Source organism: the organism of the source record quoted next, unplaced genomic scaffold (assembly GCF_019419815.1).
Source record: "Pyrus x bretschneideri cultivar Hongxiangsu unplaced genomic scaffold, Pyrus_bretschneideri_v1 Contig69, whole genome shotgun sequence".
In the NCBI taxonomy this organism is placed as follows: Eukaryota; Viridiplantae; Streptophyta; class Magnoliopsida; order Rosales; family Rosaceae; genus Pyrus; species Pyrus x bretschneideri.
In genome coordinates this window covers 1,745,535-1,817,391 of record NW_025999808.1, presented here as the reverse complement: position 1 = coordinate 1,817,391, position 71,857 = coordinate 1,745,535, and the positions used below count along the sequence as shown (strand labels likewise).

Below are 71,857 nucleotides of genomic sequence, written 5' to 3'. Positions count from 1 at the left end.
TACCTAGTTATAATGGCCCATGCAGCCCATTCGATCGTCCAATTATTCTAAACCCCTGATCCTATCACGATTTTTAAGATGCGGGCTGAGTGCACAGACTGAATGTGGATCATTGGATAAAATTTGATGGTAGAAAAACAATCCATCAAAAGAGCTTTGGGTGAAACCGGATCATAAACTATCCATCACTAAATGAAAACGGTACTCGACATCAATTCAAATTTTTGAGATTTAAACTCTTCCCCTCCCCGACATCAACAGTAGTTCTTAAATTTGTCCTCTCCTCCCAAAACTTTCCAATTCCCGTGTTTGCTCAAACAACCTTGCCGTTGAAAAACATCCTTCCCGCGTGAAAACTTGCTTCCCGTTCCAAACCCAGTGGCAGTTATGTTGTGCTTTTCTTCTCCGGCCTCACTGCAATCCCAAACAACAGTTTAGAAAATCAGGGGAGTTTGGTTCAAGGGTGTGCAGTCAGTTTCATAGAAAAGACATGCTTTTCACTTCATTCGAGTTGGGTTCAGTCCTTGCACAATAACTGACGTCATATTTGATTTCCCCCAGTCAAGTTCAAATTTGGAGATTTTTGAAAATGAAACCCTAGAATATAATTTTGTTATTTCGGTTAATTATGATGAATTAAGTTACTTGTAAGGTTAATTATCCATGTTCATTGATAATTAGTTGAAAATGGTGGATATATGTGAAATTTTGGGAAATTTAGGTGCGTTGTGTAGTTACAAAGCGATGTTGACAAGTTGTGTAGAGGGTAGGTTGTTAACTGTTATTTTGGTAAAGTTGTAGTATAAGTTGGGAATTATTTTTATTTATGAAATATTGTTAATTTTAGTATGGGAGTTGATGTTGCTTAAGTAATGATGCTTTGTTGACAATAGATGTACAACTATGAAACTTTGTTGACAGATTGTTGTAAGGTTATATATTGTTGAATTTGTTTGTGTTTGTATTATTATGTGTACAGGATATGGTAACCCATGGTATCCAACCATAAACAACTGAAGAAGATTAACAACCTATCCCAAGCCAACCATGTGCTAAGATTGATAAGGAAGAAGTTTAATGAGATATATCTTGGTGCCTTTAAGGTATCATGCTTTGGCTACTTGAGTGTGTGGATGAATTGACCTTCAGTGGGGAATCAGTCCATGAGTTGTTGCTCTATAGAGTGGAAAATCAAGGGGTTAAAGACCTAGAGGGGCTAACCTATTAATAGTTTGTGGATTGACCCAATTCCCATCGCTCATGTGTTGTTGGATGTTCTCTGAAGCCTGTCAAGGGAGGTGAAGAATGAAATTTGGCAGATCATGGTAAGTCCAAGGTTTCCATAGCAAGACAACGGGTGAGTTGAAATTTTATTGATTTGTTAGTGGGATTAATTAAATTATTGAATTGTTATTGAATTTTTTATGAAACTTGTTGAAATTGTTGTAGGGGGATTGCAATATTTTCACTTTAAAAGTGATTAAGTGGTTGTTCGTTGACCTTCCTTTAGGTGTAATTATGCCATTCAACATCCCTGCATTTCGACTCAGAATGACAATTGACATGTTGCATGTGGTACGTGTAGAGTGCGTGGTGATCGAAAATTTTAGATTAGAAACAATGTTAGTGTGGAATGACGGCTAAAGAACAATGTTTGTCCAGAAAAAAAAATATTATATTGTTGATATGTGGTGTTGGAGAACTTTTCCATTTGTTGACACACTTTGCAGTTTTTTCAGATGAATTTAATTTGTTAGACAACTGGTTCATTGGGGGATGTTTAAAAATATTTCTCCATATTTGTAGTTGTTTTGGATGAATTTCATGTGTTGGGATTCTTTCGTAATCTCCTTCCAAATTGTTACTTGTTTTGGATGACTTAAGTGGCATCCCTCGCAATTTTATATATTGGATGAACATTTGTGACATTTTATGAAACAATCCTTATGTTGAATGAATGTTTGTGACAGCTTATGAAATCAACCCTTATGTTTATGATATTACATTTCCAATTACGATTAATGCGCAAGTGACATTTAATTCGTAAACATATTGAACCAATGAGGATTAGGAAAGGCTCATTCACAAATAACACGATGACCAAATAAGGACATATAGCCCAAAAGCAAATATATTAAGTAATGATAATTAGTTGAGTACTAAATGTTACATTCCCCACAATTAAAGCAAACTTCACAAAATAAACCTTAAGTTAAAGAACCATCGAATTGCCTGAGATAGCTACTAATTAAAACAAGAAACATAAAGTACTAGTACCACAACACCAAAAAATTAATGAAAACATCTAAAACTTAAAATTAAACCATCTATAATTCTGAACTTGTCAAATCCGTCATCTCTTGTTGTCACCCACACACTTACTACTATCTGCACCTTTAGTTGACACATCTCTTTTTATTTTGTTGCGAGGAACCGAAACCAATATAGTGATTGTCCTCTCCCCGTCCTCAACCTCCGGACCAACTCTTGACTCCCATATCACATCCATATCTCTCAGCTGTCATTTTGGCACAATAGAAGCAAACCTCAAACAACTTCTCATAACTTAGGAAAGTTAACAATTTGTCTTCCTCACTCACATTAGCACCCGTTTCAGTAGCAGAAAAACATATATTTCTATTAACACCCTAATGGCCACTACATTAAGAGAATTAATAGATCCATCATCCACCCTTAGAAGCCTGCCAATGGGTTCAATGACGTTCTTGATGATCTCCATGTCCTGAAATTGGATAAGTATCTGAGGGATTTCAACCCACACCGTTAAGAAATTTATAGGGTTACATTCCATAAATCCTCAGTCCACTTTTACAAGTGGAAAATTAGTCATTTAACATACTAATGACTGTTTTGCATCACGTACTCAAGTTCGTCTTCGACAGTGAACTCCACGGCAAACCACTTATGGCAGAAATAGTCCACAAAGAAGGTGTTTTTTTTCACAAACTCTGTTCAATTGAGAGCGAGCTCTCCGTGGATGACTTCCTCCTTGAATGGTTTTCCAATCATTTTGCACATCAACACCCCAGTTTTCATATGCTCCATGTTAATGATGGAGACTTATTTGGTGTCAACCCTAGTGACTGTCCTTTCCAAATTGAACTTACAACGACAATTGGAGGTCCCCCAGGGTTAGGAACTACGAAAGGGTTTGTCAGGAAGGAAGCCTGGGTAAGGAGAATGATCTTCTAGAGTGGTAGGAAATATAAGTAATTGGGAAGTTGTGAGCCATTGGAGACGTGAAAAATTAAGTGGGAGTTTACAATTTTGGGCTTGAATAAAGAGATAGTAGGGAGATTATGTCATGCACAAATGACACCACCTATAAATATAGGATTAATGTGGCATGTAGAACAAAACCAAGAAGCAAAAAATGATTGCAAATATTGCAGTTTTCTTTGCAAGAAAACAAATAGGCTACATCATGCGCCTAGGGAATGTGAAAGGCTTTCATGATTGATATTGGAGGGCTAATTGTGGCACATAGAGGGTATAACGTCCTCACGAAAGGTTTCCATGCCAAGAGGTGGTTCCTATAAGTTATTCCCAACACTTGATTTCCCAATGTGGGTGTTTAAGATAAAGTCGTCAGTTTATTACGTGTAAGATGATGGGTTATGCAAGGTTATGACACTAAACCATAAATAATAAAATCACCCCAAAAGAAACCACCTGGTTTTGACACGTGGGAGGCAATGATTGGGCCTCAAATATTACTCGATGTTCTATATGTTTTAGAAACTTAGTAAACATCATTCGTGCACCTCCATGAGTGGTGGTTGAGCACAAACTCAAGTAACCTGCAAAATAGTAAACAACCGTAAGCATGCCTAATACCGGGGGAAGGGAGTGCGTGCTGGCCAAAGGCTCTCCGACAGTCAAATTAGTGAATCATTTTAGACTCAAGCAGTGGGAAAGAGAATTGAAGTGTTTAGATTGCGTTACTATAGATAAACCCTACATGGGTGTATTTATACCGTGGAGAGAGACACATTTTTAGGATAGAGTGGTAGTTGAGCACAAATTCGACCAATTAGCTGCAAAATGAAAATCATCAAGGATTAGAAAACTCAAAATGAACAGGAGTTACTAGGAAGGCTGAAGCAAGCAACTGAACCTGACTTAGTGGGTTGGAAGGATTATGGGTAAACATAAATGTATGCCCAAGCAAATGGCTGAACTTGACTTAGTGGAGGCTGTTACACAGCTTATAATAGTGTTTTATAATGTTAAGGCTGGGCTCTACCTTGAGTTGCTCCAAACAAAGCACATATTTGCAAATGACGAATCAGATGGAGTTTGGATTGAGTCGGTGGGGATCAAATCCAAGATGAGCAAGGACTCTGTAAAGAAAAGGATTAATAAGAATCCAACACCTGACTTGAAGAGCTCGGGCATGTCACCCCCAAGCATGTCGGCAACATCCGCAATAGCCTTAAAGTTAACACTCTCGTTACTGACCAATCGTTCGTAGTTTTGAGCAGTAGTTTTTCTCGGAATCAGAAACGGTTGACATTGTATGCACTCATTATCTGCAAACAGTTTTGATCTTAGAAAAGAAAAGAGAAATGTGATGACAATCTATTCAGAATTATCGAGTATTAATTGCTAGGGTTTGGGGTTACACGCTTGGTAAGGTCATGAACCAAATCGGTTTACGAGAGGGTCAGCCTTGACACAATTAAGGGAGGGCTCAACAACAACAATTGTTGCCGGCATCAGTTCACGTCGGCGAAAACTAGCACCTCAATATTCACGAATAATTGTGTTAAAATGCGGTTAAATTACATTCAATCATAGCTAAGAAAAGTACCAATGTGTGAGACGAACCTAGACCAAGAGCACATTGGAAAATTGACATCTTTATGGTATAGGTCTCTAAAGGAGGTCTACTCAAACGTCAATCAAGCTACTTGGTGACTCTAAGTCAACAGTAGAGACCTAGGATAGGATGTAAAACAAGTCGAGTTGGTGTTTAGAGAGACTGGTTAGATAACCAAGGTCGACTGGGAAGATTAGTCCAGTTTCGTCTAGGAATGTGTTATATTGACTGGACACCAATAGTTCACATAGAATGTCTAGTTGGCAGGTGAAAAGGTATCAATGAGTTAGTTTGAGCATTTAATGCCAAGTGGGAAGGACCTAAGGCTGAGGGATCTAATGAGGGCCAATATAAGGGAGTGAAAACCTTCATTATTGATGTCGGACAAAAAACAAGAGAGAATTCATGTATTAGCTGAGAACTTTTTTAGCCTTGTAAATTAATAGAATTCGTACAACACAACGGATATAGCAGAATTTTGAGGTGTGAACCACTTATATCTTTGTGTCTATTTCATACAGTTCACACCCACTAGTGATTTAGTATTCTAGTTTGTTAACTTGCAAATTTTGAATGTTAACTAAAGAAACAATGGACCACATTAGGCGCCTTTAAAAAATGATGAATGACTAGCGTGTAATCTGTTTCAATCCTTATATGCTTCAAATCTTTGACCCAAGCTGCATGCATAGCCTCAATGAGGGCAAGAAATTCAGTAGCGACTAAACTAACAAATTTTGTATTTGATGCAAAAGCACAAAGCACGCTACCCTCCGATGAGCGAAAAATCCCCCCAATAGTTACCACTGAAGAAGAGGAGCTACAGCTCGAGAAACACAATAGAGCTTAACTGCGAAACCAACCACTAGCCAACAGTTGAAATAATTCAAGGAACTAGAATTGCCTTAAAACAAATCTGATTACAGAGGAACCAAAATAAGATGCAAAAAAGGTTTTTGAAAAAACCTGTAATACAGTTCTACCATTAGAAAATAATGTCGAACAAGCTCCAACAACCAAAACTATAGATCCATCATCCAAGGACATTGCAAAAAAAAGAAGTGAGATATAAACTCATAAGCCACCAACACTCCCATGAGTTGAAGCATTGCATCAGTGAAAAGACGACCTTATAGACTTTCTAAACAATTAGGCTTTGCCTAGACTGAATCGGGTGAGATCAAATTAATCCTACTTTTAAGTGACATTTTCTTTTATTTTGTAAGTCTTAAAAAGATGCAGATATGATGCTTGTACCATCATCGTGAGCTGAAGAAAATTACAGTTCCTGAATCCCCAAATTTCATGCCCATTTTTTGTTTTTGTCAAACGATAGATTTTGTTAGATTATCCACCGACGGGGTTCGAACCCATGTTGTTGTGCAAGGACTCAATGTCTTTCCATCACTGTGGTAAAGGCCCACTTGCTCCTATCCATAATAATAATAATAATAATAATAATAATAATAATAATTTATAATAATAATAATAATAATTATTATTATTATTATTATTATCATCATCATCATCATCATCATCATCATCATCTGAAAGATAAACTTCATTATAATCAAATAGAAAGGTTTACATCTTGTGCTAAAATATTAAACAAGAGCTCAGGGCCAATATAGTATCATACAAAGGAATAACCCTTTTTAAACACAAACTTAGCCATCGAGTGAGTAGCACGATTGCCCTTGATAGGATTTTTACCACTTGCAAAAGCAGGGATAAATACACCTAAAAATACTTGCAACAGTACAGGGCTGTCGTAATATAGCGGCTCAAGCAAGGTCATTTAACACAGAGATTGAATGAATAATTTGTGTTTAAAACCAACTCTTAATTAATTATTGAAAACAAAGTTCGGAAAATGTTGATTTTAGAATTTAATATAATAAAAAAGAATTTTAAAATAAAACAATTAAAGAAATTGACTAGAGAACAATTTAAAGAAAATCAATTTGTAAAAGCCTAGGGTTCCGCTGTCCCTTTAACAATCCTATGCAATTTTATCAACTACTTATGAATTTTCACATACATGCTTTAAAGGTTAGGTTTTCCTAATGCATATCTCCTCTTGATGTTCAAGCGAAAACGTATATCTAACATGCAACCCATCTGTGATATTCAGATCAAATATAAACATACAAGACTCATTATGCTTTGTGAAAACCCTTTGAAAAACCATGCAACCCTTAAGAGCGTGATGTTCACCTTAAGTGAACCTACAATTACAAATCACAACAAGCCCTCTTCAATTTTAGGGTGATGTTCCAACAAAAATTGTATCAAATTACTTGTCTAAAAACCCTAATGGTCACGAATCATTAAGACAACTAGATAGTTTAATCACAGTGATTTATAATTCAAAGCAAGCATGCATCCATTCATAAGGAAATAATAAAATCACATATTCATGCTAAGGCTCAAGGCTTCGCCCTATCAAAAGAACTAGTTACGAACAATCATAATAAAATATTATTAAGAACAAGGATAGAAAACACCTAGAAAATAAACTTGAATTGTCAAAGGCTTGTGCGTTTTCGCCTCTCTTCCCTTCTAACCCTAACGGCTAAAAAGTCTTATTTATACTACTACAAAATAAAACCCTAAAAAGTCTTAGAATAAATGACACACCCCGATCGAGACCAGGGCATGCTGGTCGTCACGTGGAAGTGACGTAGCCATGTGCCCAGTGCGGAAGCTAATAAAATAATAATAATAAATAGTACGAATAAATAAAAACTAGCTTTACACAAAGTAACAATAACAAGTGCAAGCATAAGTGCGACACTAAAATCAGAGCATAAAAGCCTAATGCAGTCCAGGAGAAAACGACGCAACAAAAGCACACCCGAATGTGGTCCTGCACTGGTGATCGTCTGTCAGATATGCCGGGGAAATCCTCAGGGAAACCACCAAACGTGCTATCCAACTAAAACCTGGAGGGGCGCAAAACAAAAGCGTGAGTGGGCAAAAACAAAGCTTTTCGAAAAACATTTAATAAATAAGTTCTAACCCCTCGCCGTAAAACCTGTATACTTCCCAGAAAATAGAGTATATATATATAAATCATGCTCAAGAATATGCTATGCCAAAACCTCAAAGTAAAATGAAAGTGCTCAGGTAATATCGCATCAACAACACATAATCTGTCAGCCGGAGTCACCTAATGTGACCTGTACGGCTGAATCTAGAGCTCAAATCTCAATCTCACTAACTAGACCTGCACACGAGTCGGAACCACCTAAAATGGTCTGTACGACAAGCCTGGGTGTAATATATATATATATATATATATATATATATATATATATATATATATATATATATATATATATATATACGCTCAAGTGCTACGATCACGTGAAGGCTGGGCGAATAATCGTGGGTCACCTACGAGTCGGAACCACCTAGAGTGGTCTGTACGACAGGACTGTGCACCTAACTTGGATCCAAGCTGAGCGTCTGGTGCGGGAGGTGAACATCACGTGAAGGACTGTGCCCAACTCTGGGCGGGAGCACTAACACCGGGGGTGCAGGTTATGAGCTCTCTATGCATCTCAAATCATTACTGAATGTAAACATAAATCACAACTCACCTGGCACTTACCTGTGCGTCTGCAGCACCAAACATGCATATATATAAACAATTAACAATGCATAAACAACGGCAAAACTATATGCATGGCATATAACGAATAAACGTTCTAAATAAATTTCTGGGAAAACTATAAGTATATAGGTATATACGGAAAACCAAAAGCCCACTCACTGGTAAGTGGAAGGGTCGTAACCCCCCTGCCCCAAGTGACCACGCTCGTCCTCGGGATAGGATTCACCTATATGCGAAACAACTATAAAAACGTTAATTTTAAAGCACATAACCAAACTTAAGAAATAACTTCTCATACAATGCTCAAATGGGGTGTATGAATACACCAACGTGATCTACTCAACCTCAGGATCATCCCCATATTTTTAGAAAAAAATTTCACCGCCGCACGCGCCCCCACACGCCGGCCAAGGCACGGCCACACGCGCAGGCACATGCCTGGCACGCTGACTACGTCAGTTAACGCTGTCAGGAATATTCGGTTAACTTTAACGGATTCCGTCAACGGCGTTAGGAATATTCCATCCAAACTGATGGAATATTCCGTCGTCTTCTCCGGTGAGGCTCCGACGCCGTCGCCGGCGCTAGAAAATCTGGAAATTTTCAAATCGTCCTATCTTCTTCGTTTTTCAACCAAATTTCACAAAATTGGTACCAAATTGAAGCTTACAACGAGAGGAACAAAATCATACCACTTTCAAGTGCTAAAATCCATGAAATCTCACCGGGAAAATACCCTCAACTCCGGCCAACCTCGAAACTCACGATCCCGACGTCCAAAACCTTCAAACGAACCACCCCGAGCCTCCTAAGGACCTCACCAAGCTTCCTACAAGCTTGAAATTCCCAAAAACATAAGAATTTACGTGTGCATGAACAGTATCAAAAAATCGGGTATCCCGAGTTCGACGTGAAAACGAAGGTATCCTTAACTGAAATGGGTATGGTTAAACTCCAATGGACCTCACGAGCATGGATATGTACTTTGTTTCTTCGATCTGTGAAGATTACAAGGGTTTTGGGGGTGTGTCCGTACGAAATGGATGGAAATGAGAGGGAAAGGGAGCTCGGGACAAGGTGCAGGGCAGGGGAAAAAGGTGTGGGGTGTAGGAGAGTGTGTGTGTGGCCCAAAACATGCCAACAAAAACCAAAAAACAACCACACAACGAAAATCACACTAGGGGCAAAATCGTCTTTTCACGCGTACGTTTTAAAATTTTCGAAATGGGCTGTCACAACCTACCCACCTTAATAGAATTTCATCCCGAAATTCAAAACAACAATACAACAAGCCCCTAGTGATCAAAGAACAACCAAGGATACAAATCCCTCATCCGATCTTCAGTTTCCCACATAGCTTCCTCCACAGAATGATTTCTCCACAAAACTTTCACTAAGTTCACTGTCTTGTTCCTCAGAACCTTTTCCTTCCAATCTAGTATCGTCACTGGTTCCTCATCATAAGTCAAATCCGGATTAATTTCCAAGGGTTGAGGAGGTATTACATGAGACGGATCAGCAACATAATGTCGAAGCATGGACACGTGAAAAACATTATGTACTCTAGCCAACTCCGGAGGTAACTCCAGCCTGTAAGCTACCTCGCCAACTCGCTCAGTGACCATGTATGGTCTGATGTACCTGGGACTCAATTTACCTTTCTTTCCAAACCGTACAACACCTCTCCATGGTGAAAGGTTCAGAAATACCCAATCGCCAACCTCATACACTCTGTCAGTAGCATGTCTATCTGCTAAACTCTTTTGTCTGTCCTGGGCTGCCTTCAGGTTAGACTTAATTACCTGAACATTTTGAGTAGTCTCCTCAACAATCTTCGGACCCACTAAAACTCTTTCTCCAACCTCTGACCAACACAATGGTGTACGACAAGATCTACCATACAATGCCTCGAATGGTGCCATGCCGATACTCGAATGAAAGCTGTTGTTGTAGGAAAATTCCATTAAATCCAACCGTTTGTGCCAAGCATCACTAAACTGTAGCACCGAAGCTCGCAACATATCCTCCAAAGTCTGAATGGTTCTCTCTAACTGTCCGTCCGTCTGAGGATGATACGCCGTACTATAAAGTAGTCTCGTACCCAAAACTTCCTGAAATGCCACCCAAAACTTAGATGTAAATCGTGGATCACGGTCCGAGACAATACTCACAGGGACACCATGGTACTTCACAATCTTCGAGATGAACAACTCCGCTAATCGGCCCAAAGAATACTTCTCCCTCACTGGAATAAAATGTGCTGACTTAGTAAGCCGATCAACAATCACCCAAATGCCGTCAAAGCCATTATGTGTACGCGGAAGCTTGTACACAAAATCCATAGTAATGTTTTCCCATTTCCACTATGGAACGGGAAGCGGCTGCAACAACCCAAACGGCTTCTTCCTTTCCGCCTTAACTTGCTGACAAACAGCACACCTACTCACATACTTAGCTATCTCCCCCTTCATACCCGGCCAATAATAAAATGGTCGAATGGTATGATACATTTTAGTAGCTCTTGGATGCATAACATAAGCCGAGATATATGCTTCATCGAGAATTGCTTTCTTTAAATCCAAATTATTAGGCACAAACATCCTGCCGTCCTGCATCAACATGCCATCCGAATCACGAACTCTGAGGTCTCTCCTCCTCCCTCAATCTCGAGCTTGAATCAATTCTTGAGTTTCCCTATCAGCTACCTGAGCTTCAAGCACCTGATCAACTAAAATTGCCCTAACTTGAAAATTAGCAAGTAAAGCCACATCTCGATCTTCTGCTTCCAACCTCACTCCCGTAGAACGTAAGTCTGCCAAAAGAGGAATACGACTAGCGTACAACGCATTGATATGGCCCTGAGACTTCCTGCTAAGAGGATCAGCCACTACATTTGCACGACCAGGGTGATAATCAATCGTGCAGTCATAATCACTAAGCAACTCCATCCACCTCCGCCGACGAAGATTAAGATCTTTTTGCGTAAAGAGATACTGAAGACTCTTATGATCTGTAAAGATCTTACATTTCTCTCCATAAAGGTAGTGTCTCCATAACTTCAACGTAAAAATGATAGCTGCTAACTCCAAATCATGTGTAGGGTAATTCAACTCATGAGGTTTCAACTGTCGTGAAGCATAAGCAATCACCCTACCATGCTGCATCAACACACATCCCAGACCATTCAAAGAAGCATCACTATAAACCTCGAAATCACCACTATCGTCCGGGAGTGCCAAAACAGGTGCATGAGTGAGACAATACTTCAACTACTGGAAACTCTGCTCACACTTATCATCCCACTCAAATTTAACGTCTTTCCTCGTTAACCTCGTCAGTGGTAAAGCAATCACAGAAAAATCCTTAACAAACCGCCGATAATACCCTGCTAAACCAAGGAAACTCCTCACCTCAGTGACGGTTCATGGTTGCTCCCATTTCTCCACAACTGCGACCTTCTAAGGGTCCACCAAAATACCCTGAGCTGAAATGATGTGCCCCAAAAACGCGACTTGGTCTAACCAAAACTGGCACTTGCTAAACTTAGCATACAATTGGTGTTCCCTCAACCTTTTCAACACCAAAGTAAGATGTCGAACATGCTCCGCTTTCGATTTAGAATACACCAGAATGTCGTCGATAAAAACAATAACAAACCTATCCAAATATGGCTGGAACACTCGGTTCATCAAATCCATAAAAGCAGTTGGTGCATTCGTCAACCCAAACGACATAACCAGAAACTCGTAATGACCATAACGAGTCCTGAACGCCGTCTTAGGAACGTCATCCCTACTAATCTTTAGCTGATAATATCCAAACCTCAAGTCAATCTTGGAGAATACACAAGCACCTCGAAGCTGATCAAACAAATCATCAATACGCTGCAATGGATAACGGTTTTTAATCGTCACCCGATTCAATTGCCTGTAATCAATACATAGCCTCAAAGTTCCGTCTTTCTTCCTCACAAACAAAACTGGAGCTCCCCAAGGTGAAGTACTAGGCTGAATAAAACCCTTATCCACTAATTCCTGCAACTGAACTTTCAATTCCCTTAACTCAGCGGGAGCCATACAATAAGGAGTCAAGGAAATAGGATTAGTACCTGGAAGCAACTCAATAGTGAACTCCATGTCTCGGTCTGGCGGTAAACCAGGTAAATCCTCAGGGAAAACATCGAGAAAGTGTCTGACTTCCCTCACATCCTCAACTCTGCTAGGAGCAACCTCATCCAACACCACATGAGCTAAGTACCCCTGGCAACCTTTAGACAATAACCTTTTGGCTCGCAAAGCCGAAATAACACCATGTCTCACCCCACTCTGCTCGCCCACAAAAGTAACCACAGGTAGTACGGGACGATGAAACGTAACTATTATCCCGTAACAATCAATATTGGCACGATTGAAATGCAACCAATCCGTGCCCAGAATCACATCAAAGTCAACAATGTCTAACGGGATAAGATCAGCTGGCATAACAATATCCTCCACTATCACTGGACATCCTGGGTACACACGATCTACAATACATCTCTCCCCTCTAGGCATAGCGAACTCTAAATCATACCCTAGAGGTGTGGGGCGAGGTTGCGTCACTTGAGCAAATGTATGAGAAATCACAGAATGTGTAGCACCACAATCAATTAATACTCTAGCAAAATAACCAAGGATATTTAACGTACCCATGATCAAATCAGGATTGTTCTGAGCATCATATAGAGAGATATTATGAATACGCCACTGGGTCTGCTGTCGTCCACCTCAACCTTTGCTCGTCTGGCCACCACGACTCTGAGTGCCATACCCCTGACTGGGCTGACCAGACTACCTCGAAGACCCCGCACTACTCGTAGCAATCTCCCCCTGCTGAATCTGTCATCCCTGAAACCACTGAGAACCGCCTGCTGGAACTGGAGGATACAACATATAGCCGCCAGAATACGGAGGATAACCGCCCTGGGGATATGGGTCCTGGGGATACTGATACTGTCCCGGGGCATAAAGAACAGCATCGCCCTGATAGTAGTAGGTACCACCTCGACCTGTCTGCCCATAACTACCTGGACCCTGAATCTGCTGAATCGGTACAGGTGGTGGCAAGAAAGTCTGTTGCGGCTTCTGCTGCTGACTCTGGGGACAATTTGCAACCCGATGTCCCATCTGCCCACAAGTAAAGCAACTACTGCTACCACGCCTACACTCACCAAAATGCCAATTATTACACCTGCGGCAAACTTGGGCCCTACCTCTACCAGCATCACCCTGTCTCTGGCCTCTAGCACCACCAGCAAACCTACCTCCACGTCCCTGACCAGTGGCGCTAAAACCACCGCTAGAAGAGCTAAACTAGTGCCACCCCTCTTGAAGTTCTGTGTCCTACGAGGTCCGAGAGACGCCTGACCTTTACCCTTATTATCCTTCCTCTGATTACCATCTTTCTCTTCCTTCTCACTCTCGCTCGGCATATTCTCTGAATCCTCAATTCTCAGCAAAATCTCATAAAACTCCTGGTAGGTATTACAATGGGTAGTGGTCGCCATCGAACGCCACTTCTTCTTAGTGCCTAAACGGAAACGACGAAGCATCTCCACCGGATTGCCAGCAACATCTGGATGATAGCGAGACAAATCAGTAAACCTCCGGTAGTACTCATTCGCTGTCAACTTCCCCTATCTCAACTCAGTGAATTCCTGCTTCTTTCGATCAATATACTCAGGAGGCACAAACCTTCTCCTGAACAACTCTCGGAAAACATCCCAATCAGTTTTCTCAGCTGGAGTTAAACGACGAAGCTCCTGCTCCCACCAGGACGCAGATTCCTTACCCAAAAACCACGATGTCGTCTCAACCCACTTTTCAACAGGGAGATTCCCCTGACTGTGCAAAACACGAAAAGTCTTCTCAATATGCTCTAACCATCGCTCCGTACCCTCATGACCCTCGTTGCCTTCGAACTTATCCAACTTCAAATTATACATAGTCTCCAGAGGAGTCCTCTGGGGAGGGCGGATCGCCGACTGAATAGCTGTAGCAATAGCTTCCCCCAACTGAGCTATATCGGGGAAACTAGGCTTAGCAGAGCGACGTGGTTCCCGACGAGGCGGCATAATTCTGATAGAAGACACCAGAACCATTAGAATACTCACAAAAACACAGGACAGCCAAACCTAGGCTCTGATACCAAACTGACACACACCGATCGAGACCAGGGCATGCTGGCCGTCACGTGGAAGTGACGTAGCCATGCGCACAGTGCGAAAGCTAATAAAATAATAATAATAAATAGTACGAATAAATAAAAACTAGTTGTACACAAAGTAACAATAACAAGTGCAAGCGTGAGTGGGCAAAAACAAAGCTTTTCGAAAACAATTTAATAAATAAGTTCTAACCCCTCGCCGTAAAACCTGTATACTTCCCAGAAAATAGAGTATATATATATATATAAATCATGCTCAAGAATATGCTATGCCAAAACCTCAAAGTAAAATGCAAGTGCTCAGGTAATATCGCATCAACAACACATAATCTGTCAGCCGGAGTCACCTAATGTGACCTGTACGACTGAATCTAGAGCTCAAATCTCAATCTCACTAACTAGACCTGCACACGAGTCGGAACCACCTAAAGTCGTCTGTACGACAAGCCTGGGTGTAATATATATATACACGCTCAAGTGCTACGATCACGTGAAGGCTGGGCGAATAATCGTGGGTCACCTACGAGTCGGAACCACCTAGAGTGGTCTGTACGACAGGACTGTGCACCTAACTTGGATCCAAGCTGAGCGTCTGGTGCGGGAGGTGAACATCACGTGAAGGACTGTGCCCAACTCTGGGCGGGAGCACTAACACCGAGGGTGCAGGTTATGAGCTCTCTATGCATCTCAAATCACTACTGAATGTAAACATAAATCACAACTCACCTGGCACTTACCTGTGCGTCCGCAGCACCAAACATGCATATATATAAACAATTAACAATGCATAAACAACGGCAAAACTATATGCATGGCATATAATGAATGAACGTTCTAAATAAATTTCTGGGAAAAGTATAAGTATATAGGTATATACGGAAAACCAAAAGCCCACTCACTGGTAAGTGGAAGGGTCGTAAGCCCCCTGCCTCGAGTGACCACGCTCGTCCTCAGGATAGGATTCACCTATATGCGAAACAACTATAAAAACGTTAATTTTAAAGCACATAACCAAACTTAAGAAATAACTTCTCATACAATGCTCAAATGGGGTGTATGAATACACCAACGTGATCTACTCAACCTCAGGATCATCCCTATATTTTTAGAAAAAAATTTCACCGCCGCACGCTCCCCCACGCGTCGGCCACGCGCAGGCACGCTGACGGCGTCAGTTAACGCCGTCAGGAATATTCCGTTAACTTTAACATATTCCGTCAACAGCGTTAGGAATATTCCGTCCAAACTAACGGAATATTCCGTCGTCTTCTCCGGCGAGGCTCCGGCGCCGTCGCCGGCGCTGGAAAATCTGGAAATTTTCAAATCGTCCTATTTTCTTCGTTTTTCAACCAATTTTCACAAAATTGGTACCAAATTGAAGCTTACAACGAGAGGAACAAAATCATACCACTTTCAAGTGCTAAAATCCACGAAATCTCGCCGGGAAAATACCCCCAACTCCGGCCAGCCTCGAAACTCACGATCCCGACGTCCAAAACCTTCAAACGAACCACCCCGAGCCTCCTAAGGACCTCACCAAGCTTCCTACAAGCTTGAAATTCCCAAAAACATAAGAATTTACGTGTGCATGAACAGTACCAAAAAATCGGGTATCCCGAGTTCGACGTGAAAACGAAGGTATCCTTACCTGAAATGGGTATGGTTAAACTCCAATGGACCTCACGAGCATGGATATGTACTTTGTTTCTTCGATCTGTGAAGATTACAAGGGTTTTGGGGGTGTGTCCGTACGAAATGGATGGAAATGAAAGGGAAATGGAGCTCGGGACAGGGTGCAGGGCAGGGGAAAAAGGTGTGGGGTGTAGGAGAGTGTGTGTGTGGCCCAAAACATGCCAACAAAAACCCAAAAACAACCACACAACGAAAATCACACTAGGGGCAAAATCGTCTTTTCACGCGTACGTTTTAAAATTTTTGGAATGGGCTGTCACAATAAAACTACGAAACATAATAAAATAATAAAACAGAAAATAAAATGTTTCCTATTTAAACTAAAATTTGGACTTCTTAGGAAATTAGACTTTTGACCAACCAAAATCAACTCCGATTTGGTCCCAAAAAGTCCCTTTTGAAAGTTGGAGACGTCCCCTACAAATCGTCAGAACGAATCTTTCTAAAAATATGCCATCTTGACCTCCAAAATACTTAAAACGTCCAAAAAGGTCAATCTAGTCCTTTATTTCATCGCCACGGTTAAATGGCTTGGTAGAAAAATCTGAAACTTTGATACAATCATCTTGAAAGAATCAAGAACATCCTTCAATTGGAATCACTCAAAAATTCATCTGTTTGATCACTTTTTACTTCAAAGGAATTCGCATGTTCTATATTGAAAATATATAACAAAATATCAAAATTATACCAAAATGACCAATAAACTATAACTAGGAATATGGTAAAATATATGGTATAATATGGACTCATTAGCCCTGTCTAGACATAGTCAAACGTCACCGACCTCAAACTTCGCGCTTGAGTCTCAATGTCACCATGGATGCATTCAAGGCTATAATTGTGCGTCAATTCCTTTCTAATCATTTGAATAAAAGAAAACTAATGAAAATGACTTAAAATTTTTTAGTCTTAACGAAAATGACAAAATAAAGAATAAAGTGAATAGTATCAGGATTGACTTTTTAGTGCTAAAATGTGATTTTTCGTTAAAGTGAACAGTACCAAAAGCTTTTCGTTAAAGTTTCATTTGAATAATCACCTTTGCATACGATTTAATAATCACGTTGGCAACTCCATACTCAATGCAAAACTCCAAAGCTTCCCGAATTGCTGCAGCTTCATGTCCATTATTTAAGTAGATCCAAAATTGCTAATCTAGCATAGTTTAATAATTTATTTACGTTGTCACTTAGTACTATGGTCTAATAGTATTCCTTTTCATTTGTAAATGAGAGGTAATATGTTCAATTTTTATTAAAATCAAATTTGAACCACATTATTATTAGACTATTGTTAAGTTCGATCCATTTCTCTCCCCATTATAACGTTTGTTAAGAAAACCATTTCTCAACGCTACCATGGAATCTGGTACCTGCGTTGTACGTGATTTTTTAGAATGTTTTCTTAAACTCTCTTACACGAGGATCAAAATTTATAGGTTAAGGTACAAATGATGGGATAATTTGACTTGGCTGTTTTAAAAGTCAATTAGATCAGTAACTCGTTGGTTAGAATTTCTAGTAACACTTGCTTTACATTTTAATTTATGAAGTAATTTGACCAAAATGTCAAGAAACATCTATAAAGATGCTTATTTTACAAATAATCAATTCACCTTTTCTCCGTTGGAGCCCATCGTCCATTTCGCCATATTGCACGTGTGAACTGTAGCCATTGCATTTCCGTAGATAGGTCGAAAGTAGAGGGGCAAGCTTTACAACACAGACGCCCATTCAAGACCTCCACCTCGCTCTATTCGACTGGTTCCGTTCCGTCCGCCAAGGTTTACCAACCGACGCACCAAAACCTAAATTATCTTAACCATGGTTGAAATATTAACCGCGGTTAAGTTGGTCCCATCCACAACCCCCCAACAAAAAAGCAAAACATCAAACCCAACATTTTATAATCCTCAGCCAGTAGCCACAGAAGAAAAAACCAAACAACGCGCAAACGAGAGAGGGAAAACCAAAGCGACGAACAACCAACGACTCCACAACCAGAAATGGAGGCGGTTTACGTCGACGAGGAAGAGGTCTGGAAATGTCCAAAACACCCTTCCAAGCGCCGCAAGAGCGGAATCTGCCACGTCTGCCTCCGCGAGCGCCTCGTCATTCTCTGCCCCGACTGCGCTAACGTCCGCCCCTGCGGTTGCTGCGCTACGACGTCGTCTTCCTCGTCTTTTTCTTCGTCCTTTCGCTTCCCCGCCGGCGATGGCGCCCGAGTCTCGAAGCTTCTCGAGGGCGAGCCCTCGTTCCGGCGGTCCCGATCGGTAGCGGCCCCATTTCTGCGCTCCACCTCGAAGTTTTTCGGCGGTGCTTTCAGACACGCAGACTTTGACTCTGTCGGCGACGGGAGCAAACCCCAAACCGTCGGACGGACTAAAACACCGTCGTTTTGGTCGTCGGTATTCCGGTCGTCCCGCAGGAGCAAGACAAGTGAGGTTAATAATGGAGAAAACGAGACGACGGCGGAGAAGAAAGTGGAGAGCGAAATTCAAGAGAAGGAAGAAGACGCAGAAGCTGCGATGAGGAGGACGATGATGAGGAAATCGAGGTCGGTGGCCGTACCGATGATGTCATCAAAAACCGGTGGCGTTGGAGGTGAGAGACCGCCGGCAAAAGGCAGGGGACGGTATTTCCCGAGCCCGATCAAGGCCTTCCGGCACTCCAAAATTTCAAAGATCTTTTCCGAGCGGTCGCCTGTGTACAGAGGTTAATCATATTATTTTCTTTAGAAAACAAAAATAATTAAATTAGCATTAAAAAAACAATAAATTTTATTTTAATTTATTTTTGCAACGTGAGAATCCATAAGGCATTTTGATCTTGCAATGGTAATAATTATATTCACACATTCTAAATTAATGTGATATTTTATTTTTTTTTAATATTTTTTAGTGTGTAGAAAATATTAAAAAATTAAAAAAATGTGAGAGAAGTAATTTGGAATGTATGAATATAATTTCTCTCATTAGAATGCAATTTAGGATTATGTATTGCAAAGTTGGCAAATTCACTGATTATGATTTGCGTGTTCATTAATTTTAATTCTGTTATGCTCTTTTTATGGATTTGATTGATTTATGGTGATATTTATTTTACTTTTTACTTTTTACTATAATAATTGAATTGTTGGAGATAATTGATGAAAAATGTGAAGAGTTATACTCAAAAAACAGCGTGTCATAATTTAAACTATGTTTACAAATTAATAAAACACTTATTGTCAATCAAAATTTTATGAAATTACCAATTTAACTATCTAATTAAAATATAATGAATAAAAAATATGAGATAAAAATATAATTTCACACAATCAAATTTTGCTACTGTTTTCTCTTCCATCGCTTTCCATATTAAAAAAATAAAAAATATTCACACACAAAATTTGTGTTAGTATATGCTAGTATAACTGATGAGAACATATTTAGTCAAAAGAATTTAGTAACGTGTTACTAATTTGCGTTCCGATATGGAATGAGGGGCGGTCGTGGCGAACGATTAGGGTTGACGACTTGGTGGATGGGTTGGTATATGTGGGGTTGTACTTTTTTGACAACTTCCAGTCTCGCAACTCTTTAAACGGAATTGGAACAGTCAAACTCGGAGTAGTTTAGTCCACGTGGCACGTGGATGTTGGAGAATAAATATCAATACGTGAATCGACTTGGAAAAATACAAAGGAGATTGTTTTAAAGTGAAACCCTTATATACCCTCTGCCTCTCCTTATTTTTCATCCAAAAAGAATATCCATCTTTGCACAGCTGTGTACTTCGGTTCCAAAACTACATTAGTCTACTTTCGTCGTCGCTATTTTTAGTTTTCATCATTATTTTCAATTTAGCAAAACTTTTTTTTGGTAAAGCGACTCCATTAGCAACTTAAATAGATAACTGTTACGAGAAAGCGATTTCATTAGTGACTTCAATTGATATTTGTTAGGGTAAAAACAATCATTGCTGATAGAACTTACACCACAGTATATGAATATTTTATTTATTTTATAATAAAGCGTTATCTGCAATTCAATAAAACTTATAATTTAAATAATTAAATAGTTAGGGAAATGATTAATTTTGGAAGTCCGTGGGGCCGATATTTGTAGGTGTAGATGTTATGTACGTGACTAACGTCATTTCCGAATTCCGAGTGCCGGTTAATTGAGTGGTTAGGTGTACATTATGCTTTATGAGGGTGGAAATGTGAGGCTGACCTTCGTTTGAGGGCCATTTAGAGTCCTACATCTTTGATTATTTTTATCCGGATAATCTAGCGGAATGGTTGTTTAACATTTTAACTTCTTATGTAAATGTTTTTATTTGAGTTTAATAATATCTATATTTTGATGCGGAAGGAACATTTCACATCTATTTTTATTTTCCTGATTTATCTCTTTTTTTTTAAATAATAAATTAAGCATAAATAGAATGTTTCCCAAAACAAAATGGTGGCTTCCCATATTTTATTCTGGATTTTCCATCCATATTAATCAATTCTTAGCTTTTTGTTTATGATTTTTTAGTCAGGATTTATTTTTAATTAAAGTCGACTCTAAGTTGATTTACTTCATTATTAGTCAAATGAAACTAATCCCACTAATTTATTAATCATGGCGCTTTGGGATCAATTCTCATGAATGTATAATCTTAAAACAAATAAGAATAAAATTAAATATGGACCGGTTTGAGTAAATCTAATTAGTCAATAAAGAACTTCGAGTGGGTCAAAGACGAACTTCCAAAAGCCGGTTTGAACTTTGAAGTGGTCAAAGTTGGAGGCATTATGTGTTCTTGAGAAAGCACTCTCCGATGGTTAAAGTTAGATTTAGGATACATGTCGTATTTGTGTCATACTCGATAACGTAATGGTTCATGTCGTGTAACACCTATTAAAGTAAACAGGTAATATGGTCCGACCTGAAATCAACTCGTTAATATTATCAAGTAATATGATCCGACTCATTAAGTGTTAAAAAAATATATTTAAATCAATAAATAATGAAAATGAAGAACATAATTTGACTCAAAAAAATGTAAAAAATAATACTAAATTCGTATATACATACCACATTGTCACATAAATATTACTTCAAAACATAAAAAATAAAAACATTTGTCTTTCAAGTTTACATCCCCCAAAATAAAAGTCTAATGAAAAAACATTAGTGCATACTACAAAATACAAATGTTCAAAGATATGCAAAATGAAGAGAGTTGCGTTTCAAGGTTAAGAAACCTTGCACATTTTTGACAATAAAACCCTTCAATTTTCATCAATCACCAAGAGAAATGGTATTGGAACTTTGACTTGAAATATTGTCTTCAAGAGTTATATTGACGATGTTTTCACTAAGGTTTTCCATAATTCCATAAACTACAGATCTAAATATAACCGTTGATTGTCGTTTATATTTACGCTCCATTTTTCTCACCAAATTTTGGTTTTTTTTTTTGCGATTTTCTTTTTTGAAAACATGATCTCTTAGAGGATGCAAGAAGATGAATGGTTTGGATCGTTGAAATTACGTTCAATGTTTTACCATTAGTGAGAATATTAAAATATTAGAAGTTTATAAAGACTCTAGAAATTATATAACATCAACTCATATTTTACTTAATTGTAAATATTAGAATGTCATATCAACAATCCGAACCGTTCATTTTTATACATCCGCTCAAAGATCACTTTTCAAAAAAGAAAATTTTAAAAATGAAATTCGGTGAGTAGAATAAAGTGTAAACGACAATAGATGGTTAAATTTAAATCTAAGCTTTATGGATTATAGTGTCAGATTTCGGAGTTAACCCCTTCATAAAAGTTGTAAAACTTATCATTACAAGTGATTGTATATATATATTTTTTTTTTACATTTCACACTTCTACAATAATTAATTATTAATTTCATTAATTTTTCACTCAAATAAAAAACACTATTCATGAGATATGGATCTAAACGACCATGTAACATTTTCCTAAGCATAGAGGATACAATCACGGGCGTTTATATATACTTTCACATTTTTTTAGACTTATAAATTAATGATTATGATTTTATTTATTTTGAACTACCTTAAAATACTATTTATGAGGGTTTGTATAGTTTTAAAAATTGAAACGACGATGTACCCATCCTCAAAGTGTATAATATGCGATGACGAACATTTGCATATTTTTTCACATTTTTGTTACTTGTAAATTAATTATTATAAATTTTTTAATGTGTTTGGTATTTTTAAATTACTTGATATTTTTATTTTTAATGTGTTTTATGATTTTTAAATCTTAATCTTTGCCTATAGTAAACTATAAAAATAAAGGATTTTTATCACACATGATCCTTGAACTTGACCCTCACCATCAAGATGGACCTTGAAATGGAAAATCAATCAATGTAGTCCTTGAAAATAGGTGTTGCAAATCAACGTGGTCATTTCGTTACAATTCTGTTAAAAATTCTGTTATGTGCTGATGTGGCACATAAATGGGCCCCATAAGTCATTTTTGCTCACAAATGGTTCTTGAAATTGACCCACGACATCAAAATGGTCCCTAAAATTGAAAATTGATGAATGTAGTCCTGCAAGTAAGTGTCTCAAATCAATCTAGTCCCTTCATCACAATATTGTTTCTCCCATTCAGTGGATTGTTGAATTGTCATAAGTTCGATTTTCGTGATTTGGTGGTTTCTAACAAAAATCACTTTATGTGGGTACGAGACGTGAATCTCCACTTGACTATCAAGAAGCTGAGAAACAATTGAAGCTAACAATGGCATATAAAAGCTGAATAAGCCTCTGCCATGATCTTCATTCGAAAACTTAAGCCCGAAGCATTACAAACGGAAATACCTCCCGAAGGAGGATTCCATGGCTCTTTGGCTTGCTTTTATGGACCATTTAATCATGAAAGATATTGCCTGAAGCACACCATGATTACGTCCATGAATGAGTATGATTCTGAACTTTATAAATCCGATCGAATTTTGACTAAAGAATATTTTTCTCATCCTTCCATGTTTCTAACTCGCTCTTAAAGTGGCAGTGTAAAGAACGCAAGTTTACCAAATTCTTGAATCTGATTGCTACCACAGATATGAGAGAAAGGTATAGACTCAGCTTCGACTGGAGTCTACCGAATGGTGGTGCCCTACTTCGGCAAGGATGCACCGAAGGGTATGCTCTGCTTCGGCAAAGGTGCATCAAACGGTGTTGCTCTACTTTGGCAGAGGTATACCGAACAGACCCTTCCAGCTTCAGTTGGAGCATACCGAACCCAAGTTTGGGTCTGTCTCTCTCACAATCCAATTTCGAGTTTATTCTTTTACAACGTATGGTAAAATCAGGACCAGGCAAGGTGTGGCATCATGCCCGAAGCATGATCTTTGGCACCTAAGACCTAAAACTTAAAGAATAGGGACAATATTCTCGAACCTCAACCCTGTAGAATCTACTTCCATCTCAATGGAATAGATCATTGGTTATGCACATGTTTGTGCCTCTACCAATGTCATTGCGGATTACCATTCTAGTAGTCAATATGAGACTAATTTTGCTCTAAAAAACACCGTTGGAAGAGCAAAATTTTGACATGAATGACCTTGTTGGCCGAATCCCCTTAGTAACTTTGGTTTACTTTGTGAACATTTGTTGGATTCACGTTTGGTGTTTGTTTTAGTTATGGATTATGATATCGATATTGTCCTCAAAAATGAATTAATTAAATCCTGTTTCTTGTATATATGCTACTGAATTCAATTAAACACGTGATTAGGTAGGAATGTGGGAAAGTTAGTAATCTAGATGAATGTGATACTACGCGCACTAACTTTATACCTGAAATCATATCTCCAGTAACAACTTCAAGTCTATCCAACTTGATTAAGAGCATTGGCATGTTCCTCGTTGTATGAATAGTACTAAAATTACCATTTAAGAGACCTTATATTCTCCCTATTCTGGAAGAATGTCGTTGAGTTTTAAAGATATTTGAGACAACAATGAACATGAATGAAACCACTGATGGAAAATAGAGTTGAGTATCTTTGCACCACCTCCAAATAGGAGCCTAAAGCTTTATTTTAGGCCTAATGAGTTGTCTCCCTACTGGGAACACGTCACATGTGGCCAACCTACAGCTTGGTGATTGAGCAGTTTACTTGCTTTGGTATGACCGTTTAGGACACTTAGGCCTAACAATGATGCCATGTCGCATCTCCTTACTCAAAGTAAGGATCATGTGCATACAAGCACACTTTGCCAAGCCTGCTTGTTGGGCAAATTGATTTTCTAAATCATCTCTAGCAAAGATACGAGACGACCCTCTTTTCACAATGGATTCAAGGGAATATATGTGGACTAATCCAACCAAAATGCAGGCTATATAAATACTTATGGTTTTAGTTGATGAATGGATAAACTGGTCACATGTTTGTCCACACACATTGCCGCTAAACCTCCTGGCCAATTTTGAGGGTTTACCACCCTAATTATCCCATAAAGTTTGGAAGACTAGATAATGCTGGAGAGTTTATATCGAAGGTTTTCGATACATATTGCATTTCTTTTGGGTTTATAATTGGACATCAAATTCTCATGTTCACCCCAAAACAGCCTCACAGAGTGATCATAAAGTACAATTTCAATTATTGCCCAGACCTTGGTAAATGCACAAAGCCTTTGGTTTCTGCCTAGGGCTATGCAATATTGTACGTAGCTATATCGGTCCGCTTTGTGGCCCATTGTCACCCAACCATTTCTGGTGTTATAGTTGGTTACTGGGTACGAACCTGTCACTTCGTATTTACATGTTTTGGGTGTGTATTTTCTGTGCCAAGTTGCATCGCCGCAACGTACCCATTTGGGTCCTCATAGAAGGTTGTGAATCTTTGTCGATTATGATTCTCATTCACACCAGCTCTCCAAGAGCCCTTGTAAGCAATATCTTGACCACTCATTTTGCGGATTGTCACTTCAATGAGATAGTATTCCCGTCGTTAGGAGGAGATAAGAACGTCAACGTTCCTGTAGAACGATGTAAATTTTTATGGATGTTGCCCACTATGTCTCATCTCGATCCCCGAACAGCACAAGTGTAATAAGCAAGTGTGATGTATTCTAGCTTTCAGAATGTTGCTCTAGACGCATTTCTCTAATCTAGCTAAAGTGCGAGATCATATACCAGTTGCAAACATGCCTGCAAGGATAAATTTACTTAATGGACTTCGAGTTAACATACTCGAAAGATGTGCTGCCCCTGTTGGATGGTCTGGTACACCGGCGGATAGCTAATCAATCTATCTCGGCTTGAAGCACGACATACCACTCGGTTCATAAGAATTACTTCTTCAAAAGAGGAAGATCACGACACAAAATGAATCCATACTCGATCATTGTTCCAAATCATTTCTATCTCATGAGATTAATCCAGATTACTCCAGAAACTTAAAGTTCTTGGTCCAATATACTAGCTTGGATGAGATATGGAATTGGAATGAGATTATCATTGATGATGTTTTCACTTATATGGTAGGTACCGACATAAATGAAGAGCGACAATAACCAACCGTGTTCCGTTGATTAGTGACAACATAGAATTGATTGGATAAGTGAAATTGCAATCCAGGTTAAATTCCTTACGAAAGTGTGTTTGGACCTATCGTTCCTACACTGCCCAAAGTAACCCTGTTGTGTTACAAGTAGGAAAGGAAGCATAATGAGATGAATGAAATCATACGATATGTTGCACGCCTTACAGTGTAATGTTTCTCTCAAATGCCCTGTGATTAACTGCAACATTACGAATGTGGTTAGTGTTTCTCCATAAGGATATTGATACAGAGATTTACATGTAAGTTCTCGAAGAACTACATGGACTGGTTCAAATAGTTCCAAACCACGGAACACCATCTCAACTCATTTGAGGCGTTCACTTACGAATTTAAGCAATCTAACGGATGTGGTATACCCATCAAAGTGATTATTTGATCATTTAAGGATGTGAATTATGCCCTTACGTGTTAAACTATGAAGTCTTATTCTAAATTGCTAGAGTTATAGTTTATGTTGATGACATGCATCTCACTAAGACTTTAGAAGAGCTTGAGAAAATTGTCTCACATCTAAAGATGGAATTTGAGATGAAAAATCTTAGGAAAACTCATTTATACCTTGAATTGAAGTTCAAAGCATTGTTCTGACAGTACTTTGGTCTACCAGTCGAACTACACCCCTGAAGGTGTTACCTTTTGAGTATACCTATGATCTTCCAATACTATCTGCAAATGAGACCCTTGAAGAGGTTATGGAATTTGAAGTTCTATATCTAAGTTCAACTTTGCGCTTTATTGTACTTAGCTCATTGCGTTAGACAGGACATCTCCATCGATGTTGATCTATTAGTAAAGATGCAGCACCGCACCTACATGCAACCACTAAATTGGTATTAAAGACGTTTTTCCGCTACCTTGAAAGTACTACGGATTTGGGCTAATCCTAACGAATCCTGAGCAGATCTGGTCCCCTTAATCCTCATAATGATGTTTTCCTTGTTTGTTATGTTGTAGCTGGTTACTTATCTTAGAGGTTCTCAAATTGCTATGTCTATACCATTAGAGATATCGCAATATCTTAAAGGTCCACGATATGACCTTAGTTGCAAAATCTTCGAAACGTTCCAAGACTCACCTCACTTCACTACGCCACATATGAGACATGGTTGAGAGCTCTTGTTGAGCATATTCGAAGTACTTGCTATGTTCATCCATTGTTGAGTCCCAACGACGATCCATGAAGACTATGCCAAATGTATCCACCTGACCAAGACATGATACGTCAACGAAGTCAATGCCAAGACATATTGCGTCCATATCTCATCAGCAAAGTATCAGGAGATTAAAGTCATGCAAGCCGATCCCAAACAACCTTGTCGGCCTTTACATGACATCACTGTCGAAGTTAACCTTCCATAATCTTGTTCGAGGAATTGGTATGCCTAACTATTCATATGAAATGCTTGTAGTTCTCATTTGGAAGTTTTGTTAAACTAAGGGGAAGTATCTAGAAGTATCTTAATGTACTCTTTTTCCCTACGATTAGGAGCATTTTTCCCACTAGGTTTTTGCTACCTAACTAGGTTTTGACAAGGCACTTATCCTGGGCTGAGCATACCCTTGTGACCTCTTCTACTTGCGTCCAGAAGACGTATAGTTTTGACTTAATGCAACTTCTCACTTTTCTCCTTAGTCTATGGGTTTTTATCCCACCTTAGGTTTTACCATAGCGATGTTTTGTGAGTTTTATCTTTTATGCATTATTCCCTTGATTTGAGACTCGCATTTACTAATTGTGCTGACGACTTCATCAACTGTACTTACTTCATCCCTAAAGACCTAATGTGCCATTTGTTTCAGTATTCACACACTCAAGGGGGAATGTTGTAGTCCTATTAGATTAGAAATGTGATCGTGTAAATCCTAACATATCTAGGACATCCTTATGAAATTTTACCATATCTCTTAGATTAGATATTATCTTATTAAAGTTGTAATCCTATTGGGGTAAGGAATTTACCTTCCATACTACTATAAATAAAGGCAGAATAGGGTGAGATAACATACACCTCACAATTATAGATCTCTTTCTTCTCTATCTATATGTCGTACTTGTTCATTAAATTATGCTTACAACAGTTTTATGATTTTTAAATCTTACTCTTTGCCTATAGTATACTATAACAATAAAGGATCTTTATCACAAATGGTCCCTGAAATTGAAAATCAATCAATGTAGTCCTTGAAAATAGGTGTTGCAAATCAATGTGGTCCTTCAGTTACATTTCTTTTAAAAATTTTGTTAAGTGCTGATGTGGCACATAAATGGGCCACATAAGTCTTCTTCTTCCTTTTTTTTTTTTTTTTTTTTTTTTTTTTTTCCTTCTTCACAAATGATCATTGAAATTGATCCATGACATCAAAATGGTCCCTAAAATTGACCTACGACATCAAAGTGGTCCTTGAAATTGAAAATTGATCAATGTAGTCCCGCAAGTAAGTGTCTCAAATCAATTAGTCCTTCCATCACAATGCTATTAAAAATTCTAGTATGTGCTGATGTGACACATAAATGGGTCACACAAGTCTAATTAAATTAAAAACATTACAAATAGGCTTAATAATTTAATAGTTAATAAAAAAATTGTCAACCCAAAAACCAGTCTTGCAATCACCTCCGATCCTAGTCCACATTTCTCTACCTCATTCACTCTATATTCTCTAAAAAAAAAAAATACCAATACACGCATCTTTACACACTTTGACACCCTTCACCGAATTAAACTTGGATCGAGATCACATTTCGTGACAGCTTGGCCCATTACCAACGACTTCTGGGACATCACCGTTAACATTTAGACGATCAACATCCTCACAACCTTAATCTTAGAGAGTTTGTTCGGCTCTTCCTTGGTGGTCTAGTGATGCAAAGAACAATGAGGTATGCCTTGAGATAATGAGGTTATAACCGAGGTGTGTCTATTGTTGGTTGAAAAATATAATGTGGTTATAACCGAGGTGTGTCTATTGTTGGTTGAAAAATATTTCCACACCCCCTCTTAGGCCTTGGTTAAGCCTTGTGCCTTTGAGAATTTATGGAAGGGATCTCTCTTCAGAGTAGGCCCGACTATAATAAAAAAAATTCCATTGTGCAAAAAGGTATTTAGACAACTTTTTTAATTAATTATTAAACCCACATCGGCACATAACAAATTTTTTTACAGAATAGTGGTGGAAAGATCAAGATTTTGCCCTATTCACCAAGGAATATTTTGGTTGCTTTTGGTGGATCGCATATTAATATGTGACATCTATTTTCAAGGACTACACTGATTCATTTTTAATTTCAGGAACCATATTGATGGTGTGGGTCAATTTCAGGAACCATCTTGATAATGTGGATCAATTTAAGGGACCATTTGTGATAAAAACACGTAAATCTTGTAGGGCCCATTTATGTGTCACATCAGCACTTAACAAAATTATAATGGAATGACCACATTGATTTGCAACACCTATTTTTAGGGACTACATTGATTGATTTTTAATTTCAGGATGGTGAGGGTTAATTTCAGGACCATTTGTGATAAAAATCCAAAAATAAATAAATAAATAAAATATATATACATATCCACTAATCTATTGTGGAGCCAAAAGTAATCCAAAAAATTATGGAGGTGACATGTGGACTTTTGGGTTAGAAGGACAAAATTACTCTCAAGGCACTCCGAGCTTCCCATGCGCATGCAACGGACAATAACGGCTCAATCAAGAAAGAGTCAAAGGTGATCAATATGGTATTTATTCAAAAGGTAACATCCCAAAACTTCCTATTTTATTTAGGAATAATTGCTATGTTAATTGCAAGATATTATTTCACATAATATCTTGCAATTATTCACCCAATTACACCATATATGGCCGGCCACTTTTCCCCAAATACGATAATGAAAAAAATTATGAAACAACAACAAAAGACACTTCTACAAATTGGGGTTTTCACCCACTCGACGGATCGCGGAGCAACGACGGCTGCCACCACCCACTGCCATCGGTGCAATTTTTGTAGCCAATCAAAACCCAGCCCATGCTGGTGTAACCCGCAACCCACTGTCTACAGTCCATACGCCAGGCCATTCCAGCAAGCCGAAGAGCTCCAGAAAAAGCCGAGGCTAGGGCCTAATGCAGAAACCCAAGTGCGCATGAATAAGAAACCCAATGTGCTCCAACTAGGCCTTCCAGGCCATTTCCTATCAGAGCCCAGCATTGGCTGCAGAAGCCATGTGGAGGCAGCCCCATTGCAGCAGCTACCCAAGCCCACTCCCCCGCAAACCCAATGCACAGAAGCCTAGCGTGCTATAACCTTTAATCCATATAGGCCCAGCCCTTCATCCAGTAGCACCAGCGCGCACGCCTAGCCCAGCCGCAGTCAACGCGGGTCAAGTTGACCCAGATCCGCACCCGCGAGCTCATGACCCAGATTCGTGACTTCTAGCGCCCATACAAGCCTATTTTTAGCTATTTCAAACCATTTTTTGGCGTTCTGAACCCCTTTTTCTATGTTTCGGACCCGTTTTTGGTGTTTTTTTTTTTTTTTTTTTTTTTCTTTTTTTTGTATGCAGACTTGGCTCATTGAAGCTCAAAATTTTGCATCCGGAGTCCATTACACTTCCATCACTCAAGGAGATGCGTACGGTCCAAGCTCTTCCATCCTAAATGGCGAACAACACTTGTCTCAACAAGTCATAGAGTTGACAAGTGCCTTCGCGCAGCAGACGACCTTGGTGAATTAGATTTTGCAGTGCACCGAGATGCAGTGTGCCCTAAACAAGGATAAAGGTAAACGACGAACCTCTCCAGCAGCATCCTTGCTAGGAACATACCATATGCACCATAGCTGTGACATAAACAAGCCGAGCACATGGAAGAGCAGCTTAGACCAGTAGGTCACAACAGGGAGTAGCCAAAAGCTTTGCTACCCCAACAAAGGCAAATTTAGGAAGAAGTAGAGAGGCTCCTAACCGAACGATTGCGCGATTTCCAGCTTAACGAAGTTACGGATGAGGCGCTTCAACGAGACATGACCAACATAAGCAAGTCACTCTTCATAGACGAGATCGAGAAGGCAGAGCCTCTACGGAAGTTCAGCATGCCGCATTTCATATCCTTTAAAGGAGATGGAGACCCAGAGAGGCACCTAAAGTACTACCGCAACGTGATGATCCTTTATTGGAACAACAATGCCCACATGTGCAAGATATTCACCACAACTTTACAAGACGAGGTGTAAGATTGGTTCCACAACCTACTTCCTTAATCCATCCGGAGTCTCGATGAGCTTTCTTTGGTTTTCACCAAGGAATAATCATCGAATTGCTCGATAAGGAAGAAGTTCGATCACTTATTCAACATTAAGAATAACCCAAAGGAGTCGCTCCGTGACTATGTGAAGAGGTTCAAAGCAGAAAAAGTGAAGATAGTCGAATGCAACGACTCAATAGCTAGTGCAGCCTTCCAAAAAGGACTCTTAGTAGACCACCTGCAATTCGAAGAATTGATCATGAAAGAAGATCTAATTCTAGCAGATTCATTTTCTCTGGTAGAGAAGCATGCACTTTGGGATGAGGCTCAGCGAGCAGACAAGGCACTCGAATAACCCTGAGTACAACAACAAAAGTAGGCAGGAGGCTAAGCATAGGGACCGATTCCCTACTAAAAGAGGCCCGATGCCTAAGAACTACTCTAAGTTCTCGATCTCAATCCACCAAATCCTCTGTGACATCAAGAGCGAACCACGGTTCAAGCTGCCGAAGCAATCAAAGGGAGATACCTCCAAGTTCGACCACACCAAGTACGACGCATTCCATTAAGGTCCCGGTCACGCAACCGACAACTACTACACTTGGAAAAACTACCTAGAGAAGTGGGTGAAAGAAGACAAGGTCGACTAATACTTGGACAAGCCAGTTGCGCAGCTTAGAAGGAATGCAGACCCCATGAAGAGCTGCTAACCAAGACATTTTGAACCAATGGCGTCTTCGCTGAATTCGAGCACTTGGGGGCCACTAATAATTCCAAGAAGAGGAAAATTCATCAAGCTCTATTAATTTATTAGGTTCAAGCAGTCAACACCCAACTTGAACCCATCATTGGCTTCACCGACCAGGATGCCAAAGACGTCAGCATCCCTCACGACGACGCACTAGTGGTATTTATCCAACTAGCCCATGATGTAATCAACATAATGATGGTTGATAACGGAAGTGTAGTCAACCTACTTCAGCTCTCAGTAATTCAGAAGATGGGCATGTAAAGTACAATCATACACCAAGTGGAGGTACTCACCGGATTCAACGAACACACCTCGATTGTCATCGGCAACATTACACTTGATGTGAGAACACCGCCAGTTGTCTCAAAGTAGATGTTCACGATAGTAAGCGACTCGTCTCCCTACAATGAGATTCTAGGGTAACCTTAGCTTATAAAACTGGATGCTGTAACTTCCATCAAGTATCAAAAAATTCGATTCTGCATCCCAGGAGGAAGAGTCGGAGAAATCAAGTCTGACCATGCCGCATCTTGATGATGCACTGTGCAAGTATTGAAGGAGACAAAGAAAAAGACCTTTACCCCCGTAGAGGCTACTAAGGTCCAAAGGGAGGATGAAGCTACCAAAAAGCAATTACAGCAGATGGATTAAGAATATGATGTCCAAATCAATGCGCTAGCAGATGAGACGAGATTGAAACCTGAAGAGGACGTAGAACACATCATTCTTGATCCCCAGCAGCTAGAGAAGACTACTAGAATCGGCTCATGTCTGAGCCCAAAGGAAAAAAAAAAGAAACTTACATTTTTTCTTAGGAAAATTGTGACATCTTTACATGGTCACCTTCCGACATGCCCATAATCGACCCAAAGATAGCTTGCCATAAGCTACACATCGACCACGTTACCAAACCGGTGATCCAAAAGAGGAGATATTTCACACCGGAACAAGTGGCGATCATTGAAGTGGAAAATCGACGAGCTACTAGAGGTTGGGTTCATAAAAAAGGTAGCACACTCAGCATGGCTCGCTGCTAGTAATGAAGAAAGAGAATAGCAAATGGAGGGTTTATGTAGACTACACTAACCTTAACAAAGTATGCCCAAATGATCCTTATCCAATTCCCCGAATCAATCTACTAATAGATTCAACTTCTGGCAACCAACTGCTCAGTTTCTAGGATGTATACTCTAGCTACAACTAAATAGCCATGCATAAGCCTGACAAAGAGAAAACTACATTCGAGATTGAGTGAGGCACTTACTGCTACAAAGTCATGTCTTTCGGCCTCAAGAACGCGGGAGCCACTTACTAACAACATGATGTTCAAAAAGCAGATTAGAGTAACCATGGAGGTCTACGTCAATGACATCATGGTGAAGGGCAAGCGGCGATAAGACCCTATGGAAACTTGGCGAAAACTTTCAATATCCTCATAAAGTACAAGATGAAGCTCAATCCACCAAATGCACATTCGAAGTATCTTCAGGCAGATTCTTAGGGTACCTAGTAACCCAACGAGGAATCGCAGCACATTCCAAACAGATCCGAGCAATCTTAGAAATGAAGTCTTCAACTACCTTGAAGGAGATCTAAAGCCTGACTGGAGGAGCAGCCACACTCAATCACTTCCTTTCATGGTCCACCAATCGATGCAAGCCTATTTTCAAAGCAATCAAGAGGGCATAACGAGACAAATGAGATGATGAGTGCGAAAGAGCTTTCCAAGACCTGAAGAAGTATCTCACATCACCTCCCTTACTATCCAAGCCAGAAGATGCATATGACTTATACATCTACTTGGCTGTTTCAGAAGTAGCAGTGAGTTATGCCCTTATACGAAAAGAGCTGCGGGCTCAACTACTGGTATTCTACATTTCTAAAGCTCTTCTCGATGCAAAAACCAGATATCCAAAGATTGAGGAATTGATTTTGGCGCTAGTTATTGCGGCTCGGAAACTCAGACCATATTTTCAAGCTCATACAGTCATTGTCATGACTTAGTATCCTTTATGATCAATCCTACATGGTCCAAACGTTTCTCAATGAGTAATGAAATGGGCATTGGAACTTGGCCAATACGATTTAGTTTATCGACCCCATACGGTGATAAAGGACCAAGCCTTGGCAGACTTCATAGCAAAATTCACTCCTAGCCTAGGTAACGCAACAGAGTGACTCAACGATGCCCTGAAGGTGACCGGGCACGCCCTAGCCATGCCTGCCTCACCCGATGGATAGTTCTGGCATTTGCACGTCGACTGTGTATCCAACTAGGGGCATGACGGAACCTCTACGCTAAGCAATCCTATTAACAATTGTATTAGCCATCTTTGGCATGGCAAGCGTCACATGCTCAGATCTAGTAGCCTCATTTTTCTTCCCCTTGTAAGAAGTCAAGTCAGTCACCAACATCAGGCAGAACTTCATGAGCAACGGAGAAACTCTTCGATTTTTTCTCAACTGGTATCTCTTGAGCAGGCGAAGATCTTTTCTTTCCACCTTCATTCCTAACAAGCTCCACAACAATGATCGGGCAAGCCAATGCCTCCACCTTGATTCATTTTATCCCATATCTCAGGGGCAACCTACCTTTTTCCCGATGAAGAATACTAAGTAGCCAACGTTATTCACAGTACTCAGCAGGGATACCTAAAGCTATGTGCACCTTCTTCATATCTGGAGAAGTCTTGGAAGTTGAGCTAAATTCTGAATATATATAGACAAATTAGGACAATCAGTGAATTAGAAAGCTGTTTAGCAAGCACAGAGCAGCCTAAAGATCAAACAGCCGACATGCCACACCACCTCCTGACCTTATGCTGAGCTGACTTTTGGCCCCTGCCAACCGACGTGTCGCACCACCTTGACAGCTGCTCCGCGGCAGCACCATCCAAGAAGAAGACTAGGAAAATTAATTTTTTCTTACCTCGGTGCGGCGCGGAGAAGACAAAGAAGTCAATGAAAGACGGTTCTTTGCACATATAAGTGAACAAGAATGTTAAGGGAGGGGGAACTAATATCCTCTAGCTTTCTCTCTTTCTTGTAGGGATAAATAATTACCCTCCAAAGTTGATTTAATCCCCTACTTACTGTAGGCTTAAATAGGTTTTGGTGGCGATTTACTTCTCTTTCCTAGAATAATCTAGTTCCAAGTCAAAGTGGAAATCTGTACCAAAGTTGGAGATCACTACACCTATTGCCCTTTCTTGCTAGCAGCCCAGCAGGTGTGAGGGCATTTGTGGAGCAAAAAATAATCTAAAAAATTATGGAGGTGACACGTGAACTTTTGGGTAAGAAAGACAAAACTACCCTCTAGTCGTATTGAGATTCCCACACGCATGCAATGGACAATAATTGCTTAATCAAGGAAGAGTCAAAGGTAATCAATTTGGTATTTATTCAAATCCCTCTCATCACCCCTCATCAAATACTTATTCAAAAGGTAACTCCCAAAACTTCCTATTTAATTTAGGAATAATTGCCATGTTAATTGCAAGATATTAGTTCACATAATATCTTGCAATTGTTCACCCAGTTACACCATATATGGCCGGCCACCGTACTTTAAATACCCCTATTATCCTACTAAAAAGTTAAGCAATTTGCTACCCACAAACTACTAAATACGTTCCTTTTAGAATTCTAACTTTGGCATCGGAGATTCTTCGGCCAAAGCTCCCCTTCTTCGTGGGCGAGTGAGGCTTTTGGATTTAATCATAGGTGTTATTATTTTGCAGGTCCATTTTCGTCAAAGGAGAAGATGACGGAAATTGGCATCCACATCCATTGTATTTTATAGTAAGTTTTTTAGTAGTTTATAAAATTAAAATCACCAAAATAACATTTTTCTTATCATGTCGAAACAGGTTACTTGCGTGTCACTCTCGTGTAAACATGTTAAGGACCCGTTATTAACGGGTTCTTATCATGTGACCTGATTAATTATTGTGTTGATCTGAAACCTGTTATTTTCGTGTCGTTTATGTGTCGTGTTAATGGATCATGTAAGAAATTGCCAGGTCTAGCTAAAGTCATAGGACAAATGAGAGTAAATTCTAAGACCTTTATTTATAAAGAGTAATGTGAGAGAGATTACATTGATAGACATAATTTGCAAATTAAATAATGTGTCATCAATAGGAAATGAGTATGTTTATCAAGGCTTAAGTAATAATCTAATCATCAACTTCCATGTCATTTAGTTTACAAATTTTGTCCCTCCGTTTGTATAATAACATGTGGCATATGTGCTCGTGTTTCAGTCACATAGTGAATTTTGATGAGCTAATGATGAGCCATGGCTTGCAAATTGCTTAAACTGTTCACATAATATTTAGTTGGTAAACTAATAGATCAGCTCTTGAAGGTCTTATAAATAATCAATTTGTTTATTTTGAACCACTAATTTCCAAAATATCGTTCAAACAGGATGTTTTGTTAATAGAAATATATAAAAGTACACAAATCAATAGTAAACCCTAATATGTTAGAAGTATACCTAGTTTTCCCATATACTGGACAATTAGAATGTTGATAGCATTCCACCACACTTTCTATGTTTAAATTACTCTTAAGATATGAGTTGTGGATTGCCTTGGCGATTATGACCTTTTTTTTTTTAGTTCTTGCCATGATATGTGTATCATGAATATGAAAAAATTACTAATAAGCAGAAATATTTTTGTTAAATAAAATTTCTAATAAGCAGAAATAGTTTTGTTAAATCGGCTTGTACAAAAAGTGTACAGTACACCATGAGGTTTGCCAGAATAATTATAAAAAAAAAAAAGAAGGTAAATGACAAAAAACTACCTCAACTATTGGTGTTATGACACTTTCATACCTCATCTTTTAAAATCGACAAGGTCATACCTCATCTTTAGAATTTGGTCCAATGTTATACCTTTGTTAGTTTGTCCATAAATTTCTCAGTTAAATGTTGATGTGGTTTGAGACGGGACCACTCTCTATTAAAAAATTAATAAAATATTAAAAACTAAAAAAAAAAAATCATTTAATATATTTTTTTTGCATGGGAACCCACCCCTTTCTTCCCTGCTCCTATCTTCCTCCAACCTAAAACCAGAACCACCCCAAACATAATTTCAAATAAAAAATGGCAATTAAATCAATCTGTTATCGAAAATCGAAGAAATAATGTCTTCCAGCGACTTCTGAATCGACTGTAGAGCTAAGAAATCAACCGGTTCGAGAATGGCGACGACAATTGGAATCGGAATGGGGTTCCATTGAATCAAACAGAGGAAGAACATTGTGCACACAAACCTATTACTCCTCTGCTTTTCCGCGTGGAAGCGAGCTCTGTGAGTGAAAGAAATGGATTTCGTATAGCAGGGAGAAAGAAAGTGCTTTTGGTGGGGAACTAAAGCACTTTTCCGTGAGAGAAGCTACAGATTTCTCGTGGGAAAGGGGAAATCACATAGCGGTGATAACTTTAATGGTGGAGTCCCACTAAGCCCAACCCATAGGCCCACCCATCACGTTCTCATGCCCCAATGGCAGCCCATCAGCGGTCTACACGCACCCATTACCACCTTCATTCCCATGCCCCACATTCGTCGGTGATTTCTCCAGCGAGGCCTTGGCGGCCTTCTCAGCATCCTTCTGGTTCTCCTAGAATTGCTTGCTCAGAAGATGGCTCGATTCCTCATGGACATTGTTTTCCCTGTTGTTGCTCGCCATGATTGATCACAGAGAGAAATCAGAAACCCCAGAAATCGAATCGTAGTGAGAGAATGAATTGAAACCCTAAAATTGGATCGACGAGTGGGGAAGGGTATGGAAGGATTAGGGGAGAGGTGGGTCGGGTTGGGTATGGAGGGACTAGAGGAGGGATGAGACGGGTTGGGAGGTGGTGGTGAGGGAAGGACGAGTGCGAGTGGGGAGAGGAACAGAGGAGGGAGGTTGGGGGGACGGGGAAGGGTTTGGTGGCTGTCGAAGAGAAGAAGAAAAAGAGTTGGTGCGGGTGGAGGAAAGAGAAGACTGGATCCCTAGGCCTTTTTTTTTTTTTTAGTTTTTTAATTTTTTAATTTTTTAATTTTTTTAATTTTTTAATCCAGTTGGATTAGTGAGTAAGCCCCATCTCCAGCCACGTCAGCATTTAACAGAGAAATTAACAGAAAAACTGACGGAGGTCTGACATTGGAACAAATTCGTAAGATAAGGTATGACATTGTCACTTTTAAAAGATGAGGTATGATAGTCGTTCAATCCATAGTTGAGGTAGTTTTATGTAATTTACCCCAAAAAAAAAAAAAAAAAAAAAATGATATTCGATCGCTACAATTTTCCGTAAAATTATAAATTAATTGGGGTGTTCATCTTCTATATATATAAAGGGAGAGCCCCAGTTTGGTGAAACTTTTCAAAATGCCAAAAATGCTCCTTCACAATCAAAACCCAAAAAATTCAAAAAAAAAAAAAAAAGGACAAACTGGTAAAAAATCATATCTCAACAAAAAACTGTATTGGAAAACAAAATAAATAAAAAGTAAATACGTGTTGAAAAATAATAAGCGCCAACAAAATGATAGTTTACTCTGTATGATTCCCACAATCTGGATTGAGTTTAGTGGGACATTCCACAGTACCTACCTACACCCCACTAATATTTAGAGATGAATAAACTCTAAAATTCAACAAAAAATAAAAATAAAAAAAATAAAAAATAAAAAAAGAAAAGAACAAAGTGGTAAAAAAACGATAACTGAAAGAGAGAGAAAGCACTAAAACAGACGAGTTTTGCTGGATGAGGAATGAGAATCGCGAACGTGGGACTCAAACAAACCCTCCATGTTCTGCAAACTAACAACCAGGTACCTTGCTTTCAATTTCTATTCTTTCGCATCCTTCCCCTTTCACTCCCAGCACCATCTGCACACCCTCTATCTCTCGCTCTTTCTCTAAAATCTAAAATTAACTGACAATGTGTTTGTGAATGCAGGGAAGAGGAATTCTTAGAATTTAGTTTTGTGTGGGCAAAGTGTGGGCTTTGAGAGCGAGCTGAAGCTCTCTAGCAATTCAATGGAATCGGAGAAGGAATCTCTAGAGTTGAACCAGAGCCTATACTTGAATATTGAGCCGTAAGCTGTCTGCAAAGAATATTGAGCCGTAAGCTGTCTGCAGCACATTGGTTTTCTCTACCTCTTCCATATAATTAGGTTTATAAGTTGTTTTAGATATTCATTTAATTTTGAAGCCATTGTCAATCTTTCAGTTGTAGAGTTTGCTTTATCAATAATCTGCTATATGCATAGAATTTCATCTTTTTTCCTTTCAATTTTGGGTCAAATGTTGGTAGCATGATTATAATCTTTCAGTTACAAGTGCTTTTTTCCTTTCAGTTGCTAATAACTTTAGGCAAAGTATTTAACAGAAGTTTAATTTCAAGCAGTCATTTTTCTTGGACAGAATGTTATGAAAAGAAATATTTGACAAACGAATTAGTTCCTTACTTAAATACATGAATCGAGACGACGAGGACTCCATCACGCAAAAACTGAATCATCTCATTCTTTCAGATTTAAAGTTTTTTTTACCTTTTTTTCCTTCTCTTTTGTCTTCTTTTATCTATATATATATATATATATATAAAGAGAGCTCCAGTTTGGTGAAGCATTCTAAAATGCCAAGAATAACCCTTTATTTCCTTCACAATCAAAATCCAAAAAAATCAAAAAATCTATTTTTGGGTCTTAGTATTTGATTTCTTCCCCACAAAACCACCCCCCCCCCCCCCCCCCCCCCCCCCACCGGGTCTTGCGTTTTAATTTCAGGTATAGGAAATCTATTGCATGGTGCGGTTGGAAAGAAGCACGGCCCACCCTGCAAAAACTGGAGGAAGAGATAGGCGGTATGGCATTTTGTTGCTTAGGATTCAACTACGTATGCTCTTTCTGAGTATTTGATTTCTTCCCCACAAAACCACCCCCCCCCCCCCCCCCCCCCCCACCGGGTCTTGCGTTTTAATTTCAGGTATAGGAAATCTATTGCATGGTGCGGTTGGAAAGAAGCACGGCCCACCCTGCAAAAACTGGAGGAAGAGATAGGCGGTATGGCATTTTGTTGCTTAGGATTCAACTACGTATGCTCTTTCTGAGTACTTTTTATGTTGGTTTTCTTCTTATTTTTATTATTTTCTTAGTAAATTGTTAACACGCTTTTGTAAACTAATAGATATGTCGATATATAATTTATGGAGTTATTACGATTCCCTTAATTGAAGAATAATTTGTAATAGATTTAGAATTCCAGGGTATAATGAAATGGCCACTGCATGAGAATCTTTTATTTTTCATTATTAATTTTGTTAATTCAATATTTTCTTCTTAACATTCTATTCGGTTTTGGAGACTGTATATAGGCTGCGAGAAGGTAATTGTTTTCAGTTTACTAATAGTAATCATTGGTTGTTTTTTTTTTTTTTTTTTTATTTTTTTTATGCAAAAGCCTTTTTCATTGTAGTTTTTTTGTTTATGTTTTTGCAGATTTATGAATAAGGTTGGGTATTTCTTGCTGGTGATTGTATGATTGAAGTCGATTTCGTTTCTTCACCTTTATGCTGGGTAGTTGATTTGGGGGACAAAGTATTGTTTTTAAGTGATCTGATCACATTTAAAGAATAATATTTTTTCTTCAGTATCTATTAATGTGGTAATTACTTCTCTTTTTTCTTTTCTTTTTTTAACATTCTAACAGAGTTTTGCTTAGATATCTTCCTAACACCAGGCCTAGATCCATCATTAATGGGTGAATTTGACATCATGGCACTTATACTCTAAATAGTTTAATTTTCAATTTTTGTATGTACATTTTAGCTTTAAAGTTTACTTAGTTATTTTTTTTGTAGTTCAAGCTTTCGTTTTCATTTTCTTAACTCTATTAGCTTAATTTCTTTCATTTAAGGTGCTCAAAAACCGATTGAGAATGACGCAACCAGAGACAATTTGGGTACAAACTCAACTGCAAACGAAAAAATTGTTCAGGTATGTCTTCCAATTGTGTTTTTAAGTGATTGCATTTAGAGTTCTAATATTTGGTTATTGGAACTTATTTAAAGTGCTATGTGCTTTATCTTCTTCTTCATTTTATAGCTTTATGAGTTCTTTATGCCTTGTTTTTACGTTCTTATTTCAAATTACTTTGTATATTTGGTTGTATTCTTAAAGGAATTTTCTTGCTTCACTCTTTGTACATATATACCATGGAACTAAAACGAAGTATGCTCATATGCAGTTTGGTTTCAGTGCATTTTATCCATCAAAATAAGAAAAGAGAATAAGTAGTATGGAGTTTCTTTTTTCTTACGGACAAAATTTCGATTATGTATATTATGCTGATGTAGGAGAAGTTGCTTCTTTTTTTGGGTGTTACTAGCTGGTGGAAATCAGACTATTTATTCGAAGTGTCTATCGATAAGATTTGATTCCACAAAGATAATGTTGTTGCCGTACCTATTATTTTATAGTGTCATACAACAGTATGCTTATAGATGTATGCTTCTATAAGCTATCAAAGCAAAGAGAAATTTTCTTATCTTGGTCCGTGTTAAATGTGTGTATATATGCACCAAGATTTTTATTTTATTTGGAAATATACTACTATTGCATCCCTATTTACCGATTTATTATCGCAGAAGAGTACAAAATATTGCAAAGTAACTTCTATTCAACATTGCTCAACACAATAGTAAAATAAATTGTCTCTTAATATTGTATTTCTAAGTCTAATCCCAAGGTAAACCAAAAAAAACTATTGCAAGAGCCTGTGTAAAAAGACTAAATGATTTGGTGTGTATTTGTCACAAAAAAAAAAAAAAAAAATTATGTGCAATTATCTCCCCTTTTGTTCTTTTATACTGAGTCACTGACATATTTCTTGATTACATGGTTGTGCTTACTACTTCTCAAAAGAAGGAAAAAAAACGCATATTGAAGTTATATATTAAAAAAATAGAAGGAAAGATGGGTGTTGGCCTCTCACAAATTCAAAATCAAAAACTTCGAAATGGCCCTCACATTAAAATATAAATAAGCACTTACGAAATAAGGAAACAAATTAAGCAACGCATTTTCAGGGGCACGCGTAATGCCCATGATAAAAAAAAATAGTCTCTCGCATGCGCAATACATTAAACATATATCTTGACAATTACAATAAAAAACAACTAACTTGAGACATCATTAGCAATGAGATCTTATTTATTTTCAGTTCTTAGGATATATAAGAAGTAACACATTTCAGAGGCGTGTAGCACCCGTGATGCAAAAATGTCTCTCGCATGCGCATGAGCGCGTGTAGAGAGGCTAGTGTATCTTAAAATGTTAATCATTCCTCTTCATAAAGGTAAAAAAAAAATTAAAAAAAAATAAAAAAAATTTGTTAACCAGTGTGTCTGGATAACCGTAACCAATGTTATCATTCACCCAAAAAAACAATGTTATCATTTGAACCCAAGCTTTGCCTGCATGTTTTCAAGGTAAATACATAAATCCTTTTAGTAACCTTAACCACGTGTTTTCGATATTGATTTGGGTTTGCAGATATGCAATCAGATACGAACCATTGGATCGACAAAAACAGCTGCAATTTTCTATTGAACCCTGCAAACCTAAGCGCATGTATATGATAGATTGTATCTTATGCTTAGTGTATAGTTTGGATTGTTTAGGACTGTGACATGTGTCGTATTGTTATTGTTAGTTAAAATGGTAGTTAGTCGTGTATTTGGGGAAATTTTTAGTAGTGACGCGAACACAAATGGTGCACTACGTGTTTTAACAGGAATTGAGGAAAATTTATTTTTTAAGTTATTAACTTTTTAGCACACATATCCCACTATTTGTTTAGTGACACGTGGTATACCACCCCGTGTACCAGTTACACTGAAAAATCTCTGGTGTATCTGGAGGAATTTTGCAGATAACCGGGTACGCACATATAAGCATAACAAGTGGTGTTCCCAACTAATTACTTACTGACACCTGTAAAATAACAATTAAAAAAGAGATAACTCTTTCAAAATTTAATTGATAAAAATAATAAAAAAAACAGTCATTAATCGATTCCAATTCCCCAGATCAACAAACCAGCCTTTCTCCTCCTTCCCCATCTGCGCCGACTACCATTTCCACCATTCCTCCCGTGAAACCATCCATCTCATCTTTACAATTTTAATTATGCTTTATCATTTTGTAGATCAATTAAATATTATCAAAATCAAAATAAAATAAAAAAAACAATGATTGGTCTACAAGCCCTTAAACATGATTAACTAATCGAGATTCAGCTGACCTCACAAGCCCTTAGAGCAGTTCCAGCCCTACACATTTGGACCGGCACCAAGTGAAAAAATAGACTGGCACCCTGTCCATCACCTCCAGCCCGCAAAACAGGCTGGCACCCAGCCCAAGCCAGGCAGGAGCCCAGCCCAAAATGGACAGACCCAGAGGCCGGTCCATTTCCCTGGCGCGTGCACAATACGCTCTCCTGGCGCGAGTAGCCGACAGCAATTGCAGGCGGTGGGGCCTGCGTGCAGGGCAAGTTGCGTTCGACCGGCTGAGGGCTACGTGGCCCTCCTCAGAGCCGTTGGATTTCCAACGGTAAAAAAAATTTAAATTTCACTTTTAAATTGGACAGTCCGATCACAGATCAACGGTCCACCTTTTTTTTCACCAAAAATTAAAAAAAAAAAAAAAAAAAAAGGCCCAACGGTCAGAAATTTGACCGTTGGCCACGTGGCAGCGTGTTGGCTGTTGGATTTGATTATTTTTCAAATCCAACGGTCCAGATTAATTACAACATTAAAATTTATTAAAAATTAATTAAAATTTATTAAAAATTAATTAAAATTTTAAAAAATTAATTAAAATTTTAAAAAATTAATTTTTTTTTTTCTATAAATACCTAACCCTCATCTTCCACCTTACACCACATTTCAATATTTTCTACACTTTCTACATTTGAATATTTTGTACACTTTGAGATGCCGAAACAAGTCAAGGGGGTTCCAGCTACAGAAATCCTAGCAACCAAGATCCTAGCACCACATATCCTAACTCCACAGACTTTGTATAATTTTGCATTTATTTGTACTACTTTATTTAATTTCTTATTTATTTTTAGAACTTTATTTAATTTCTTATGTCATTTCTTATTTACTTTTAGAACTTTATTTAATTTCTTATGTCATTTCTTATTTACTTTTAGAACTTTATTTAATTTCTTATGTAATTTCTTATTTACTTTTAGAATTTTATTTAATTTCTTATTTACTTTTAGAACTTTATTTAATTTCTTATGTAATTTCTTATTTACTTTTAGAACTTTATTTAATTTCTTATGTAATTTCTTATTTACTTTTAGAACTTTATTTAATTTCTTATGTAATTTTTGTACTTTATTTAAATATTTGAATAAGATTACATAAACTCACCAAATAAACATTTAAAAAAAAAACACCAAATAAAATTACATAACCTCACCATTTAAACTTAAAAAAAAAAAAAACCAAACACACTAAATAAGATTACTTAAAAAACAATACACTTTATTCTTCAACCACAAGCCTTATTTTAATTATCTTCGCCTTCGTGCAATCTCCACTGATGGTCAATCAAGTCATTCTGGCGGGCTATGTGCCAGTATGGCTCTTGCAATGAAGTGTATCGTTGAACGATCAATTCATTGTAACGTCCATCCCGTTCCAACGGCTCGTGTTGCACGGGATCTTCGGTCCGGTCATGAGCATAGTAGATTTGTGTTCTTGAGTTGTTCATCGGATCCAGCTCGTGTTCATCGACGGCATCATAATCATACTTGTCTTCAACAATCATGTTGTGCAGAATAATACACGTCATCATGATGGATCGAAGAGCCTCGACATCAAACATTCTAGCTGCAGCCCTGACAATGGCCCAACGAGCTTGCAGGATACCAAAACAACGCTCGACATCCTTCCTACACCCTTCTTGACACTTTGCGAAGTGTTTCTCTTTTTCACTCTGCGGGTGTGGCACTGTTTTGACAAATGTTGACCACCTTGGGTAAATACCATCTGCAAGGTAGTATGGTCCCTCGTATTTATTACCATTAACCCAATAAGTGCATCTCGGCCCACGCCCTTGTAGCAGTTCGTCAAACACTGGAGATTGGGCAAGGACATTTAGGTCATTCTGAGCTCCTGGAACACCAAAAAAAGCATGCCAAATCCATGTATCAAAAGAAACCACCGCTTCCAGAATGATGCTTTTGGCTCATTTTCTGTCGCCATAAGCTCCTTGCCACGCACTTGGACAGTTTTTCCATGTCCAGTGCATGTAGTCGATGTTTCCAATCATGCCAGGGAAGCCTCGCATCTCACCCTTCCTTAGAAGCCTTCGCATGTCCCTTGTCGTGGGTTGCCGAAGGTACTCATTGGTGTAGAGGGCTTCAATTGCAGAGCAAAACCGCATCAGGGACTCCATAACTGTTGTTTTTCCCATCCTTGCGATCTCATCCACTTGATCTGCAAATGCTCCATATGCAAGCATTCGCAAGGCAGCCGTAATTTTTTGCTCAGGAAGAAGACCTAGAACATGAAAAGCATCATCTTTTTGCACAAAATATGGATCATGGTTGCAAACATCACTCATGATTTTAGCGAACAAACTTCGTTGCATTCTAAAACGACGTCTAAAAACATGATCAGGGAAAACGCTGTTGGGAATAAAATAATCTTCCAAGAGATCTTTACCTCGTTTTTCCCTTCTTCTATCGATGTTTGCCGCACGTCTGGGTTTGGCTATCTGACCCATAGCTTCCATGATACGGCGGGAATGTGAGGCCCTCCGCCTTCTATGGTGATCATCCTCATCCTCCTCTATTGCGAAGGCCTCATCTCCACCTCCACCTTGGTCAAGATTGACCAATTCTTCCTGTTGTGCCAACAACCTTTTCTGCTGCTCTTGCAACTGTTTATACGCTCTCCTTGAAGAAGACATTGTAAGAACTCAAGATTTGAAAACGATAAAGAAGAATTCTAAGCTAAAAAAAAGGATTGAGTTTAGTGTGAGGATGGATGTAGGGATGTAGGGTTTGGTTGAAATCTTGGCTAAATTATTGTAAATAGGAAGTGACACGTGGCATGTCGAGATTGGTTGAAAATCTTAGCGGAAATCTATTCAAAAAATAGTACGTTCGGATAATGACACGTGGCATGACGAGATTGGTTAAAAATCTTACCGAAATCTTGCCTAAATTATTGTAAACAGGAAGTGACACGTGGGTTGTCGGGATTGGTTGAAAATCTTAGCGGAAATCTATTAAAAAATAGTACGTTCGGATAATGACACGTGGCGTGATGAGATTGGTTAAAAATCCTATCCGAAATTAAAACTATTTTTTTTTATTATTTTATAAAAAATTTATTTAATATTTTAAATGGACTGGGCGCCAGCGCATTTTGTAGGGGTGGAGATCGTTTGTGCCAGCGCATTTTTTGACTGGGTGCCAGCACATTTTTTTTGGGGTGGAGATGCTTTGGCCTATTACTGTTCATTGGGTCTATTACTGTTCAATTAAGTGGATAAATGGGCTAGGTGCTGGCGCAAAGTCTTTAGGGGTGGAGTTGCTCTTAAATTGGAGGCCAGCAGCAGTAGATCTGACGGTGCGGCCGACTACTCTCGGGTTACATGTCAAAGAATGGGAGAGAAAAGATGGAAGAGGAGAAAGAAAATGAGGAAGAGAGAAGGGATGGGGCGTCGTCAGCAAAGTCACTGGGCGGCGATAAAGGTGGGTAGTCGCTGGTGTTATGGGTGTTTGGTGTGGAATGGATAAATTTGGATTCAGATAGGGGTAAATTCAGAATCCAGTTGACCAAAAATTCTGGTTATTTAACAAAACTTCACTTAAACGACGAACGCAGCGAGAGGTTTGAGGGTTTTCAGGAGAGCGCATCCGTGAGAGCATCTCATCAGGCAACCTTCCATGGCAACGCTCCAGAGACCATGGCATTAACCAGGAAGGAGGGAGGCGGCATAATGAAGCTGGGATTGGGTTCAGATGGATTTGCTAGGATTGGGTTCGAAGAGAGGGAGGCTACGGGAAAGAGAGGAATGGTAGAAAGTGGAATTAATGAAAAAGAAGAGGGGTATTGTTGTCCAAAAAAATTATAATTTTGTGTTCCATGGACTGGAACAAGCAGTTCCAGGGCGAAGGTGGAATAAAAAAATGGCTAAAACTCATTTCACGGGATAGCGCGTCCCAGTCAATTTGGTGTACCAAACGTGGGACGAAATGCCTCATCCCACTACGTTCCGTCCCGTCCTACGTACCAAACGGTGCCTAAAGTGGCAATTTTTTTAATTTTAAATTGAAATAGCCAGGTGTTATGGTTCTATTCATTGGGAACTCCACATCATTTCATGTTTCAGGTACTTGAAAAAATTTCTTGTGTATTTGTTGGTATAAGCTATAAATACCAACTAAGATATAATTATTGTTGGAATTTTTTGAGTTGGAATTTTATGAGTGAAAATTTTCTTCCATCTTATTTGTCCCATATTGGTCAAGTTGAGAAGTTTCACTTTATAACATCTTGTCCATCATACACTACTACAAAAGGGTCTTATAGTGTCAGTAGGTGGCGTCGGTTTAATATAATATAGTGGCGGACAAGACAGTTGCGACACTAACTGAACATGATGTCGAATTTACTGTCGCTTATAAACATCATAAAATGTCTACGTCACTTTTAAATCAATGTAAACATTTAATGTCGCTTATAACCGACATATATTTTAATAATTTTTAAATATTGGCGTCGCTTTTAAGCGACATAAAGTATGGGTGTTGCTTTTAAGCCACACAAAGTATTGTTTTTAAATATTTTAAAGCCTGCGTCAGTTATGAGCGACATAGTTTTCAGTTTTTTTTAAATATTTTGAAACCCGGTATCAGTTGTAAGCGACGGATTGATGGTCTTTATATACTCTCCCCCGTGTTTTCTTCTTCCTATCTTGCATTGGTAGATAGGCTTGGCAAACGGGTCGTGTCTGTCGTGTTCGTGTAACACCTGTTATCTTAACGAATCATGTCGTGTCACACCTGTTATCTTAACGGGTCCTTAACAAGTCAGGTCACTTTACCCAATGGGTAAAGTGACCCGACCCGTTATGACCGGCTATGATCTGTTAAGAAAATTGTATTTTTTTCTTAAATTTTCACATACCACACATTGCCACATAAATATTACTTCAAAACATTAAAACACATTTGTTGTTTAAGTACTGCATCTACACTTGAAAATAAGAGCCTAATAAACAAACATCCATACACTACTAGTCTATTACAAAATATTAAATGTGCAAGGATATGCAAAATGAAAGAGTTTTTGTTTTCAAGGTTGTGAAACCTTTCTCAAAAGTTTAAGGCTTGCCAATGGAACTCAAAGCTTGCAAGTTATTCCTTTTACAAAATCCTCAATTTTCATCGATCATCATGACATAAGATTTTGTGGTATCCACTAGTGTAAATATTTTAAATGGAAGATCGAATTCATTCATTGTATTCGTATAGGGTCAAGGAGTGTAGCTATACAAAATCACCAAAATCGGAGTTAAAATAACCGTCAAATCGTGATTTTTCGTTGATAACCGTTGAAAAGTTTTGTCTCGTTACTTGATCTCTAAATGTTTCTTTTTTGCAATTTTTGGCGTATGCGATCTCAAAGCATATACAAACAAGTTTGACGGTTGGATCGTTGAAATTATTTTCGTAGAATGCGTATCCCATCAAAACGATAGATTCACTAACATTTAGAGTTTATTTATACTTTCATTAAGTATAACATAAGTAGGATAAATATTTTAAATTGAAGATCGAATTCATTCATTGTATTCATATAGGGTCAAGGAGTATAGCTGTAAAAAAATCATCAAAATCGGAGTTAAAATAACCGTTAAATCGTGATTTTTCGTTTTTGTCTTGTTACTTGATCTCTAAATGTTTGTTTTTTGCAATTTTTGGCATATGCAATCTCGAAGTATATACAAACATGTTTGATGGTTGGATCGTTGAAACTAGTTTCGTAAAATGCGTATCCCATCAAAACAATAGATTCACTAACACTTACGAGTTTATTCATACTTTCATTAAGTATAACATAAGATTTTGTGGTATCCACTAGTGTAAATATTTTAAATTGAAGATCGAGTTAATTCAATGTATTTGTATAAGGTCAAAGAGTGTAGCTATAAAAAAATCATCAAAATCGGAGTTAAAATAACTGTTAAATTGTGATTTTTCATTAATAACCGTCGAAAAGTTTTCTCCCGTTACTTGATCTCTGAATGTTTGTTTTTTTACAATTTTTGGCATATGCGATCACAAAGTATATACAAACATGTTTGATGGTTGGATCGTTGAAACTAGTTTCGTGGAATGCGTATCCCATCAAAACAATAGATTCACTAACACTTAAGAGTTTGTTTATACTTTCATTAAGTATAACATAAGATTTTGTGGTATCCACTAGTGTAAATATTTTAAATTGAGGATCGAGTTCATTCATTGTATTCATATAGGGTCAAGTAGTGTAGCTATAAAAAATCATCAAAATTAGAGTTAAAATAACCGTTAAATCGTGATTTTTTGTTGATAACCGTCGAAAAGTTTTGTCCCATTACTTGATCTCTGAATGTTTGTTTTTTGAATTTTTGGTGTACGCGATCTCGAAGTATATACAAACAAGTTTGACGGTTGGATCGTTGAAACTAGTTTCATAGAATGCGTATCCCATAAAAATAATAGATTCACTAACACTTAAGAGTTTATTCATACTTTCATTAAGTATAACATAAGATTTTGTGGTATCCACTAGTGTAAATAATTGTGATGAAGTTAGCCCATTTCAAAGGTAAGAACGTTTAATCATACATCTTAATGTTTTATTGGTTTTCTTGACTTTGAAAAATTAATTATCTAAATTTGGACATAATTGTCTAGGCAACATGAGGAATTCTTGAAAACTAAACATCGTCGAGAAAGGTTAACTATGCGACAAATTAAGGAGCTAAGCAAGAAAGAATTTTCAGAATGGTTCAAACAACATGTGAGTTAATATAACAATCACATTATTTATTTATTGTCTTGCATGATCGAATTCTTGATAATGAAAATTTCCATACAAGGGTTGGCGTGGAAGAAACTCTTTTTCTTTAATCATTAGCATTGCCTACCGAGCTCATTAATCAAGTCAATGCCGACGACGAGCTAACAGATGATGACAGGGAATAAGTATATTAATTATTTTATGTATTAGTTAAACCATCTTTCAATTAGTGTGTGATGATATCTTATCATAAAATTATATTTTTGTTTTTGATTAAGTATTATTTATAAGTTAAATTTTATTTATTAAAATATTATATGAGATAACATAACAGCTTTTTTTTTTTTAACTTTGTGTTAAACATGTTTTTTTTTTTTTTTTTAGGCTTGCTTCCTGTCGCTTTTAGCCGACGGCATATGCCATCTGCATCAGTTTAATTCAAATATTGTGGGTGGGAATTTTCCCCCTTTTTTTGCACGGGAAAATGGATTGGAAAAGATTTTGCAGTCATTTTGACACAAAGCTTCCTTATTTCGATGCCACAGAAATCTGTCAGCCTAACGTCGGTTTTATCCGGCACGATGTGACCCTATTTCGACACCACTGGCGTTTAGTCAAAAGTGTGTCAGACTTTTCAGTAAAAACGTATGTCAGGCTAGGTGTAGCTAGTCCGTGTCAGATATAGTGTCAATTTGAATCGATGCAAGGTCCAAATATTTCGACACAAAGTCCAAAAATGTCAGTTTGTCAGAGATAGTGTCGGTTTGAATCGACGCAAGGTCCAAATATTTCGACGCAAAGTCCAAAAATGTCAGTTTGTTAGAGATAGTGTCGGTTTGGACCGACGTAATGTGTTCATATTTTGACGTTAAAATTGTATCCATATTTGAGCCCCTTCTTTCCCATTACTCCCGTGCTTCCATTTCTCTCTTTCATTTCTCTCTCTCGTTTACTCCCTCCCCTTCTCCCATTTCGGCCTTACTCTTTCCCCCATTTCAGCCTTACTCTTTCCCCCATTTTAGCCATATTCCTTCTCCTTCCACTAACTGTTGCTATGGATAATTCTAGTGAAGATCAACGTTCTGAGGAACTTCATTTGGAAGAGGAGTTCAAAGCTGGTTTGTTTTTGAATTATCACTAATTTTAGTTTTTGTTTTGTGTTTTAACTAGTATTATGCTTAAACTGAAAATTTACGTTTGTTTCCAGGTTTTTAATTGTTTTTTTTTTGTAATACTAAGGAACGTCTCAACGGAGGTGTGGACCCTCAATTCCTAAATGGACAAAACAGCTTTGTTCGTTTAGTTCGTTATAAATTTTATTTTTAATATGAGGTTTGCTTAAAATTGTTTGTATGAAATTTTATTTTTCATAAAGTGGAAGAAGCATGGGAAAAAGGCAGATCCAGTAACCTTTTTCCTTGAATGTCATACACGAAAGGATAAAAGTTGGATTGATTAAAAGTCGGAGCGTACAACAGTAATTGATTTTTTCATGTTAGTATTTTATTGTTATTAATTTTTATTATCTATAGCTTATTTTTCTGTTTTACGATTGTTTGAATTTTTATTTTTAAAAATTGTAATGCAAGGCAACAATGGAGAGCAATTTGCAAACTTTGATTGAGTAGGGCCAAGAGGATAATGAAGAACTTAGAGGATAATGAAGCACTCAGGACCTGTGTTTATATTGATACAATGGATCCTGAGAATCATAATAAAGTCAGAGGATATGGTCATAGGGTGACTCCTGATATTTGGAATGTTAGATGTAAAATATTTGTATATTTTGGCACTATTTTTCTTGTTACTTATTTTTATTAATGTTTGTATTTGTGACAGCCTGTCCTGAATTATTTGTACCATTAGTGTGAAATGACGATTTTGCCCCTAGACTTTATTTAGCGTTGTAGGGTGTTGTTTGAATTTATTTTGTTTGTGGGCTGCCATCTGGACCTCACCCACACACACTCACACCCGTGGACCCTCTCTCTCTTCTCTCTCTCTTGAATTTTCTTCCATTTTCTTCCCTTTCCTTTGCAAGTGTACAGACGCACTTCGAAGCCAACTTTCCATACACGGATCGACATCGAGGAGTTTCCTTTTGTGTTCCTTGTGAGCTCAGGAGCTCATCCATACCCTTAAATCGACGTGAAACCTTCGAAAACCCGAGAACCAGGGAACCCCGAATTGGAGCATTGTTCATACACACGTGATCGTGAGGATTTTAGAAGTTTTTAAAGTTGTAGGGAGCTTTAGAACCTTCTCATGAAGCTCAGAGAACAATTTTGAAGTGTTTTGGATGTCGGGAAGCCTAGTTTCAGGGAGTTGCAGGTTTGGCCGGAATATCGTGAGTTTTTCCAGCGAGATTCAGTTGGTTTTGGGTCCCCAAAGTGGTAGGGTTTTGTTCTACTCTTTGTAAGCTTCATTTTGGTACCAATTTCATGGAATTTGGTTGAGAAATGAAGAAGATATTGAAGTATGAAAATTTTCCCAGTTTCCGCCGAAATCCAAGTTGCAGACGGCGGCGACCGGGGAGGCTCATCGGAGAAGGAGGAGAATATTCCGTCAGAGTTAACGGAATATTCTAACAGCGTCAGGTAATGGCTGTTAACATCTGTTAGGGTTTGAACGGAATATTCCCTAACGTCGTTAGGGTTCCACACAGGTGCTAGGCACGTGCTCGCGCGTGACCGGCGCGTCTGGCCGTGCCTTGGCTGGCACGTGAGGGAGCGTGAGGCTTCAGAAAATTATTTTAAAAATATGGGGGTGTTCGTGGGATTGAGTAGATCATGTTGGTATATCCAAACACCCCATTTGAGCAATGTGTGAGAAGTTATTACCTAACGTTGGTTTTGCGCGTTAAATTGACATTTTTATAGTTGTTTCACATATAGGTGAGGACTATCCGGAAGATGAGCACAGCCATGCGAGGCTCGGGGCTTACGATCCTTCTACGTATCAGTGAGTGGGCTTTTGTTTTCAGTATATGTATATATTGATTGGTATCTTTCCAGAAATTACGCTTTAAACGGTTTTATAATTGAAATGCCATGTCAAATATCATCGTTATTATTATTGTGATTGTGTTGGTTACGCTTTGATGCCATGGACGCTCAGGTAAGTCAGGTGAGTATATTGTTAGTGATAGATGTGGTGTTGATGAAATTAAGTTATAACTTATATTCCTGCACCTCGGTGATTGTGCTCCGCCAGAGTAGGGCTTAGCCTTCACGTGATCGTTCACCTCTCGCACTATACGCTCACCTTGGATCCAAAGCAGGTGCCAGCCTGTCGTATAGACCACTATAGGTGGTTCCGACTCATAGGTGACCTGCGATATGTCGCACAGCCTTCACGTGATCGTAGCACTGAGCATAATTAGATACACCAGCTTGTCGTAAAGACCACTATAGGTGGTTTCGACTCGTGTGCAGGATAGTGGTTGAGGAACTATAGATTCAGCCGTACAAGTCACTTTAGGTGACTCCGACTGACGTACTGATATTATCGGCATATTATGATTGTTTTATCTCACCTGCTTGATGCTTATACTGTGTGATTGAATATTCTGACGCGGCATATTCTGGCATGGCATATTTGAGCTTTATTGTTTTAGCATGATTTGATATACAAGTACGTATGGTATTTTCTGGAAAGTATACAGGTTTTACAGATAGAGGTTATAACTTTGAGAATGAAATGGGTTTGAAAAGCTTTGTTTTTTGTGCCCACTCACGTTTTCTGTTTTGCGCCCCTCCAGGTTTTAGGTAGCGAGGACATGGGTGACGGAAGAGGCATCGCAACATTTCTGACAGAGCACCCTCCATGTAAGATTTTCTAGTTATCACTTGTGTAGTGTTTGTTTATTCTGGACTACACCTAGGATACTTGAGCTCGTACTTTGCATTTTTCCTTCTGTGTTTTTCACTAGCACTCACTGAACTTTTTATTGTAAATTATCTTGTTGACTTTATTTTTTTCTCGTATTTTCACTCTTTTGCTTCCGCACTATGCACTTGGCTACGTCACCCTCATGTGATGGCCATCACGCTCCAAATTTTGATCGGGGTGTGTCAGTATTAGCCAATACTTGAAATTTATTAATTTGGTTTTTTTTTTAAGTACCAATTAATTGAAAACGAATGTGGATTCTCGTTTTTTTTTATTTAGGGTTTGAATATTAACAAGGGTGGTGTCGGTTAAGACCGTTACTAGTTTGAATATTTTATTTATTTAATTGTTATCTGATGTCGGTTTAGGTATATTTTTTTTATTTAATTTTATCACAATGTCGGTTAGAACCGACAGTTGGGTGAATATATTATAATTAAGTTTCTAATTAACATCACTTTAAACCGAAGTAATGTTCAAGTATACGTCGCTTTAAACCGACGTAAATGTCAGTGTCGCTTTTAAACGACGCTGCGTAGTGGCGGATTAAGCAAACAAACCGACACTAAAGGCCTTTTGTGACGCTAGCATTAGTGTCGCTATTCCAATCTAACATTACATTGTTTTATGTCCGATTTTTGCCAAATTTCTGATAGAAATTGGGTTTCTTGTCAGTTTTTGCTTCGCCGGTGAGAGCCTATATTGTAGTAGTGATACAAAGTGATTGGAAAGATTGACCATTGGGAGCAAATTTGGGCTTGAACCTTGGGTTTGGGGTGTTATAAGTAATATATATATATATATATATATAGTTTTGGATTTAATTAATTTTTTTATTTTCATCAGACTCATCCTTTCAGATGAAGTCTGAGAGCATTTGAGAACGTATGAAAAAGTTTGAGGAAAAGAGGAAGCCACACACATTCACCTCCCAAAAACATGCATGTTGCGAATAGGTATATGATTACTATAAATACATGCATTTACATATCATTCAAACAATTGAAAATCATCTATCTTTCCATTCAAAGCATACTGAGAGAACCACAAAGATATTTGCCAGAAGTCTAGTTTTCCAATGTTGGAATCTCGACACATCCATCGAATTACATGCACAAAGTAGAGACGAAATTCTGGTTCAAGGATATTGCAGTATGCAAGCCTCGATCACTGTTCTTACCTGTTTAATATTAATTTCATTTTTTTCATACTCTGCCAAAATATTAAGTTGCATTTATATTTTATTAGCATATATTTTCAAATTTATTTCTATGTAAATTTATCATTGATTGTTGATAAATATCCAACAATTATTACATTGTGATGAATGAAAGAGTTATTGAACTCTATCCACTTTCTCTCTCGTCTTTAGCTTCTCTACTACTCTTCATTCAAGTTCTTGATTTCTTCATAGTTGACATGGTATCTTCGCCGATCATGGCCAACGTTGTTGGTTGATGATCCTCATGCTTCCGCTACTTTAATTTCCTGGTAGTGTCATCATCGTTGTTGTTTACTTCTGTAAGTTGGTGGGTGAAACCTTAGACTACGAACAAGAAAACCCAAAAGGGTTCACCAACTATTAGACCTTGGCTCTTGATACCACTTGAAGGAAAATATTTGAAATACCAAGTTCATTAAGCAACATAATGCATGCATTTAACGATTAAATGGCGGAAGAAAACTTCTATGCACTTTAAAACAAAACTTAAACCATGAAATTCAAAGCCTAGTAGTGGTGGTGAACCAAGACTCAACTCTAAGCACAAATAGGGTTGAGATTTGTTTATACTCTTAGAGTTCCTCTGTGCATGAGCAAAGGCTAATCACCCATGAGAGGGCTTCATTCCTCTCATTGAGTTAGGACTCCATGACCTTCATCTTCATCTTGTAGTCTCCTTGGATTCTTGGATTTGGATGCTTGAATGATTCTCCAAAAGTCCACAAAGTTAGAAACCTCTAAGTTTTGACACCAAGGATGGTGAAGGAAGAAGATGAACGACTGTGGAAGATCAAAATGCTAGCATAGCTTTCCCATGGTGGCCGGCCTAATGAAGAAAAAGAGAGAGAAATGTTTTCTCTCTTTAGGCTCTAGAAACCCTAACGAAGGATGGAACGATAAAGTTGCCCTTATACCTTATTCTAAGTAAGTTGTAAACTTTTATTAAGTGAGCCATCACTCCCTTCCTCTAGGCTTGTTTTGGCTTTCATTTTTGGGTTGATTTCCAATTTGTTTTGATTTTCATACAACTTAAACTCAATAGGCCTTATGAACCAAAACTCAATTTGGGCCCGAAACTTGAAACTGACATAAAGCCTAATACGAACCTTTGGTATTGATTAATTAACATTTTAATTAATCCTTACTTTATGCAATTAAACTATTTAATTGTCCATACTCATCTTCGTTGCTTTCTTCAATCATTACCCTACACGGTGTGTGATCCATTAGGTTTCTTTTAGCGAGGCACTAGGCAATTAGAACTCATTCCAAATCGATTGTGAATTGAGACTTACTTTCAATTCTCCCTTTAGTGATTATACACCTTTAAGGCTTCCACAAGTCATGAGTGACACATAGCAGTATGTCATGGCTACCCTAGCTAATCAGAAGAGGTTGGAGAACCTATTTAGTTTGGGATAACAAATGCAATACGATCTTTCTCTAAAACAATACTCTTGGGGTCACATTGTTTGGTTTGATAGTTTATTCAAGTCTACTATCCAATGTGATTCTCTTCCTTATATGATTACCTTGAATGCGATTTAGAACAGCTTCCTAAATCTCATTCATACTTTGGCCAAAAATTCTTAATCATATCGTAGAGTATTCTCCCTTAATGGTTTAAAGGTTAAAGATCTTTAGTTACGCATTCACCTGCCTCTATGGTTAAATGGCTTAACCCCAACTATGTCGTTTACACCCTTTGATGGAGTGCCTTTAACACAGTCAAAGATCAATGACCTAATCATAAGACAACTATCATGCCTCAAGTTAAATGACTACTTTGCATTATCCCAACCATGAGTTCTAATGTGACATGAGTATGAGAACTCCTCGTTGATCGCGTTCATTGGACTCATTCTCTATTGAGCACCACATACTTGTCTTGGTGTTAGTCACACAAATGACTCGAGACCAGTCACTCTCTCTGAGAAAAGACATAGCATGTACTGATCTTAACAAATCGTCAATGCCCAATTGGTAATCATGTGATCAAGAATGTTTAGGATATATGTACGAAAGAGAATGTCTCATGAATCTAACTTTTTTAGATCACATTCTCCTAGTTACATATTCATTGGACTTATTGTTTAAGCGTATAACATTTATATGAGAACGCATTAATCAATAATCTTTGTTTATATGAGACAGCTTTAAACAATAATTTTTTCCCTTATATTAAACTAGTTTAGTTTAACATAATGTCCATAATGTATCATCATATGATTTGGTTTAGGGCACATTTCCAACACTATGTTTTTCGTGACTTTCTTGGGGGCAGGCTTGGCATTAATTACCTATGCCCTTTTCTTTCCTCCTTTTGCTACTTTCACATACCAACCCTAATTTCTTGTGAAAATACTTTGTTAGCAACCTAATCCTTTATGGCTCAACCTCTATGTCAAAGGGTTCGTCGCATCGTAACTCGGTAATGAGATATAAGTCTTTCTTTGTGAACCAGGTCAATTCACAACCTATTAAATAGGTCAGACCCTCTAGGTTTTTAACCTCTTGATTTTCCAATCTATGGAGTGACAACTCCTAGACCAATTCCCCACTGAAGGGCAATTCATCCACACGCTCAAGGTGGCCAAAGTAGGGTGCCATAAAGGCAACAAGTTGTGCCTCATTAAACTTATCCCTTGTCAATTTTAGCACAAAGAGGGCTTGGGATAGGTTGTTAACCCTTCCCCTATAGGAATCTTCTTCTTGGGTTGCTAGTTGAATATCGTACATTGCTAAACATGTACACATAACAATACAAATACAAACAAATTCAACAATATATAACCTTACAACAACCTGACAACAAAATTTCATAGCTATCCATCTACTGTGACAAGGCATCATTTAGGGTTCCATCTTCAAAATTCACCAAATCTGAAATTGACGAAGCATGAACAAATACAACGGCGGTTATCATGCAAGGACTCTAAACCCAACTCGAATGAAGTGAAAAACACGTGCTTTTGGTGGAACCGACTATTTACCCTTGAATGCACATCCTTTATGTAGAACCGACTGCACACCCTTGAACCAAATTCTCCTTATTTTCTTAACTGCTATTTGGAATTGCAGTGAGGTTGGAGAAGACAAGCACGACACAACTACCACTGATGGAGAGTTTTGGGAGGAGAAGACAAATTTAAGAACGTTATTTTTGATGTCAGGGAGGGGGCGAGTTTAAATCCAACAAATTTTAAATTGATGTTGGGTACCGTTTTTATTAGTGACATGTCATTCATGACTCGGTTTCATCCTAACCTCATTTTGATGGATTATTTTTCAGCCATCCATATTTGATCCAAGAGACCATATTCGGTCCGCATGCAAGTTCCGCAAAATGCGGTCCACACCTTAGAAAACGCAATCATAATTAGGCCGAAAGGCTCTTGAACTACGTAGGCTTGGCCCAGCCCATGTAGGCTAAGCCCAATTTACAGGCATTGTTAGAGTTTCTAATATATAAACAAATGGAAGAAAGGGCTTATCTAATATCTGCCCCATAAACGGATTAAACTTTGAAGCTTTTGTTTTCTCTCTGACTCTCTCTCCGTCTCTCTGCGTTCGCACTCGGCAGACCAATAGGCGATGGCGGCTGAGAGTCTGACGGACGAATCCAAACCCCATCTAATCTTCAGTTACGGCACACTCAAACAAGGCTTCCACAACCACAAACTAACCCAGGACCTCATCGACCGAAACGACGCCGTGTCCCTAGGCCCCTACGTCACCCAACACTCCTACCCTCTCGTTTGCGGACCCCACGGAATCCCCTACCTTATCAACCTCCCCGGGTCGGGCCACCAGATCAAGGGCGAGCTCTACTCTGTCTCGACCCGCGGACTCGCCCGGTTCGACGAGTTGGAGGGCACCAGCATCGGCCACTACGAGCGCCTCCCTATTCACGTAATCCATGGCAGCGGAGACGGCGTCGTTTCGGCTGAGGCTTATTTCGCACACAGGAGCTTTGGCCCTGCGATGTGGGAGAGAAATGGCAAGAAGGGTTTGAGCGAGTTCACGGAGAATGAGGCCAGAGGGTACGTGAAAAGACAAGATAGGCCATACCAGGGTCGCACCATTCTCGAGGACGTCCGACAATTTGTTTCCGGGAGTTAGGGGCAGTCTCGGAAATGTCAGACTTTTCAGCCGGTGGGGATGATAGGTCACTTTATCTTGCTTTTCTGCATGAATTTGAGTAAATACAATTGAAGTTCAATTGTTATGAGTGATTTGCAATTGACTTGCATGTTATTGGCTATTGGTGATGTCACGTTTTGCAAGCAAGAGAAGAGATACCCATTGTTATTTGAGTTGCATCTTGTCATGTAGTACAGTTTTTACTTCTTAGATTGAATTGAGATGAGTTTATATTAATCTTAGCCATGTCATCTTATATGATGATGATATATATATGTATGATATATATATATGTGTGTATTAGTTTACATTAATCTTAGCCATGTCATCTTATATGATGATGATATATATATATATATATATATATATATATGTGTGTGTGTGTGTGTGTGTGTATGAGCACCAAGAGCTGCAACGTTTAGCTAATGTGACATTCAGCCATAGATTCCAAATACTGCATTTTAATAGTGTATTCCAGGCATACATTCTAACAATATAATATTATATATTCTGAGCGACACACTCATGAGTCATGAGTACTGTCAGCCGTACATTCTGTTGGCAGTCTCACATCAGCGAGGGAAGTCAACAAAGGTGACTTTAAATATAATTACTCTATTCTAATCAATACCGTGATATTTTGTAGTAAAACTCCACATTTGACAGATTGGGCAGGTGGTAAAGTTAAGGACAATATCGTGTCGTTAAAGTGAGACCCCCTCGGCCAATCAATCTAAAATATTTCAACACATTCTTCAAGTAGCGATTCTCCTTGGCGTGATTTGTCTAATGTGCTATTACACGCTATACTAGTGAAAAAGAAAAAAAGGAATCATTATATTTGGAAGATAGGTAACCAATCTGAACTTTGAACCAAATCTCAAACCATGCAAATTAGGTCACTTGCAGTCCCCATCTTTGACAAGCAAATGAAGGCAGTCCTAAATTGAGTATAATCACAAGTCCAGGAGGATGCCACTTCTAAAGTCATTTATAGCGATGTGTTAAAACGTTTATCAATCTGCATTTTCATTAGAGGTCAAGCCTGGCCTGTCGCCTGAGATTTAAGATTCCTCCCGTCCCCCCGAGAGTTGTACTGAGGAATGCTGAGACTGCAGAAGCAATTGCCGGTAAATTGTAAGTTGTTCTTCGTGTCTTTTGAGCCTATTGAATTTCCTGCATGCCTTTTCTGGTTTTTTGTGACTGGAATAATCACGGGAATCTTTTCAGAGTACTGAAGACTCAAATATGAACTTATTGTTTTATATCTTCTGATTTTCTTCCCCACTTTCTACAAGTCTTTATTTTCTTATTCTCCTTTTATCTCTTAAATTTGTACACAGCAAAATCGAACTTGCATTTCAAGACCATTAATATCAACTATAGTAACTGGTAGTTTACTGTTTGCATATGCACTTTCTTGATGCTCTTCAGCTATCCGTCACTATCTACAACCATCAACATATTTCTAGCCTTCGCCACACTCAAAGTGTGCTTCGCTTGCACCAAATTTTTCTACCTCCTGCTGCACGGCGTCCTTAGTCACTGTCCCATCTCCATGTCTGTCAAAAGGATAAGGCATTTGTTGCTATGCACACTCGATCATCGTGATAGTTGATGCAACTTCGAATAGTTTATTCGTATGTTGATTGATATACATTACACCAGGTGCAGTTTTCCCCACAGTTGAAGAAGGCCTTGCCAGCATGATGTCCTTCAGTCCCAGTTATGTCACATTTTCACTCTTTACCACACCTACAAAATGCAAAAGGATAATTTTTGGTACATCAAACTTATACATCAATTTAATTTTCTCATCTTGAAGTGAATTTTACGAAAGGTATCATCCATGGTTTGTCACCTCACCGTGACAACCGTCAAGTTTTCGATTAAAAAAATAGCATGCGTCGCAGATGACCCATTTTCAGGACACTTTCACAAATTCAGGAGAGAAAACAAATTGAAATACCTCCCCGTAATCCTTATCATTTTATACAGTTTAGTTTGTTTGATTTAAACTTTATTCTTTCCTTGAAATTGATTTTCTACGTGTTAATGCTTGCAAAATCATGGGATGCAATGGGGGTAGGTTGTGGCTAAGGGAGGTCGGTTTAGGCGTGGTGGGTTTCCTGTGGGTTGTGCCGAGGTGGGTATGTGGTTATATGCATGGATTGGGTGGGTAGAGAAGGTCGTGGAAGTGGCAGTGGGACAATAGGCAAGCTAGTCTACATTGGCGGTGGTGGGTACGAGGACAGGTGAGGTCATGGAAACTTTCCTTTGAAATGAATCATGTGCGATGTTACAAGTTATTTTTTTATGTAAACTTTACAGTGTTAAAGTGAGATGACAAGTCATGAATTCTGAAAATCAAGGTCCTATCACTCTTAGTTTTTTCTTTAAAATTCTTAATGTATAAGTTCAGGTGATAAGCCATGTAGCAAACTTTGCTGGGAAGTGTTTAGGATTCCAAACAATATTCAACACAGATTAGTGGCAAGGCAATAGCAAAAAATTTTTAGAGAATATTTAGATGCAGAAACGCCTGCAATTTGTCTTTCATCCAAGAACCATTATATTTTTCCTTTGATGTCCATCAAGCAAAGAAGAAAAGGGGAGTTATGAGCCTAGAAAAAAAAAACATTCTTACGATTACTAATAATCCATCTGATGCCCTTGTGAAGCGGGGAGCGAGCATTGAGAATGAAATATCAAATTTGCAAAAATTCACAATAATCGGAAGCCGTTTAGTTATTAAATTGTGACTTGAAAAATGAACGAATATAATGTTGTGGACAAACAATGAAATGTTCACAATAACAATTAAAAGGCTAAACAGTTTCAAGTTTGAGTGATTTTTTACTAGAACGATCTGTGAATGATGATTTAAAAACTAAACAATTCTAATCATTAGATTATATTGCGGAGAGGGCCCAAACGAGTATTTAGCGCCGTTTCAAATTACTAACTGGTTAGGATTTGAACGCCACTCATATTTCTATATCTGAAAAAATTTCATGCCTCAGAATGATGTAGGGCAAAGAAGGTTGTAACAAATTACCAATGTAATAATAAGCCACAAGCGTGAAGAATATGTAAAGGCTCCACTAGCCAAGCAAAGTGAGATGGATTGGTCCCATCCATCTACTCTACAGTGAGATTTAGGTACCTACACTATCTAAGCTAATTAAGCTAGTAACACAAACTAAGAATGCGGCACAGCTTTTGTGTCATTTGGATCGAGCTCAGCTAGCTAACTCAGACAAGGTCAACGATATCTTCGATCTCATTGCTGTGCTGCACTTGCTCACCACCATGCATTGTACGTATGTATAACTTTACCTGCAACTTAGGTCATTGTTTACATCATTGCCTGCCATCTGCAAACAAGTTGTTAGCGCCGTATAAGTTGTAATAGCAAATTTTCGTCATCCTCAATCCTAACGAAGTTGTACCTACAAAACGAATAACACTTGATCAAGGTCAAAGCCACACATGTGCGCACAAGGTAAGAGGGGCTTGGCCAATGGATCTCGGATGCCTAAGTTTCTTTGAAGAGAGAATTTTAGGCTTGTATGTGTAGAAAAAGCCTACCAGAAATTGGTGTTGAGGAGTATTTAGGGTGGTGAAAGCCATGGGGGCACGGTTGGCCTTGCACATGGCGGCTTCCCATTAGCCAAGGTATGCCATCCATAAGATTGATGAAAAAAGAATAATTCAAAGATATTAATTATGAAATAATATCTTGACATATTCTTGGAAGCATCCTTGATTTTTAATTTTTGGGAAACCTCAATGGTACGAGGAAAATTTTATTGATAATGAAAAAATAAGTTACACCTAGTCATGGGGGACGTAAATCTTACCCCTCTAGAAACCGAAAACAAGAAAGATACAACAAAAAGAGGGGACCCGGGGGGGGGGGGGGACATGAAACCTAACCCCTTGTAAACCAAACCTAGAGGTCTAAACCTGCAAAACAAGTTGAGCAACACCAAAAAGTTAGGAAAAAAAAACAAGAAAGTGAGACAAACCTAGATGTCAAGATGCACATTAATTTGAGAACCGATAGCCAGGCAAGCCAACGTAGTTTGAAAACAATGTAGCACGAGCTGCCAGTGGAGGAAAATCATGCCAAGTTAAAGTTGGAGAAGACAAGCCCATGTTAGCGAAATTGTCCACAACAAAATTTCCTTCCCAATATATGTCAGATGCGTAGAAAGTCATTTTCCGAAAGCGGTCCAAACAAATAGACCATTGTGTACAGAGAGGCCAAGGAAGATCAAAATTAGACGATTGATAAGCAGAAATAACACTAGAATTGTCACTTTGCAACCAAAGACAATGTCAACCTAGCTGATATGCAAACTCTACACAAATAATAATTGCAGATAATTCTGCAAATAAGAGTTTCGATGACCAATCCATTGGCAAAAACCACCAATAAAATGACCATGGCAATTCATGAAAACTCCTCCACAAGCAGTAGGACCGGAATTTCCTTGGTTTCCTCCAACAAACCATCCTATCTTTAATGTGATGATGATTCCTTACTTGTTTGAGTTGAGCTTTAATTAGGAATGTATTAAAGATAGGATTTGGCAATTAATCATATCTTTAATGCCTTTGACTTTTCTTTCTTGTCACGAGTAGGGAAGTTTGGTGGTGTCATAATCTACTTGAGCCTCCAAGGATGTCAGACTGTGTGTGGAAATATTGTGGGGCCCATTTAATGATGGCATTCTTACCTTCTTCACAGAGAAATTCATGTATCGTTTCTAGAATTTTTGAAATTATTTTTGACTCCACATACGCCACATCTAAATGCTTATACTACATGGCCCATCAGCATCACGCAATTCGCTGCTTGGTCCAACAGTGGTAAAGAATTTCTCCAAACCAAACGAGATGAGTAGATGTGAGAAGGGAGGATGGATATGACAGGAACTTTTGAAGGTGGTAGACTTCGGATTTCTGTACTTCTGGAAAGATCACAAGTTCTACCGATCGATGTATCCGATCAATGTATCTTTCTTTAAACAATATAGGGTCACCGTACTAAAAAGTAAATCTAAATGCGCTTTCGATCGGTAAACCTTGTTAGCATTTGTCCGACATCAGATTCTGTTAACTATGATTGTTAAGCTGTTTCTTAGTTCTTAACCTAGCATGATTCAGTTCAGCTAATTCTGTTCAGCTAATTCTGTTCTTCACTAAATAACATTAGAAATCAAGTAGTTGAATACACGGGCGCACTTAAATTTCATTATATTTTTCCGGAATCAAACATCGCCTTATAAATAACACACAAGTAATATGTTGATACTTATAGCCAACTTCATGCCATATTTGATCAGTCTTAGCAGGTACAGTGGTGTACAAAGGGTTTCAATAAATTAGCTGAACACAAATAATAGCTAAATAAGGAATTTTTCTTTTGAAGGTAGCTAGATAAGGAAATTAGGTCCCTATACAACCTCTAGCTTAACAAATGCTTGATTGAGTGACCGTATCAATGTACATTGGAGACAGCAAAATCACACTAGTGTACTGAGTGTATATTCGATCTGCATGTGCTTCAACCACCTTATGCTCAGCAGAGACGCGCTATAAGACCCTCTCCATTCCTATAAATACCTGCCCACTCTTCTCTTGCAATGTACTCCATTGTTGTGCATTCAACTGCATTGTTCCAATGGCTACTCAAAATGCTCATACTTTTGTTTTCTTTGTGTTATTGGGTATGGAGATATGTTCTGCGGCTAGAACACTCCTAAATTATAAGGAGCCTGTCCACGTGCCTGCTGTAGGCCACGGCATTGGGGGTGGTGCTGGAGGTTATGGTGGCGGAGGAGGTGCAGGAAGTGGTGGTGGTTATGGAGCTGTAGGAGAGCATGGTGCTGCTGGACATGGAGGTGGTAGTGGTGGTGGAGAAGGTGGTGGTGTTGCCTATGGAGGTGCTAGTGGACATGGTGGCGGTGGCGGTGGAGGAAGTGGTGGTGGTGGAGGAGCTTATGGTGCTGGGGGCGCAGGAGGATATGGAAGTGGGGGTGGTGAAGGAGGTGGGTCTGGCTACGGTGCTGGTGGAGAACATGCTGCTGGCGGTGGAGGAGGAGGAGGTACCGGTGGTGGTGGAGGGTCCGGATATTCCGGAGAGCATGGTAGTGGCTATGGAGGAGGAGAAGGTGGTGGTGCTGGTGGGGTTTATGGCGCTGGTGGAGAACATGGTGGAGGATATGGAGGTGGCGGTGGGCATGGTGGTGGTGCTGGAGGAGGTTATGCTGTTGGAGGAGCAAGTGGAGGAGGATATGGGAGTGGTGGAGGAGCTGGGGCTGGAGTTGGTGGTGGTAGCTATGCAGGTGGTGGTGGTGGAGGTTCGGGTGGCGGCAGTGGCTATGGTGGAGTGCACAGAGGTGCATATGGAGGAGGTGGTGAAGGTAGTGGTCCTGGTGGTTATGTTCCTTGAAATTACCTTCACTTATTTGACACTAAAGATATGCCTCATATTACCTTATTAAATTATGAGTATTAATGGTATTAAATGGGAAAACAAAATAAGAAAAACATAACGGTAAGAGGATATTTACAAATTTGAGTGTATTACGAATCCCAGTTGTATGCTACCAAAGGTTCTATTCATCATTAATATGGATTCTTGATGATTGTTCTTCAAAATATATTAAAGGGAAAATTAGAATCCCCTATAGTTTTTTATATTATTTAGATTAAACATCTATGACTTTTTAAAATTTGATTAAAATGTTTTGACCAATAGTCACGTTTATTTTTTTAAATTAAAATAATTTTTGAATTTATCATTTTATTTGCATGATGCATTTTTTCTTATTTAGTGGAGATATTAGTAATTAAACTATATTTTCTCTTCTTCCAAATATGTTTTTTCAATCACAATTTTTTTATTTTTTTTGGTTATGCAAACTTTTAATATTATTTCTTTTTCCAAATCGTTTTTTCTTTTTCAAATAGTTGATGATCAACATAAAAGCTCCGTGTAATTTTTTCAATTTTTTTTTTTTGAAATTATATTTTTTTTGCTGTTTTTTTAAGTATAGTTGTCACATCCCGGCCCGGGGCGGATCACTTCCCGGGCCCACTCCACCACCGTAGCACGATATTGTCCGCTTTGGGCCCCGACCACGCCCTCACGGTTTTGTTTCTGGGAACTCACACGAGAACTTCCCGATGGGTCACCCATCCTGGGAATGCTCTCGCGCGCTACTCGCTTAACTTCGGAGTTCTCCCAAAAGGCCTCGTGCTAGGTAGGGATGGGAATATACATTTAAGGATCACTCCCCTGGGTGATGTGGGATGTCACAATCCACCCCCTTTAGGGGCCCGACGTCCTCGTCGGCACACACGCGGCCAGGGTTAGGCTCTAATACCAAATTGTCACATCCCGGCCCGGGGCGAATCACTTCCCGGGCCCGCTCCACCACCGTAGCACGATATTGTCCGCTTTGGGCTTACTATTCCCTCACGGTTTTGTTTTTGGGAACTCACGAGCAACTTCCCAGTGGGTCACCCATCATGGAATTGCTCTAGCCCCCTTCTCGCTTAACTTCGGAGTTCCTACGGAACCCGAAGCCAGTGAGCTCCCAAAAGGCCTCGTGCTAGGTAGGGATGGGAATATACATTTAAGGATCACTCCCCTGGGTGATGTGGGATGTCACAATAGTTGTTGACGAATTATTATTAAGTACAATACATTACGTATATATTATTTGCGGGTACATTTGAATTTACAAAAATAATTAATTGGTAAGTTTATTTGCAATTTTGGCACGTTTGATTTGATATATATTGTTAATATACGTACATTATTTTCATTTTGGTACGTTTTATTTTGTACACATTGTGTATTGGTACGTTTATATTATTCTCAATCCTATTTTCTCTTAACGTACTAAAAGAAAAACTTATTTCGGTACAATTGATTTTGGGAAAAATATTTTAAACTATTTTGGAAAGAAAATATCTTAAATCATATCATAGATAATTAATTGAATCTAACCAATTTTTTTTTTTATTTTTTTTTACAATTATCTCTAACGGAGGAGAGTGTAATCAAAATGCTAGATTATAGGAAATTTGTTACAATATAATGTGCATATAGCACCAAAATTATGACAAAAAAAATGTTTAATCAAAACTAAGATAAATTCATTAGATTCAAATAATGGTCAACTTAAAGGTAGAAGATGAGTCAGTCGTGAATAAATTTATACTTTTAAATTTTCACAAAATTTAATTTGTAAGTGAAAAATTATGGGTTCGAATCTCGTGCATAACGAGTTCTACACCAATTTAGTATAAATATTTCATTGTATAAATCTTTTTTTACAAAGTAGTGTGATATTCATTCCTTGTAACTACTACATGATTCCTTCGACCTGGATTTTTTTTTTCTTTTCAATTTACCATACTTAAAATCTAGTGAGTTACTTCACTTCAATTTAACATATTATACACATACTCACATATTTTTCAAAAATATTTTCTTATTCTGTACACTTCTCAATGATTCCTTCAATTACACATTTTATAAATTAAACTCCAATGAACAATACACATACACGTTCAATCACATTACTTTTGTTTGAGGGTATGCCCCAAAGGCTTGATAACTCTTTAAGTGATACAATGATTAATCCATAATCTAATCATATGGGAAGGACCACTAAAACTGTTGGACCATCCATGGTCTCAACTTAGTGGATCCTTGGATAAACATTAAATTCTTGCCTCGTTTGCATACATAGGAATGTGATTATAGGGATAATCCTTTCCTGAAATGAAGTAGCTTAAAGGGTTAAGTTAATGAGACCCTCTCTTAATTACATGTTTGTCCTAAAACCTATTACAGATCGTTTGGGGTCAGGAAGATTGATACACACTATGTTTACATATAAAAGATATATGCATGGCTAGTCCTAAGAGCCATTAGCGGAAACCGCTAGACAAGTGTGTAGATCCTCAATAGGGATTGAATTCACTGAATGCAATCACGAAGAGTTCTTGCATGGAGTCCTATTCACATGTCAAGCAAGTCAACTCTTAAGTTGTGACAGATGCAAAAATTAATCCTTTGATATGTTAATCTAGTGATTTATATAACCCTTTGAGCTTTTAAGCCTACTATAGATTGAACCATTAGGCATCAATCTCATTTATTATTGAGTGTATGATCTCATTGTACATGTATCTCTAGATATTGCCTTATACCTCTTGATCCATTTATCAGTTTATGCAACAAACTTGGAAGTGATATAGTCATTGTTTCTTTCGTTTGAGCCTTTCTAGCTAATCCTTAAATTACTTTTCTAGTTAGCCATTTTCAGCCATTGTGTGAGTCATTTTGTTCTTAAACCTGAATCATCCCTACATAGCTTGATAGTGTAATCCTTTAAGAAGAGAGATTTCAAAGTTCTTAGGGCCAAATATTGTAATTATAATTCTTCTTCTTATTTTTATTCAGTTAAAGAAAAGAAAAGAAAAGGAGTGAAAAAGCTGTGATTTGCTATAAATTTTTTTTTTAAAAAAAAAAAATGTTTTTGTTAGAAGTATGCCCTTAAAGCTACTTATTTGATGTAATAACTTTTGGAGTACTTATTTTTGTTGAACTCTTATTTAGTTTAATGAAGGGGCATTGTTTATTGTTAATCGCTTTTAAATGTATTGTGTGTTTAAGCAATAACAAAATCCAAGGAATATAATCAACCTAACAGAGAAGTAATCTTAGTAAGTTAGATCAATTAAACCTTTCTCTTATGTTCATTCCTAAAACGTTCATAGCCAAGTCAATCGGGCATTAACAATCCGCTAAGGCTACGTGTTATGTCAACTCATCAATTGAGAGTATGACTTGTCTCAAGTCATTAGTGTTAGACACTAAGATGAACACCTAGGTGTTCAAAAGGTTGTTGAGTACACTGAACCACAATAAAAAGGTCCTTTCAAATAAAATTTCTTAATCATAAGCTAATATAATTAGAAAATCGCAACATGTCTGATGAAATTCTTCCTTGCAATAGAATATCAGTAGAATTATTGATATGAAGAATAAGAGTGAGCGGAAGCATGAAATCCCATAAACTCATGAAAGAATATATTTAATCATAGAAGAACTTGAGAGGATCCATGTATACATAGAAAATATGAGCTGAAGCAAGAACGAAAACCTCACAAACTCATAACAAAATTCCATATTAAACCGTATAAAAATTTGAATTGGAAAACAATTTTATCCATACCCAGTTTAACTCATGACGGCGAGTGATTCTCGCTGAAAATTGCCGAGAGGGCAAAGACCCACACAGCATAACCAAAATTTATTATTTATTTATTTTACGTGTACAAAACAGCTTTCTTTTTTTATAAAGAACACTAATGAAAAGTATTATTTAAATGGGATTTGAAAACAAAGAAACCCTAGACAATGTAGAGCAGCAGCAACAATGCACCCAAGCCAATCTTGATATTAATCATATATAAAAATAATTAAATCAAACCATTTAGATGCAAATTGTATCAAGCAATATTTATGGTTTTCTGAAACCAAATCCTAGTTCTGCAATTTTGACTACGCATAATTCAGAGGTGAAAAATAAGAACCTGCAAAATGGGATTATCTCATTATCGATGTCCTGAGTCCAGAGAGAGTACATATGCACAGACATAATGTGATGAACGGCATGACCATAGTATTCCACTCCAATGTATTTTATTTTTCCGTCATTTAGCAGCTTTTAAAGTTAGTACTCCATTTGAATTGGACGCTAAGCTTGTTGTGTGGCTTTGATACCACATGTAAGACTGTTGACCTTAAAAACTACCTAGCCTACGTGGCACGCATATTGAATAATTAATAAGCTAACTATGTCCTTCGGTTGAATGCGGGGTGTGCCAACTTGTCAGCCGAGTTCGGCCAGAGAGTAAAATATGTTAATGTGGCGTTGGGCGCACTGCTGACTTCTTGATCTTGTGACTGCGGCAGAGGAAGGAACTGTCTTGGCCTTCAAGTTCTAGAGCCTGAAGATAAGGCTGCTAGTTCTGCAACGTTCAATATCAAATTCGGCTTTCAATGTCCCGAATGTAGTAACCTGGTAACACCTCACTTCACTGAGAAGGCTGATGAGATGACCTCTACGACCAAGGACTCGGAAATCCTTGTTGATCGAGACTTGGATGAATAACCAGTTGGTCTTGAAGCACTGCTGTTTATCCAAACTAAAGATGTTGCCAGTTGCCTCCACAGTGTTGTTTATCGAAACTGAAGATGTGTTGGCAGAAAATAGAAAATAAAAATCTCAAGGTGTTTGAGAGGTTTACGCAAGGCAATTGTGTGTTGAATTAGAGGGCTTTGAATGATGCAGTCCCCTTTCTATTTATAGTAATGATCTCCTTAATGATCAAGATAGAATTCCACTTGGATTAGAATTCCTCAACCTAATCTTATCAGGTCTCGACCAATCCTAACCCTTATAGGACTCTGAACCAAACTCTTTAATCACCCAAATTCATCCCTTGATTCTCGGCATCTTTTTTGACTCAAAGCATCCTTAATTTTCGAGAATCCTCATTGTACTGGGATTCACCTAACCCCTATCCAGATAAAATCATCTTCTGATAGGATTTCGCCGAACTGCATTGGGCTCGACCTATGATAGAATATTCCTAGTATCCCTTTTTGGACCGAGAATAACTCTAGGCTCAGCCCAAAGCGTTATTTCGGGCCCAAACATTGCCCTCTCGTTTCTGAGGTCTTCGGCCTACAGCAACTGGCCGAACTTCGGCTTTGAAGAAGCAATCCATTATCAACCGAGAAATAAACCCTTGGCCTACACTTTGTAGTCGATCAAAAGATCCTTGCAAAAATGAATATTTTGTATCCACTCAAATGCATTTATCATGCATGATCTCCTATTATATGCCAGTCCTTGATAATCGCAACTGTTTGACATGCGGCATCTTCTCATCACGACTGCCTGGATTTGGCAACATACGTGCTTCACACCTGAGGCACATAGACATCGAAATGTCTCTTCATAATGATCATGCCTTAAAGTTTGATGTCACACACAGTCGTGAAACCTCAATTAGCGTGTTTTCGGCCTCTTCGCTTGGATTTTAAATATTTTGTAATGATTGCAAAATATTTGGGTAGGATTTACCCCTTAACTTTTGAATTTGAAACCGTCGATCTTCTTCTCCAATTGCCTATAAATATCACTTCCGGCCTCATTCCAACTTTACGCTTCCAAAATTCTCGAAACTCTTGCCATTTTGCTTTTGAGCTTTCGAAACCCAGAAAAGACCAACCTTCGAAACCCAGACAAAAACCTCCAAACTTTTGCTTCAATGGCTGCCAATAACTTCATCACCAAGCTCATCGAGGAATGCGACAAGTGTCGTGATTTCATTGACCACAATGCTATCAAACCACTACACTTTGAAGGAGACGTAGTTGCCACTCACTAGATCCTCGATTCCTTGTTAAAGGACGAGGTTC

The 71,857-nt window shown here is 38.3% G+C and overlaps 4 protein-coding genes across 4 annotated transcripts; all 4 read left to right on the top strand.

The window, feature by feature from the left end:
• Positions 1-18,251: 18,251 nt before the first annotated feature.
• LOC103939534 lies at positions 18,252-19,443 on the top strand. Its single transcript, XM_048573531.1, has one exon. The coding sequence runs from the start codon at positions 18,367-18,369 to the stop codon at positions 19,078-19,080; it is 714 nt and encodes a 237-aa protein (XP_048429488.1). The 5' UTR covers positions 18,252-18,366; the 3' UTR covers positions 19,081-19,443.
• An 11,548-nt stretch (positions 19,444-30,991) lies between these two features.
• On the top strand, positions 30,992-31,567 carry LOC125472283. The gene is made up of 2 exons (XM_048573511.1): positions 30,992-31,197; positions 31,297-31,567. Exons 1-2 carry the CDS (start codon positions 30,992-30,994, stop codon positions 31,565-31,567), a joined length of 477 nt encoding a protein of 158 aa, XP_048429468.1.
• Positions 31,568-58,674: 27,107 nt separating this feature from the next.
• LOC103939531 (putative gamma-glutamylcyclotransferase At3g02910) lies at positions 58,675-59,568 on the top strand. Its single transcript, XM_009349632.3, has one exon. It carries the CDS (start codon positions 58,783-58,785, stop codon positions 59,308-59,310), a length of 528 nt encoding a protein of 175 aa, XP_009347907.2. The 5' UTR covers positions 58,675-58,782; the 3' UTR covers positions 59,311-59,568.
• Positions 59,569-64,993: 5,425 nt separating this feature from the next.
• Positions 64,994-66,023, top strand: LOC103938214 (glycine-rich cell wall structural protein 1.8-like). The gene has a single exon (XM_009348211.3). It carries the CDS (start codon positions 65,024-65,026, stop codon positions 65,792-65,794), a length of 771 nt encoding a protein of 256 aa, XP_009346486.2. The 5' UTR covers positions 64,994-65,023; the 3' UTR covers positions 65,795-66,023.
• Positions 66,024-71,857: the final 5,834 nt, after the last annotated feature.

Excerpts from the sequence above, each read along its gene's own strand:
- LOC103939534 (XM_048573531.1), top strand. The coding sequence starts at position 18,367 with ATGGAGGCGGTTTACGTCGACGAGGAAGAGGTCTGGAAATGTCCAAAA.
- LOC125472283 (XM_048573511.1), top strand. The coding sequence starts at position 30,992 with ATGACCAACATAAGCAAGTCACTCTTCATAGACGAGATCGAGAAGGCA. Across the intron at positions 31,198-31,296 it reads ACAACTTTACAAGACGAGGT|GAAGAAGTTCGATCACTTAT; the intron begins GTAAGATTGGTT and ends TTGCTCGATAAG.
- LOC103939531 (XM_009349632.3), top strand. The coding sequence starts at position 58,783 with ATGGCGGCTGAGAGTCTGACGGACGAATCCAAACCCCATCTAATCTTC.
- LOC103938214 (XM_009348211.3), top strand. The coding sequence starts at position 65,024 with ATGGCTACTCAAAATGCTCATACTTTTGTTTTCTTTGTGTTATTGGGT.